General features: G+C 45.3%; 6 protein-coding genes across 10 annotated transcripts; 2 read left to right on the top strand and 4 right to left on the bottom strand.

Annotated features, from left to right (window-relative positions):
* Nucleotides 1-15,781: 15,781 nt before the first annotated feature.
* Nucleotides 15,782-17,889, top strand: cox17 (cytochrome c oxidase copper chaperone COX17). Of its 2 annotated transcripts, none has more exons than XM_083681524.1 (4): nucleotides 15,782-15,839; nucleotides 16,425-16,552; nucleotides 16,676-16,787; nucleotides 17,685-17,889. In XM_083681524.1, the coding sequence occupies exons 2-3, from the start codon at nucleotides 16,434-16,436 to the stop codon at nucleotides 16,758-16,760; spliced, it is 204 nt and encodes a 67-aa protein (XP_083537650.1). In that variant the 5' UTR covers nucleotides 15,782-15,839; nucleotides 16,425-16,433; the 3' UTR covers nucleotides 16,761-16,787; nucleotides 17,685-17,889. The 2 variants fall into 2 exon arrangements, with proteins under 2 accessions (XP_083537650.1, XP_083537651.1); XM_083681525.1 differs by having other exon boundaries at nucleotides 17,688-17,889.
* A 2,692-nt stretch (nucleotides 17,890-20,581) lies between these two features.
* popdc2 (popeye domain cAMP effector 2) lies at nucleotides 20,582-24,367 on the top strand (the record flags this gene model as incomplete). The annotated part of the gene is made up of 3 exons (XM_083681419.1): nucleotides 20,582-21,078; nucleotides 23,213-23,321; nucleotides 23,792-24,367. The coding sequence occupies 3 exons, from the start codon at nucleotides 20,582-20,584 to the stop codon at nucleotides 24,365-24,367; spliced, it is 1,182 nt and encodes a 393-aa protein (XP_083537545.1).
* Nucleotides 24,368-27,886: 3,519 nt separating this feature from the next.
* Nucleotides 27,887-34,218, bottom strand: pla1a (phospholipase A1 member A; the record flags this gene model as incomplete). Its single annotated transcript, XM_083682670.1, has 10 exons — nucleotides 27,887-28,365; nucleotides 28,723-28,878; nucleotides 29,448-29,556; nucleotides 29,807-29,896; nucleotides 30,186-30,353; nucleotides 30,535-30,627; nucleotides 31,195-31,296; nucleotides 32,248-32,356; nucleotides 32,784-32,961; nucleotides 33,941-34,218. The coding sequence occupies 10 exons, from the start codon at nucleotides 34,216-34,218 to the stop codon at nucleotides 28,275-28,277; spliced, it is 1,374 nt and encodes a 457-aa protein (XP_083538796.1). The 3' UTR covers nucleotides 27,887-28,274.
* A 3,029-nt stretch (nucleotides 34,219-37,247) lies between these two features.
* hsd3b1 (hydroxy-delta-5-steroid dehydrogenase, 3 beta- and steroid delta-isomerase 1) lies at nucleotides 37,248-39,683 on the bottom strand (the record flags this gene model as incomplete). The annotated part of the gene is made up of 3 exons (XM_083682333.1): nucleotides 37,248-38,067; nucleotides 38,808-38,972; nucleotides 39,533-39,683. The coding sequence occupies 3 exons, from the start codon at nucleotides 39,681-39,683 to the stop codon at nucleotides 37,256-37,258; spliced, it is 1,128 nt and encodes a 375-aa protein (XP_083538459.1). The 3' UTR covers nucleotides 37,248-37,255.
* Nucleotides 39,684-41,239: 1,556 nt separating this feature from the next.
* On the bottom strand, nucleotides 41,240-50,135 carry LOC310812642 (kelch-like protein 9). Of its 2 annotated transcripts, none has more exons than XM_083681284.1 (9): nucleotides 49,938-50,135; nucleotides 48,882-48,935; nucleotides 47,965-48,304; nucleotides 47,707-47,839; nucleotides 46,863-47,059; nucleotides 46,271-46,346; nucleotides 45,359-46,138; nucleotides 44,911-45,024; nucleotides 41,240-42,307 (listed from the first exon to the last, which is right to left on the bottom strand). In XM_083681284.1, the coding sequence occupies exons 1-9, from the start codon at nucleotides 49,991-49,993 to the stop codon at nucleotides 41,811-41,813; spliced, it is 2,247 nt and encodes a 748-aa protein (XP_083537410.1). In that variant the 5' UTR covers nucleotides 49,994-50,135; the 3' UTR covers nucleotides 41,240-41,810. The 2 variants fall into 2 exon arrangements, with proteins under 2 accessions (XP_083537410.1, XP_083537409.1); XM_083681283.1 differs by having other exon boundaries at nucleotides 45,353-46,138.
* A 534-nt stretch (nucleotides 50,136-50,669) lies between these two features.
* hao2 (hydroxyacid oxidase 2 (long chain)) lies at nucleotides 50,670-58,093 on the bottom strand. 3 transcript variants are annotated; one of them, XM_083681667.1, is made up of 8 exons: nucleotides 57,957-58,093; nucleotides 55,403-55,555; nucleotides 55,048-55,199; nucleotides 54,088-54,377; nucleotides 53,413-53,631; nucleotides 52,892-53,050; nucleotides 52,677-52,746; nucleotides 50,670-52,092 (listed from the first exon to the last, which is right to left on the bottom strand). In XM_083681667.1, exons 1-8 carry the CDS (start codon nucleotides 57,971-57,973, stop codon nucleotides 52,037-52,039), a joined length of 1,116 nt encoding a protein of 371 aa, XP_083537793.1. In that variant the 5' UTR covers nucleotides 57,974-58,093; the 3' UTR covers nucleotides 50,670-52,036. The 3 variants fall into 3 exon arrangements, with proteins under 3 accessions (XP_083537793.1, XP_083537795.1, XP_083537794.1); XM_083681669.1 differs by having other exon boundaries at nucleotides 57,950-58,088; XM_083681668.1 differs by lacking the exon at nucleotides 57,957-58,093 and adding an exon at nucleotides 57,290-57,383.
* Between the last annotated feature and the right edge of the window lie 3,098 nt (nucleotides 58,094-61,191).

Raw genomic sequence — 61,191 nt, forward strand, 5'->3', positions numbered from 1 at the left:
CAGAGTGAGCCCACCTCCAAAGTAATCTCCATCACACAGCTCCTTCTCGTAGGACTCCGTCTCTAGGTGGAGCTGGCCGTGCTCGACGAAGAACATGCGGTCTCCGTGGGCCTCGCGGCGGATGACGACATCACCCTCCTCGAACATCTCGTACTGCAGCTGCGTCAGTGTGGCGTTGATGAAGTTGATGTCGCGGTTCTGGAACATGGGCGCATTGTTCACCAGGTTGAAGCACATGATGGTCAGAATTTCCTGGAGAACGAGAACCAAAAACAAACTTCAGGTCATATAATTAGGAGAGCCTCATAAGCCAGAAAGGTCCCACGATGATCAAACAGTGGTGACTAGTTGAACGTGTGTAAACTACTTTAATAACCAGAGGAAACTAGTGAAAAGTAGAACGCCTAAACATTTGTTCCCCTCATACCAACCTGAGCCATAAATACACTGACACAGCTAGAAATAACAGTGTTCAAAAACAAATTGTTCACTGAAAACACTGATGTCGTCCTCAATTAACGCCAGCAGCGTTTGTACTTCCTGAGGAAGCTTTCATTCCGAGTCAACAATAAGATCTGATCTACATTTTACGGTTGATTCATTAAAAGTATTTTTATCTTTTCTGTTATGTGCTGGTATGAAAAACCCTGTGCCAAAAAGACAAACAGCGCCTGCAGAGCATTGTCAAACTCAGACATGCAGAGTCTTGTAAGTGGGGTGGAAAGACATTATTCAGTTCACGCTGTCTGTATCACTATTCAGTTCACACTGTATAACTATTCACATGGAACTGAGCACCAAATGAATACAGAGTAATCACTGTACTGTTTGTGCCGCTGTCTGCAATACCGGACCTCTTTCAAAGACGAGGAGAGCAGGTCGAGTATGTTGGTCTCGTCGAACCACTTCCCCCCGTAGCGCGCCTGGTAGTACTTGCTGATGCGGAGCTGCAGGTCTTTAGGAAGCTTCATGAAGGTCATGTAGTGCTCCAGGTGACTCATCTATGGGTAAATTAACCACATATGACTCATCTATGGTTAAATTAACCACATATGACTCATATATGGTTAAAAAAACCACACATGGTGACTCCTCTATGGGTAAACAAACCACACATGGTGACTCTTCTATGGGTAAACAAACCACACATGGAGACTCTTCTATGGGTAAACAAACCACACATGGAGACTCTTCTATGGGTAAACAAACCACACATGGAGACTCTTCTATGGGTAAGCGAACCACACATGGTGACTCTTCTATGGGTAAACAAACCACACATGGTGACTCTTCTATGGGTAAACAAACCACACATGGTGACTCTTCTATGGGTAAACAAACCACACATGGTGACTCCTCTATGGGTAAGCGAACCACACATGATTTGTGATTGAAGTTTACTCCTACAGGCATCAAGAACATTTTGCATACATCCTACAGGCCAGTGGAGGCTGGTTGAGGTAGAAATCGGAGGACGGGCTCATTGTAATGCATGGAATCAAAGTTTGATCGCATTCCTCATTCCATTCCATGCATTGCAATGCGCCTGTCCTCCAATTTCTGCCTCCACCAGCCTCCCCTGCTATAGGCTACTTATACACATACATACGCAGTAGCTGTACCATTGGAACAGTACACGTTCACTGCTGGTTTTCAGTCAAATTATCGTTTTGAAATGATACAATAATAGAATACATAATAGAATTTCCCCACAGGGAATCTAATGTAATGTAATGTAATGTAATCCTGTCCAATGTTAATCTAATAGATTCTTCTCCTGAGTGACCAGAATCGTACCTTGGTCTTGTAGGCTTTCGATGTTGGGTCGTTCTCTGTAATAATGGCAGCAGTGTTGGCCACCAGCACTGTGTACATCAGAGCCCCAGACAACATGCTGATCATGACGATCCACATCTCCACCTCGTCTAGAGATAGAGAGACATACACAGTTGATACAGACCGACATCTAAATAAGGACGAAAGCAGGGGAGGCTGGTGGAGGTAGAAATCGTAGGATGGGCTCATTGTAATGCATGGAACAGAATGAGGAATGGTATCACACGCGTTTGATATCCTTCCTCATTCCGTTCCATGCATTACAATGAGCCCGTCCTCTGATTTCTACCTTCACCAGCCTTCACTGGAAGATACATACTGTACAAGCTGTGGAACGTCTTCAAGCAGGGATAACTCAGTATCCCAAAATTGAAAAGAGAAATCACACACTTCAATAATTACGAACGACCTTAGATATAAATCTAGATTTTTTTATTTCAGATACGAGCACAAACGACGCGTTTCGCATGTACTTCGATTTTTACCTAAGGTTGGTAATGGTCATTCAAGTCTGCAATTTCTCTTTGATTCGTCTATAGATGCTTGGCTTTTATAAAGTTGGTGAAATGTGGCTCACATTGACTGACTGAACTACATGCTACATACTGACTGACTGACTGACTGACTGACTGATGACTGACTGATGACTGACTGATGACTGACTGACTGACTGACTGACTGACTGATGACTGACTGACTGACTGAGTATAGGAACAGAAAATAGTCCTTACTTGTTGGTGAATCCATGGAGCCATAGGATAAGGCAACCATTTGAGAAAGAGCACGAAAAACTCCAAAGGAATATTTCTCCCCCACCGTGGCATTCTGAAAGACATCACATAGTCTTTAGCTGTCACAATGGAGCCTAATCATTAGTTCCTCCATCCAAACCTGAGCCATAAATATACTGACACTACTGTAAATAACTACGACAAACTGAAGGTCCCTGAAAACTTTGATGTCATCCTGAATTAAGGCCAGCATCGTCTGTACTTCCTGAGGAAGCTTAACTCATTCAGGGGGGAAAAAAAAGAAGATTTTATCCACATTTTATAGTTGATTTATTTTATATCCTGGTAAAAAAAAACCTGGTGCCAAAAAGACAAACAGCGCCTGGAGAGCATTGTGAACTTCAGCTCCAAGGTCATTGGTAAGCCCCAAAAAAGCCTGGCACAGTTCCATGCACAGCAAACCCCGAGGAAGGCCCATGCTGTCCTGGGTGATGTCACCCACGTCCTGGGTGATGTCAATCACTTTTGATCTCCTGCCTTTAGGAAGGTGCTTCCGCTGCCCCCAGTGACATGATAACACTTCTGATTACCAAGCTGGTCAATTACCAAGCTGGCCAATGAGAACTGCTAGCCTCTGCACAGGAAAGGCACTTAGTCACTTTAGATATTATATTTATGAACATCTGTGTTTACCTCTGGACATGTTTCTAATGTAAATACAATGTTTCTGATAAATATCAGTGTGTTGTTGTGATCTGTCCTATGTCCTTTTTATGTACCTGCACTCCTGCCTACACAATTGTCACTTGTGGGATAAATAATAAATATTCTTGAATAGAATTAAATTAAATTTCATTGAATATCAACAATATACACAGTACATACAGTATGCCTCTGCTCCATACTAGCAAATACAGTAACAGTCAGATGGCAAAAAAAACATTACTAACATGTGTTCAACATGCAACAATGCAGACGATCTGCAAGCGATAGTTTTGTTTGATTTTAGGGTGCAATATCCCTTTAAATGCAGCTGAGCCAGACTAGCCACACACAAGTATGTAAGTCTGGCAGTGGAGGCTGGTGGAGGTAGAAATCAGAGGACGGGCTCATTGTAATGCAAGGAATGGAATGAGGAATGGTACACATGTTTGATACCATTCCTCATTCCATTCCATGCATTAGAATGTCCTACGATTTCCCGTCCTCCGATTTCTGCCTCCACCAGCCTCCCCTGATGTCAGGGCAGGGTATTAGGTCTGCATCTCACCATCAGATTATCTCGTCTGACCCAGCAGTCAGATGGGAACTCCTCCAACATTGGGACAAAGTACTGGATACAGCCGTTCCAATGACACAGCAGGAAAATCATCATGAAGAGGGACAGGACGCGGAAAAACAGCCTGACCACCTCCAAGTTCACAGCTGAAACCTAGAGGGAGAAAAACAAAGATACAAAGACCATACTGAAAATGAAATACTGAATTAACTGCATGTATTGTAGCTATACTATGCTTTAGGTCTATAGAACATTTTCAATTAATCTATCAATCGATCGATTAATCAATCAATCAATCAATCAAACAATCAATCAAACAATCAATCAATCAATCAAACAATCAACTTCATTCACCCAGAGAGAAATTAGAAACACAAATAACATAAACATAAACAACAACAACAACAATAAGCATGCATGTGTTTACTCTGACAGCTGGCATTCCTGACACAGATCAACACTAATCCTACACTAAAATGCATCTTCAATGGAGGCCTTTCTATTGAAAAATATTATTTAGTCCAGCACTAGTCTTAATCCGTGTCTGAGAAAACGGCCCTCAAGAGGCCCTTTACGACCTTATCATATGGGTATTAAGTTAAGCATACTTAATTATGTATACATAATACATACTTCATTATATTATGACTCAGCATCTCCAAACTTACTTTCTCCACCTCATTGAAGAACCTGACCAGCCTGGACACCCTGAGAAGCCGGATCAGACTGAGGATCCTAACGAACATCAGGATCCGCATCATCTTCCCTGCTTTAGATCCGTTGTTGTCACTGTGGTAGTGGAGATCCTGCCACAACAACAACAACAACACACCCATAAGACCATGTACTGCATTCAAGGATTACAGGGATCAAGGATGAACTGTACACCCAAGGTGAGTTGCTGCCTAACAAAACATAAATCAAAGCCCAGTGAAAATGAAAGCTGAACACTCTTCTCTGCTGTGACATTCACTGTATTTACTGAGGTTTAGGCTCAATAGCCCTGAGACCCTGTGGAAGGCTGTTGAACTTTAAAGAAGGTTATTGAGCCGAAACATTGGTAAATAAATGTCACAGCAATGAGAGAAGAGGGTGGGGCTTTCATTTTCATTACGCTTTAAGTATTTAGTACTTACAGCATCATATTATTCAATATTATATTATACAATTATGAATAATTAATATGATTGATATTAAGTATTTATAATTGTGTTAAATTATCTTTAAATCCCATGAACTAAGAGTAAAACAGATTGTATTGTATTTCAGTGTCATGTGTCATTACCACGATGAGTAATATGTAGCCGATGGGGAAGGCTGCGATCACATCTGGTATGAACCAAGTCCTAAAGTAACACCTGCGGATCTGACGAATGTCCAGAATGGCTACCTGCGGTGGGAGGGAAGGGGGGGATGGACAGAACATGGTCAGTTGATGGATATCAAACACTTGGCAGCGTATGCCTTGGCCAAATGAATAATTCAGACTAATCAACTGTGCCAAAATGTTTTGGGGATTGTGGCCAAAAATAGATGAGACAGCGATGCCGTCCAGGATATGCTGAAAGGATCTATTCTTAGAGAACTATATTAATATTAAAATGACGACATAATCATCAAACGGCCAAACTTCAACAAGAATATTTCACACTGGCTGAAACCAGTGGTGGAAATGAGGGAGGGGGTGTCCCACGGGAACCGGGTTCCGGCACTGTTTAATTTCACCATTCAATTAGCCTCTGGACCCGCGAGGGTTCCCTTTGTGAATTAATTCCATTTTCACCACTGCCTGAAACGGATACAGATTCTGACAAGACCGGATACTCAAAACATTCTTGTTAGATAAGCAATTAATTACAAACAGATGCATATTGCATAATTACACTCCACAGTCACGTTTCAGAGCATCTGTGCACATCAGACCGGATTGCATCAGAGATTTAACACCTCATCTCTGTAAAATTGGCTTGGCTGTTATTTACAGTCATAGATGGAAAACTAACAAATTAAAAAAACTCCCTATAATACTTCCCAGTACACTGATATACTTCTCAGAATATGTTACCCATTACTGAAAATTAGGTTTTAATCCCTTTTTAGAAAATAATAGTTCAGACTCCTCGTGTTTTGAGATTACAAATAGGGCAGACAGGGATTGCTCTGTGACGGGATTAATCACTCTCAGATTGTGTCTGAAAATAGAGTGAGGCAGAGAGGCACGCTTACATCACTGTCCTGAGAAATGATACCCATTCGGAAATTCAGTGCGACATCCAGGAGAAACAGAGTGTCAGAGAAGACGTTAAAGCCTTCCCAGCCTACACCACTGTATCCATCCAGAAAGGCGATCTCCATCGGAATCCCGATCAGATTCAGAAAGGTGACCACCACCATGCACATTATATAATAACTCCTACGAGACAAAAACAATAACAAAGTGTTATTGTTAATAACATAAACATACTGTATGCTGTACATAAGAATTGTTTTGTACTTGACAAAAACATAACAAAACCATGACAGATCATCTTGAGTTTTCTTTGGCACAGGTCTAACTTTGCAGAACTGTGTGAAGGCATAACAGACAAACTCAAAGCCAAGGAACACTGAACAATTTCCTTGCAGAAAATTACCTGATTTGGCTGAACGGATGGATCACCCAGACCCCTCGCTGTAACATCCGAATGCACTCCCTCTCCACGGCGACTTCACTGCCGTACACATACAGCGACTGCCGGTTCAGCTGGGGGAGAATCATAGCTCTCCACCCACAGGTAGAGTGGGGTCCCCCAGGAAGGTCCTTGGGCTTGTCCATCCCGGCACACAGTCACTGTGTTCAGCCCACCTCGCTGGCCATCCTCCACTACTGCCGGGCTTTGGACGTGTGCAGTCTGACTTCGCCCCGAGATGACCCTTCTTTTTGGTCACAGGGTAATTTTCCATCACAGCTCCTGTGTGCCGGGGCTTATTGAGGCGGTGTAGAGGGAGGAGAGTGGGAGCTAGACTTTCCGCTCTCTCTCTCTCTCTCTACCTCTCACTCTCTGTAGCTCTCTCTCTCTCCCCCCCCCTCTCTCTCTCTCTCTCTCTGCCTATCTCTGTATCTCTCTCCCTCCGTCCCCTCTCTCTCTCTACTTCCCTCACTCTGTATACTGTATCTCTCCCTCCCCCCTCTCTTTCTTTGCCTATCTCTGTATCTCTCTCTCTCCCTCCCCCTCTCTCTCTCTCTGTATCTCTCTCCCTCCCCTCTCGCTGTCTCCCTCTCTCTCCCTCCCTGTGTCTTAGACTCTCTTTCTCTCACTCTTTCTCTCCCTCTCTCTCCTTCGCCATATCCCCCTCCCCATCTCTTTCGCTCTCTTTCCCCCGGCTCATCAACTATTCAGCATCTCTGCCTCTCACGCACATGAATCAAGCCCAGTCAAAAGGGCTAGGCAGGCTCACATTAATACTGAAGACAATGGTTTTGAGTATCACAATTATTGTCATCTGAACTAGCCATCTGCCATGGCATACGAGGAGAAGTTCAGTAATGCCAGACGGCCACGAACATTAAATAATAACAAGAGTAATCTAATCATGCTTATAATTAAACCATTGTAAACAACAGTATTAATGAAGGGGTTATAATTCTTCTATTGGTAACAGAATAGTGACAGGACTTTCTTCGAGTTTGAAATAAAAGTGTCTGTGGTGACAGGTCTTGTGATACGTTGTGGTTTCAGATGACAGTGTGGGTTGTTGTTTTGGTAATTCTCCTCACATAAACATGTGCCTACTGTAACTGACCTTAGGTGCTGCTCTATACACCAGCTGTCGCTACGGCGATGAGTGAGTGTGTTTGTACAGCATTTTCAGATGTTATTATCTAGGATGCTGTCTGAAAGCCTTTCTGTCAAACCATATATTGTGTTACCATGTTTTGGCTAAGCTCCCAGTAAATGCTTTATGAGTGTTTCAGACGATGAGTGTTATGTGTCAGAAATGGGAGCTCAGCTCAGTAATGAAACAGGTCGAAGGAAAGAACAATAGAGGCAAACTGTATTCAATTAAAGGTCATACAAGACCAAATTACTCTCAGAGCAAATTGCATTTTCAATATCAATCATTAATGTTCTTTCTACGTGGCATTCTCTCTAAAATGTGACACAAGAAAAAGAAGAAAGAATGCACAATGTATACAATCTCCATCTGTTCATTTTATTCACTACAGTTACTTCTATTTTAAAGTGTTTACTTTTTTTTATTTTTTTAGCATTGGCTGGTCCTCAGTCAGTATGATTTTCTACCTTGTCTTCAGGTATGGATCCACCCTGTTCCACAGAGGCCCCTGAGAAGAAAATACATTGAAATAAAAACCTTCATTCCATATCCCTTGACACATAAGTAAGTAGAGTACACTTCTGAGTACATAAGTCTAAGAAAATGTCTGATTAGATTACCTAAAATGATGTGTAAGATTCTATCTTTTAGACACTAGAGCAGAGAGAGAGGAGTTCTGATGATGTAGCTAGGGAAGTGCACTCACGCCTGAGGGCCTCCTGGCGCTCATGGGCTGTCCTCTCCAGGTCCTGCATCACAGCTGGAAAGCCCTGCAGAACCTGCTGGAAGCTGTCTGCTGACAGAGAGTAGAGCTGGCAGATGGTCAGAGTCCGCACCGTGGCCACACGCATCCCTTGGGTCAGGAGGCAGATCTCTGTTGGAAACACAAAGCAGAGGTCAAACACAGAGGTTTTTACTGGGTGTGAAGGACAGGTTGAATCACGTTTTTCAAAGCTGTGATCACTAAGCCCAGGTCCTGGAGAGATACATGGTGTGAGGTATTAACCTACAGATAATGATTTATCTTTATAGAAAAAAAACAGAAACCAGGGAAAGACTCAGGAAATGATGATGTTGGTATTTTTCAAAGGCACCTTCAGGGAGGCAGATTCATTAATTGTGGGAATATCTGCAGGGAGGGTCTACTACACTACTAACAAACTACTGTAATAAGCCTTTCCACCAGTGAAGGCAGGTGGAGGTATAAATCGGACGACGGGCTCATTGTAATGTATGGAATGGAATGAGGAATGGTATCAAACACACGTTGATTCATTCCATTCCATGCATTACAATGAGCCCGTCCTCTGATGTTTACCTCCACCAGTCACCCCACCTTTCCACTGATAGTGTACACAAATTAATTAAAAACACTCTAATTACCACAAGGGAAAATGAACCATGCCTGCTGGTCAGTAAGCCACAGCCTGAAATCCTGAGTCAGCCCCTGGGTTTGTTATCTCAGAGGTTGTCCTACTGTTCCTGTGCGATACCTACAACCATCTATCATGCTAGTCCTGCTAATTCACGGTCTGAAACCTTGTGGGACAAAAATGCCATATCTGCCCCGCTGTGAACTAAACATAGCTCCGATCTGTGGATTTTGCTCAAAGCTTCTACACAAGCAAAAATGTGGCCTGATTTAATAAATCATGGTCCTGATGGTGTGCTGAATCAGGTGTTTTAATGCCTGTCTGACATCCTGCTTCTGGCTTTTTCTACACGTGGGGGGAACTGTCATTTAAAGAAGTCATGATCATGGATCCTGGATGTGACAAAAATGGATCTGTAGAGACTGCAACGCACTCTTGGCCGGCTGCAATGCACTCTTGGCCGGTCTCCCCGCCTCCACCATCAGGCCTTTGCAGCTCATCCAGAACGCTGCCGCCCGTCTGGTGTTCAACCTCCCCAAATTCTCCCATGTCACTCCCCTCCTCCACACCCTCCACTGGCTCCCGGTAGAAGCTCGCATCAGATTGAAGACCCTGGTGCTCGCCTACCGGGTGGCAAAGGGAATAGCCCCTCCCTACTTGCAAGCAATGGTCAGCCCCCAAACCCCTGCCCGATCACTCCGCTCTTCCACCTTGGCTGGCCGCCTGGCACCGCCTTTACATGGATGCAGCAGCCGCAGTAATTTGGTCCGAGCTTTGATTACTTTTTCTTATGATGACACACACACACACACACACAGATCTCCAGGGGTTTTCGGTGCCGAGCCCACCTCCAAAGTAGTCTCCATCACACAGTTCCTTCTGGAAGGTCTCTGTCTCCACGAGGACCTGGCCGCGCTCGATGAAGAACATGCGGTCTCCAGGGGCGTTCTGGTGGATAATGACATCACCCTCCTGGAACACCTCGTACTGCAGCTGGAGGAGGATGGCGTTGGTGAAGTTGACGTCACGGTTCTGGAACATGGGTACATTCTTCAGCAGTTCTGCACACATGACTGTCAGGATTTCCTGGATTAAACAAAACAAAAACAAAGCTGGTTGGGTTATCCTTACAATGCCACGATGTCTCTCCTTACTCCTTGTCATTTAATGAAATACTCAATCAAACTGTATTTACAGTATATAGCACATTTCATAGAGAGGAGCAGTTCAATGTGATTTACAGTAAAACATACACTGTACGTCTTTACCTCTTTCAAAGACTTGGACACCATGTTGAGAATGTCCTTCTCGTCAAACCATTTCCCTCCGTAGCGCGTCTGGTAGTAGTCACAGATGCGCAGCCTCAGGGGTTTGGGAAGCTTCCTGTAGGCCATGTAGTCTTCCACATGATTCACCTGTCAAACACCAGACATGACAAAGGAAAGCATCGTGGTGATAACAACCAACCTTCATATAAACCACAATACCCCTGCTTTGTCCAAGCACTGTTTGCTGTACAGTGCAGGGGAGGGTGGTGGAGGCAGGTATCGGAGGACGGGATCAATGTAATGTATGAAGAATGGTATCTAACACATGTTTTTGATACCATTCCTCATTTCATTCCATGCATTACAATGAGCCCGTCCTCCGATTTCTACCTCCACCAGCCTCCCCTTGTACAGTAACTGTTCTGCATTTCCTCTCACACCTTATTCTTGTAGGCCTTTGCAGAGGCATGAACGTTGGTCATCATGGAAGCAGCGTTGGCCACCAGGACAGTGTACATCAGACCCCCAGACACCATGCTGGTCATGACGATCCACAGCTCCACCTCATCTGTTGGGGGAGACCAGTTAACTCATAGACATCTGATACACAGCCAAAGGCACATCAATAATGAAGATACCAGTAACCTACAACATGTAACAATGATATGCTCTTCTATAAGCAAGAGAAATACTGTATGTCAATCAGAATAGAAACAGAGATAATGCATGAATTCTAGCAATATACAACATGGATAAAGGGGGGTTTTCTTTTGGGTTTTAAATGGGCCCTTGCTACCTGACGGCGGGTTTTTGGATCCATAGGAAATCCCAATCATATGGGAGAGAGCTCGGAAGACACAGAACGAGTACTTCTCTCCTATGGTGGTGTTCTGTAGCAAAACAAAGATACTATCAATAGTCCCAAGCTAGCTAGTCACACACACACGCACACACACACTCACACGCACACGCACACGCATATACACGTACAACCTGGTAGTGGAGAACTATAAAGAAGTGCAGATCTCTTTCCTCATCGACCAGCTGCATGTCAGGGTCTCTAACACACACACACACACACACACACACACACACACACACACACACACACACACACACACACACACACACACACACACACAGAGGCCTCTAGGGCAAACATCTGGGTCTTACCATCAGATTCTCTTGTCTGACCCAGCATTCAGGTGGAAAATCCTCCAGCATGGGCACAAAGTACTGGATGCAGCCGTTCCAATGGCACAGGAGGAACATCATCATGAACAGATAGATTATTCTAAAGAAGAACCGGATGGCCTCAAGGTTGGCATTGGAAACCTGTTGGGGAAAGGAGAAAATATGTACAATGAAAAACAAAGATGTAGGCATTGAAGTAAAATAATGATCAAATTAGGTGACAACTGAAAGGGAACGAAATTAATGTAGTAGTGTTGATATAAAGGCGTAGTAAAAAAGGCCTCTACCCTGGCTGGAGTATGATGACTTCACAACACTGACTGTCGGTTAGTGTTAACTTACTCTCTCCAGTTCACTGAAGAACCTGACCAGCCTGGACACACGCAGAAGACGGATCAGACTCAGGATTCTCACAAACATTAGAATCCTCATGATCTTCCCAGCGGCCAGAGTGTCACTGTAGTATTGCAGATCCTAGTGGGAGTAAAATGAAGGTGACTTACAAAGAGCCATGGAAAGAGAGCCAGCATTGATGGTGTTATCTGAAAATAAGATCACATTACCGCGAAGAGAATGATCAAATCGATGGGGATAGCTGCTATAACATCTGGGATGAACCACGTCTTTAAGTAGGCTATCCGGATCATTTTCAGATCGAGGGTGGCTATCTGAGAAGAACAGATGATATTTCATCATCTGAGGAGGAGGATATCAATTTCTATTTTAAGTGCAATGTGATCATGTGCGATCAGTGTAGAACCGAGTGAATAGGAGAAATATTGCATGTATTACCTCATTTGTGATATACAGTCATGAGAAAAAATTAGGACACCCTATGAAAACCTTTGTCTTCTTCAACATATTCAAACATATGGACATTTGATATTCATTTGAACAATATTGAAAAATTGAGGTAATATAACTAAACAAATACAACTGAAACAAATTATTTAAAAAATTATTGGTAAAATGTAATTAATAGAAATGCAATCTTCTTGTGAGGAAAAAGTTAGGACACCCCTACATTTAGTTCCACTTAAAATGCCTAAAATTATATTAAAGAGCACCACATCAGGTGCAAATGATTAGAACATCGTTACAGAGGATTTTGGAGGAGCCTGTCCTATTTAAACCTCAGATATTTAGTTTGGTTTGCTCTTGATTGTTGAAGTGAGTTGCATCACCATGGCGAGATCAAAAGAGCTCTCTGAGGCCTTCAGAAGAAAAATTGTAGATGCATATGAGTCTGGGAAGGGATATAAAAAGATCTCCAAACTATTCGAAATTGGCCATTCCACTGTCCGGAAAATAATTTACAAGTGGAGAACATTTAAAACCACCACCAACATGGCCAGGTCAGGCCGCCCAAGCAAGTTCAGCCTAAGAGCTGACCGAAAGATGCTTAAAGAAGTCTCCAACAATCCCAGAATGTCATCACGAGACCTACAGGTATCTCTTGCCACAATTGATGTCAAAGTACATGCATCCACCATAAGAAAGAGACTGAACAAGTTTGCATTACATGGGAGGTGTGCAAGGAGGAAACCCCTGCTGTCAAAAAAAAACATCAGGGCAAGACTAAAGTTTGCCAGAGAACACCTAGAGAAAGACCAGAACTTCTGGAACAATGTGCTTTGGACAGATGAATCCAAAGTTGAACTATTTGGGCACAGTAAGAGTAGACATGTTTGGGGCAAAACCAAGACAGCATTTGAGAACAAGAACCTCATACCAACTGTGAAGCATGGGGGTGGAAATGTCATGGTTTGGGGCTGCTTTTCTGCAGCAGGGCCTGGTCAGCTCACCATCATAGAATCCACTATGAATTTTGTATTGTATCAGAGGGTGCTTGAGGAAAATGTGAGACCATCTGTTCGAAAGTTGAAGCTGAAGCAGATGTGGACCATGCAACATGACAATGACCCAAAACATTCCAGTAAATCTACCAAGGAATGACTCAAGAAAAATAAATTGAGAGTTCTGGAATGGTCAAGTCAAAGCCCGGATCTTAATCTTATTGAGATGCTGTGGATTGATTTGAAACTGGCTGTGCATGCAAGACACCCCTCGAACATCACACAGCTGAAAGAATTCTGCAAGGAGGAGTGGGAAAAACTTTCTCCCAATTGATGTCAGAGACCTGTAGACAGTTATAAGAAACGTCTAATTGAGGTTATTTCAGCCAAGGGGGGCAATACTAGCTATTAGGGCATAGGGTGTCCTAACTTTTTCCTCAGTAGGAATTGGCATTATTGTTAATTTTTCGTTAAATAAATGATTACAAAGTTACATTTTCATAGTTTTTTGTTCAATTACATCCCCTTTATCTATAGACATTGTTAGAAAGAAGATAACATATTGATATGTCCATATTTTTAAGAGAATAACTTAATATTTTGGGGGGTGTCCTAACTTTTTCTCATGACTGTATGCTAGAAACTGAACTGTACATTTTGTTACATCTTACCTCACTGTCGTCACTGAGAATGCCCATTCGAAAGCTCATGACGACATCAATCATGAACAGAGTATCTGAGAACACGTTGAAATACTCCCAGAATCGACGAGGGCTTCCGTCATCAGCTTCTTCAGCGAAGGCAATTTCCATCGGGACAGAGATGAGGTTCAGGAATGTGATCAACACCATGAACATGACATAATAATTTCTGAGGAGATAAACCAAAACAAATGGGTTAGATAGCTATAAAACAGCAACTTAACTAGCTGGTAAACTAATATAATTTTCCATCTATGGAATCAAGGGGAAAGTATCAAGAGTCTTATTGTGAAGAGGGTTCAAACTAAGTCAATAACACCACGCCAACTAAACCAGTACCATAATCAATCAATTTCAATCAATTACCAATCACACTCTCAATCAATCAATCAATCAATCAATCAATCACTAAACAATATAAACAATATGAACACCAAACAATAGACCCCCAAAAAGCAAGCCACGCAAAAAACTCTAGAGGGGAGACATAGGGCACAGTGGCAAAGAAAAACTCCCTGGGTGGAAGAAACCTTGAGAGGAACCAGACTCCAAGAGGAACCCATCCTCCTCTGGCTGACCAGGTGCTGAACAGTAAACTAATGTGGAATGTTTACTTAATATACACTTGACTTGGTGTTGTTATAGCTATATAAAGTGAAACAGTACCCCAGCCTGGGCAGGCCCAGAATTGACCTCCTCAGTCAATCATGACTATTATAATGTAGGCCTACTCCTGTGTGTAGCCAGCTAACTAACAGTGTGTTGAATGCCGAAATTGCCCCCTTGAACTTGCCCTAAATGTAGCTTTGGCAGATAAGTTTGATTACCATGGGCAATGGACACAGCAGTAGGGGGTTAGCTAGCTAGGGGCCTACCTTATTGGACTTAAGGGATGGATTACCCAAACCCCACCTTGTTCTTGTCGAGCACATTCCCTTTCAACAGCAAGTTCACTACCATATATGTATAAAGATTGTTTGTTCAACTGTGGGAGAATTAAACTTTTCCAACCACAGCACTGGGTACATGAAGTTTTTGTTGGCTTCTGTACGACGACTTCGATGTCCGCCCCAACGCTCTCCACAACACCCTGTTGCCCGTGGCTCGCAGGTAGGCATACAGGTTGACTGTTTGATTTAACGGTCAGTTTGGGCGGTTCCGTTAAAACTACTTTTTTCTCCACATCACTCTCCACATCACTCTCCATCGCATCGAATAAAGATTCACTTTAGCAGAGAAAGTCAATTAAATGGACAGAAGTCAGCCCGTTATCGTCTATGTAGGTAGCTATAATTATTTGGAAAATGTCGTTTTCTTTCTTGTTAAAAATTACGTGATACCTTTCACGCCATCAGCGCGAGTCGCTCTTCGGCGTCTTGTCACCTGTCAGCTACATCAGTGTTCTAAATTCCTTGTAGAACACTTTGGGCTACATAACCTAACTTTGTGTACACACACACACACACACACACACACACACCATCTGGTACAACCATAGACCTACATTTAATGGGAGGTACATGCATTTATTTTTTACAGGTATAAAAAATATGCATCTCCATTGATTCCAGTGGATTTACACTGTACGATAGGGTCCCAGATTACGAGATATAATAGAAGGTTTGCATGCATTCCTTGGGCAGTAATGCAGTACAATAGCTAAGCAGTGATATCGATGAGCACCTAGCGCCTGTCAATTCCATGTTGCAGTATGACAATCACAACTACATATCCCAGAGCTCTTAGCGCAAGCATTTATAAACATGCCTGGTTCCACCATGTTGTATTAGGAAGGACACACATGTGAACAGGCTTCCCTGTGCAAGAAGGAGTACCTGCTAGCTAGTAAGTTCCATAAGGCTTATTTGCACGAATGTATAGTTAAGTCTCCCCTCAGTCTGACATCGTGTTCTGCTCACAAAAGATTCTGCGTGATTCATATTGCCTTTTTGTTTATATTTGCCACTTCTAGTCTAACTACACATTTAATTACTAAGCACTGTATTTAGCTAGCTATAGCTAGCCAGCTAATACCAGGCAATACCAGGAAGGTTATCTTCTGATGTGCTTTCATTTCCAGTTAGGTGTCAAACTAGATATGCCGTTTGCTAGTTACATCTCTTGCACGTGTAGATATTTTATCTAGTTAACTAGTTAGTAGCTACCTAGGACCTTGACTTAAGGTTCAATTCTGGAAGATGATGTAACGTGCCCTGTACGCATATGAACGTGATGTGCAATGCTGCCTTGCTTGGCTAGATACAATCATGCATTTTGCGAGTGACTGTCACTTTGTATCTCATTTTGTAGAACATTTTCCTCGTTGGCAAACCGAATAGATTGCCACGTGAGATGGCTTTCGTCTTTTCGTTCTGTGATGGTGGCGTGACATGAAATAGGCTAATCGATGTTCTGCTCATTAATTTTCAGCCTGTCAAGATGTCGTGCGTATCTGCTGCCAGTGTCGAGGCCGCTCCCGCTATCGAGGGCACCGAGGAAAAGAAACCACTTAAACCCTGTTGTGCATGTCCCGAAACCAAGAAAGTGAGGGATACTTGGTAAGCTTGGCTTTGTTTTGACCTGCTACATCTTACCGCCTCTTAAGAAATTCCATGGTATCTAAATGCTAACTCATGATCTGTTCTGAGCAGGTGTGTTAACTTTCTTTTGTTTTGTTTCAGCATCATTGAGAAGGGAGAAGAGAGTTGCACAGATCTTATCGAGGCACATAAGGAATGTATGAGGGCGCTTGGATTCAATATTTAATCTCTCCATAATGACATTAAGTTGTTGGTAAGTTATCAGGCTGATTACCGATTCGAGAAACAAGCTGCACTTGACCAGCAGTTATCCCCTCCATGTGAAATTGGTGATGAGCTTTGCCAAGCGTTTGGAACTATTGTCAGTGACATATTTACAACACGGTTGTAACCATTTTGTAGTGATCTGGCATGCATTCATATCGATGTATTAATAACTAATTCTAAATCATATGTAGCACCTGTGTGCTGAAAAGAACATTGTGTTCGATATGTTACTCCAGACAATGGTGGTGGGCGGGGCCCAAGGCAGAGGCATGTGCTTGTGCTTCCCATTCGTGCCTGGACCGGTAGCCCGAGAGCTTTTACTTGTATGCGGCAGATCAGTAGGCATGAAGATGCTTTATGACTGCAGACCTCTCCTGCATGTTTATCTGTTTCCTCTATAGATATATTTATAACAGCCAGCTGTGGTATAGTATGTTGTAGTAACCTAGTCGTTTTCTGTGATTGGCTGTAATGAGATTAAGTCACTCTAGGTAATTGATGGTTAGCCAGTGATGCTCTGTGCTCCATGTCCTGCTATATAACCCTTTTTTTTTTTTTTTTTTACTGAAGATAATCTAGTCATGAGTACTCAATGTACTATGAGTGCACAGCAGGGGAGGTTGGTGGAGGCAGAAATCTGAGGATGGGCTCATTGTAATGCATTGAATGAGGAATGGTATAAATGCCTGTTTGATTCCATTCAATGCATTACAATGAGGGTTCATTGTAATGTGTTTGATACCTTTCCATACAAGTCCATTCCATGCATTACAATGAGCCTGTCCTTGGATTTCTGCCTCCTGTGCAGAGAACAGATTGACTGTTAATTGAAGGTGTGTTTGTGCTCCGAGTGATTTCTCCTTTTCCATCTCCTCTCCTACAGTAGTTGCTGGCCGGCTGTAAGGAGGGGAGTTCCAGTGGATAGTCCTCTTGTCTTTATTTATACCTCAACCTGAAGGGAAGATTGAGTCACTGGGAAAGTGTTGATGTGAAATGTCTCGTCTTAATTATCTGGATCTGAGAAATAATGTGTGAATATACTAACTTGTTCCGAGGATTGGAATTAAATAAATATCCTATGCAATGTGGCTGAAGTCTCATACTTTACTTTGTAGAACTTTCTTGAATGGATACAAGCTAAGTGTACTTGATGAATCTATTCTGTTTCATTGTGATAAACTACAGTTTGACATTCAGCTGCAATGGTTTATTATGAACTTCCTGTTACCCTGTAAGTGCTTCCTGGTTTGAAGGTCCTTTTATAATTCTCCTTCCTGTTGGTTGGCTCGTCACAGCTGCTCTCCCCGGTATGCACTTGGGCCAAAAATAACTTTGCTCCAGTCGACACTCTGTCTATCTGCATTCTTCCCACAACAAGGTGCCTCTGAAGTGGCACGATTCTGTAGCTTAGAGGCTAGAAGACTGCTTTGCAGAAATGGATCTGAAATTAAAGTTGCATTGAGTTTGCACAGTTCTAATGACTGAATAAATCTTCAAGTTCAAGACCTCAATAAATATGCAAATGACTTACTTAACCCCATTGTGCAGGCTGGGACATCTAGGGCTGCTAAACTCTGAAGCTGAAAATGTTTGCTACCCTAATGCACCTGCTGGCATAGTAGCTCTGAGCAAGTGTGTCATTCTGTTAGCATTTCCGCCAGTTCAGGATATATGGAATGCAGTGGAGGCAGAATTCGGAGGGCAGGCTCATTGTAATGCATGGAACAATGAGGAATGGTATTAAACGTGTTTGATACCATTTCTTATTCTATTCCATGCATTACAATGAGCCCGTCCTTTGATTTCTACCTCCGCCAGCCTCCCCTGGTTTGTAGCTACCCTAATGCACCAGCTGGCATAATAGCTATGAGCGAGTGTGTCATTCTGTTAGCATTTCTGTCAGTTCAGGACGCATGGAATGTGTTCCTCATCATCAACAAGAACCTGTGCAGGAAATGGCTCAGATCAGCTTGTTCTCTTCAGAGGTAATTAGTGGTAGCAGTCATAAATCTCTATACTGCGGAAGAATGTCATTGTTATGACACATCAGGCAGAGTGAGTGAGGGAGTGTGTTGGCTTGGCACTCTCTCTCTCTGGCCCAGTGCCTTGTATGGACGTGACGCCATGTCAACGAGCCTTGCAGTTTGACCTTTACCACTGATCTGCCTCTGCAGTGGGAGGGGCCTCTGCTGGACCGACATGCGAAGAACCATCTCCATGAGGCACACACACATTGTAGCTAAGAAGACATACTGTATGCATGAGTGGGAGAGTGGAGGTATTTCATATACAGTAGGCATATACAAAATGGTGGGCGAATGCACTTTTCAGGGATATCATATCAACCAAGCCTGCACATCACTAGTCATTGGTTATGTTCCAGGTCACCTACATGTCAGATGCACTATGCATATTATCAGACCTCACAACAATTGGAGAAGTGAAGTTTCTCGGAAAACAACATCAATATGGTATAGCAATCTGCTGGTCTGTGCAGCCACACTGCACTGCAATGTAGCTTAGGTGACCTGGAATGCAACCTTTCTATGTGTGAAGCAGGCTCATTGTAATGCATGGGATGAAATGAGGAGTGGTATCAAACACATATGTTTGATACCATTCCTCATTCCGTTCCATGCATTACAATGAGCCCGTCCTCCGATTTCTGCCGTCACCAGCCTCCCCTGGTGTGAAGGCATGTTCTAATCTAGCCTGATACTGTACCTCCCCTCTATTCCATTTCAATATCATAAGTGGTGTGATCATAAGCCACTCACTACACCTCGACCCTATTCTAGAGACACATGGTTTGGACCAACCCTCTGAGTGCCACTGACTGGTGGGGCATGGTATGTGAAATATGGGGGGGGGTTCATTTCTGAAACCGGACCTTCTCTCTCATCTCTCTCTCATTCTACCTATTTCAGTATCTCTAAATATGCACCCACACAAACTGTGGAGCTGCACTGTACGGGTGTTGTGGTTTGGGGGCCATTTTGTGGTCGTTTTGGTGAAGTTATGGTTTAAATCTGGCAGAGGGGAGCCTTCCTGTCTTTCCTGGAGGTACAGTCACAGACACTGTGACACTTCTTATCATCTCTCTTTCTCTCGCCCCCCCCCCCCCCCCCCCCCCCCCCCCCTCTCTCTCTCTCCAGCAGTGTTATGTTAAGTATCTGGTCTGCTTTCTGTCTGTGGCTCTCTCCTCCTTGGGTTTCAATTCCAAACATGGTTATCCTTCTAGGGGTCTGTCGTCTCCCCCTCTCCCCCTCTCTCCCTCTCTCTCTCTCAGTGTTGCCAACTGTGAGCTCTCCAGAGCAGGCGAATGGGTGAGAGAAATAGACAGAAAAGCAAGAGAGAGACACAGCACAACATAGAGGGAAAAGAAGGGGTGATGGGTGGAGGAGTTAGGGAGAGACACACAATGTGAGAAGAAATCCCTTCCAGTATTTATGGTCTTAATAACTGAGAATCTTTGGTCGAGGCGGAAACTCTGACTGTTTGAGGGCAACAGGGAACAAACATTGCCTTTTGAAGTATTCTCTCTTTTTAAATTATATTTTGTACCTTTACTGAACTCGGAGACTGGTCCTGTAACAACTCTTACATTTCTCTGATGAAGCAACAACAACTTCAACCATAGGTGGGCAAACTGTTTCTACCAGCTGTTTTTGGTGTCTTTTTAGACTTTGTAATATTCAAAAAGTTTATTTTTTGTTCTGTAACTTATAGAACAAATCGATACCACCCTGTAGTACTATAGAAACAGTACCAGTAGCCAATATGAGTGAAGGCAACTCCTCTGTGCTGGAGAATGTCCTCTACGGCCACCCTCCATGCGAGGCCTGGACCAACAACACCGAGGGGGCCCTCTACCACCTGGGCAACACCATCCTCTTCCTGGGCTACATGGGAGGCAGCGGCGCCTATGGCTGCCTGTTCATCTTTGGCTTCCTGACGCCCTCCTACGTGTGCCTGGCCCTGTGGGGCTGGATGACCATGTGTGGGTTGGACGTGTTCACCTGGAACCTGCTGCTCCTGCTGGCCTGCGTGGTCCAGATCTGTCACCTCATCTACCGGCTCCACCAGGACGGCCTGCCCAGCGAGGAGCTCTCCTCCCTCTACTCTGCCATCTACCTGCCCCTGGACGTGCCTGTGCAGGTGTTCAAGGAGATCGCGGGCGCCTGCGAGAACAAGGTGCTGGCGCTTGGGGTGGAGGAGACCTACGCCATGGAGGGCAAGACGCCCATCGACCAGCTCTCCTTCCTGCTGTCTGGGAGGTGAGGGGGGGGGGGTGGATTTGGTGACTTTGGTGGATTTATATATGGAGTTGATCCTTTAATTTTGTCCTAACACTGTAATGACATTGTAATAACATTGTATTAACATGTTACAAAGTAATTCGGTCATTACATGGTTGGTTTGGTGACTCTACATTGAGTTGATCTGTTAGCGTTGTAGTAACATTGTAATTACAATAACATTATATGGTATGGTATCCATCACTAGTCTGTAATGACAAAGCAATTCCTGCACCAATGTACCTACAGCATGTTTATTAAAGTATGTATTTAATGTTTCCAGAGTAGTTACAGAGTTACTAACACGGACAGAGGGCAAGTCAGTGTGACCAGGGAAGGAGAGCTCAAGTATGCATTACAATAAGCCTGTCCTCCGATTTCTACCTCCACCAGCCTCCCCTGGTGAATATGGTACACAGTAGTAGCACAGTCTTTATATTGATTATTTATTCTGGAAACACTGACACACCGCAGACAGTTATCACTCTGACTATCCCCCTTGGAGCAATCCATCGCTTTAATCCGCGTAAGCATGGCATTAGGTTGTGCTTACAGACACCAGAGAGAAAGAGATTACTTACAAACCCAAGGAGAATTAAACACGAAACACTCCCAAGAGGCCATGATGTCTACTGTGCAGAGAAGTGTATCGGTTGGAATTTATAAGTGTGATTGAGACTAGAGCAGGGGAGGCTGGTGGAGGTAAAAATCAAAGGACGGGCTCATTGTAATGCATGGAACAGAATAAGGAATGGTATCAAACACAACCGGTAGGGATACTGTATATCCCCTGACTAGACACTCACTGACACTTATGCCGTAAAACAGAGGATTTATGCACTGCAGTGAAGTATAGTGGCTCCCCTGTGTGCTAGCTGTCAACGTGTTGTGATATGTTTATATTTGGTGTTCTCTTGAGACAAATACAGGACACTGTTTCTGTGTCTGCCTCGTCTAAAATTAAACGTTGATTACTATGGTAACAGCTCTGTGTGTGTGACTAGACAGATTTATAACCGTCAACAACATTAGCTAACGAGCAGCTCACACACACATAACATTTGGGGTCATGGTTGTGTAAGTTTCTAGCCGAGGACAGTTCTCATTGCCGATTCACAGCTGTTCAATTATCACACTTTTTATTGACTTGTTAACGACATTTTTTGTTTACTATTTACCTTTTAAATTATTTATCCCATATTCATGTTAAGAATGTGTGTATAGGAGTGTGGGGGTGCCATATGCCATTGAATTTTGCCAAGTTTCACTTTCATCTAATGAATGTCAACCAAATTAATTCATACATTGTCACTAGTGCTTTGTAAACTGTAACTAAAGCACATATGTCGTCCTTTCTAGTTCCTTTTAGGTGATAGGGCAGTGATCAGGGGAGGCTGGTGGAGGTAGAAATTGGAGGACGGGCTCAAAGTCAAAGTCAAAGTCTGTTTATTTGCCATGCAATCAATTCACATCAATTGTTGGAATGGGTCTTTTTGCACACACCCCCCCCGAGACAACACACACGCACTGCACACCCCCCCTCCGAGACAACACACGTGCACACCCCCCCAGGGAGAACAGAGCGCTGGGCTCTGGGCACAGGGTCAGCCAAGTCAGCGCCCCTGGAGCAATTCGGGGTTAAGTGCCTTGCTCAAGGGCACAACGGCAGTGGTAGGGACCTGGATATGCTGCCAGCAACCCTCCAGTCACCAACTCACATCCAGATCCCTCCTGGAGCGGGGATCGAACCAGCAACCTTCCGATTGCTGGCCGGCCTCTTTAACCTCCAGGCTACCTGCCGCCCCTGCGGCTCATTGTAATGCATGGAATGGAATGAGGAATGGTATCAAACACGTGTTGAGGAATGGTATCAAACACGTGTTGAGGAATGGTATCAAACACGTGTTATTACATGCATTACAATGAGTCTGTCCTCCAATTTCTGCTTCCACCAGCTTCCACTGGCAGTGATATTCCTGTTAACTTGTCTCCAGGCTTTAGAGAAGCCCGGGAACGTGACCTCTTACTAACCTTGTCCTCTCTCTCCCTCCCCCTCTCTCTCTCTCTCCCCCTCCTTCCCTCTCCCTCCTCCTCCCTCCTTCTCTCTCTCTAGGATCCGTGTGTCTCTGGAAGGCCAGTTCCTCCACTACATCTTCCCCCACCAGTTCCTGGACTCTCCAGAGTGGGAGTCTCTCAGACCCAATGAGGAAGGGAACTTCCAGGTACTGGACCAGTGGAGGCTGGTGGAGGTAGCAATCGGAGGATGGGCTCATTGTAATGCATGGAAAGGAATGAGGAATGGTATCAAACACACGTCATTCCGTTTCATGCATCCTCCGATTTCTACCTCCTCCAGCCTCAACTGTGCTGGTCAGATATTGTAGATGACTTGCATTTACTTCCTGCTCTGTTAACCAGTGATGTTAATTCATTCTCAACCTGTGCAAACCCAGGGTGCATCTCAATAGTTTATAGTGGCTTCCTCTCCTTGTCACCTTTCCTTGTCACCTTTGCTTGTGTCCTTTCCTTGTGTCCTTTCCTGATCTGAGAAGAACAGGATTCAGATCAATACAGTAAAGGAGTGGAGGATAGGACACATTGTTAAACCTGAGCTCCACTTCTCTTCTCTCCTCTTTTCCTCTTCTGCCTCTCTCTCACCTTTGACCCCTCCCATCCCTCCCCTGACCCCCAGGTGACCCTGACGGCGGAGGAGGACTGCCGGTACATCTCGTGGCGGCGGCGGCGCCTCTACCAGCTGCTGTCTAAGGAGCGCTACATCGCCCGCGTCTTCTCCGTCATGCTGGGCGCCGACATCGCCGACAAGCTCTACTCCCTCAATGACAAGCTCTTCGCCAAGAGCGGCCGGCGCCTGGACATCCGTCTGCCAAGCCTGTACCACGTCCTGGCCCCTTCCCCCCCGGGCAGCGAGGGCGGGAGCGCCAGTGCCAGCGCCAGGGATCAGGGACCCCCAGCGGAGCCACAGCCGGGGGTGGTGGTGGCTGTGGACCCAGCACCTGCCTTCCAGAGGTCAGACTCTCCACCCCAGCCACAGCCCCAGCCCCAGCAGCCCCAGCAGGGACCATGGACGACCCCCCCAGCCCAGCGGCAGCCCCAGGTCCTCCCCTCCCAGCAGCAGCTCCGTCAGCCCTGGACGACAGACACAGAGCTGCCCTCGGGTGAGGACTCCACCAGCCTGGTCCTGGAGGACTTTGCTGATATGACAGGGTCCTTGATGGACTATGGGAGTGAGAGGGATTATTTGAGGTAGAGGGCAGGGTTCTGGAGCTAACACACTGGGCCACCACTTAAGCTACATGTAAGTACACCTGGGTGCGGTGAGGAGGGGAGGGGGGTGTGAGGAGGGGCGGGGGGTGTGTTTGCTTGGCTTGCAGTGTCCACACATTCACTAACTCAGCTTGAGTCTCGCATTCCTCTGTGGTTAAGGATGAGAATGTAAAGCTACAACAATGTTGTGAAATATTGCAATTGTTTTTGTGTTTTAGGTAAGTTCATGCATATTTCAGTCTGATCATCTGATTCAAATGCTATGCACTGCTTGCTCTTTAGCGCATGAAATTCATAGGAACGTTTTGAATGAGGGGGTCAATTGAAAATGGTCAATTTGATTAAAATTAGTAGTGAAGACTTATCTGAAAAATGGATTACATTTTGGGTTCCGGCCGGGATTCTCTTGGCCTCCTAACTATGGAGGTCTCTGTTGATTACTGTTCTAATGTGAACTAAGCCCCAAAAAATGAAGGCCCTAATCTCTCTGTAAGTCTCTGGTTATTACTGGTCTAATTCTCTGTATTGCAGCCTCTCTCCACTCTTCTTGCATCATAGGGCTTCCACCCTACGGTACAGTAGCTGTGTTCTGCTAGGTTACTGAGTTAGACCAAAGCCTCTTTCAAGGTATATATACAAGCTCTAGTGAGACTGTCCTTTCCGACTGGACTCAGAGGCTTGCATTGATGAAAGACGGGGCATAACTGTTTATCACTGAATGACCCTGGTGGCTTATTTTAGGCTCAGGCAGATGGGGATGTGTAGCCTATGTCAAGGGGGTTGGGGTGGGACGAGATGAGAGAGAACGGTGGGGGGTGTGTGTGGGGGCGTGACTTTGTGTGTGTGTGTGTGTGTGTGTGTGTGAGAGAGAGGGAGAAAGTGGTGGAGGGTGTGTGTGTGTGTGTGTGTGCGTGTGCGTGACTGTGTGTGTGTGTGTGTGTGTGTGTGTGTGTGTGTGTGTGTGTGTGTGTGTGTGCTTGACTGTGTGTGTGTGTGTGTGTGTGTGTGTGTGTGTGTGTGTGTGTTAGTTTTGGTGCATGTGTGTGTGAGAGGGGGTGGGGGACTATGGTTGGCACATCAGCTGTGTGTCTGTGTCTGCCGACTGTGGATTAAAGCTTGGAAACTTTGGGGATATCTAAAATACCCCGTGCTGTGGCATTAATCCACGTGCCCACCCCTCCGCCCCTCCCTCTCCGCCACCCCCAAATCACCCCTGATCCAATCAGGAGGAGAGGATCATATTTCTCTGAGGGTGAATGAGGGTGAGGGAGTGAGGGGGAGTGGGGGGGGGGGGATTTTGCATTCTAGCACAGCTGTTGGGTGGAGGGCTCTGCTATCATTGTGGAACCAACTGACCTTCAGATCAGGCTGTGGCTAGAGGTGGCTATGGCTCGTGTAGGGGAGGCTGGTGGAGGACGGGCTCATTGTAATGGGGTGGTGTAGGAATGGAATATGAGTGGAGAGAGGCTCCAACAGAGAATTAGACCAGTAATACCTATAGAATTACAGAGAGATTGAGGCCTCAATGTTTTGGTTTAGTTTAAATTAGAACAGTAATCGACAGAGACCTCTGTAGCTAAGAGGCCTAGAGAGGTTGTGGGGGCTGGAATAGGGGGTGGGGGGCTGGAATAGGGGGTGGGAGGCTGGGAGATGTGGGTCATGTGAAAGCAGAGCCAGTAGATATCAGTCAAGCTCAGGAGAACAGCCTTGAGCAGCCACTACTACCACCACCAGGGTCAACATTGTCCCCCCCTCCCCCCGTCTCTCTCTCTCTGAGAGAGGGACAGATGTGTGGGCTTGTGGGGCCGCTTCTAGTCTCGCCAGATCATAGCCTGTTCATAGAGACAAGATTGTTTCCCATCTGTGTGTAAGCCTTTATATAACAGCCTTTAATTTGTAGTATTCCTGGAAATATTGTAGTGGTTTTTGGCATCAAGTACTACAGTTGATACTGAATGCGGTTCAACTAAATTTTCCTCTCTGATTACGTTTCATCACAGAAATGGTATATGATCCTTCAGATTGGAGAGGTCAAGGCAAATTAGGAAGGACAAGGAAGAAAGTGTCAAATGTCAAAGCGTTTACGTCGTAGTAGTGAGTGACAATGTTGCCTGTGTTTCTTCTTGTCCTTGTGGCATACTGTATCTGATAGAGTTCAGGGGAGGCTGGTGGAGGTAGAAATCAGAGGACAGGCTCATTGTGATACATGGAATGGAATGAGGAAAGGTATACCATTCTGAGCCAATCCTCCGATTTCTACCTCCACCAGCCTCCCCTGATAGAGTTCCCAACTAAACTACATTTCCCTGTTGTTTCCATAGGAGGTGATACCACTGGGGGTCTACCACTGCGATTCCAGAGAGGGAGGGCTCCACTGGCCCCCACAGACACCCCCAAGCTGTGAGAATGGTTTCACCCGGAGCCCCTTCAGAACCACTGCCCTGGGCAGAATGAGGCCCACCAACCAATGCTCTCTCACCTGACCTCACTTCCTGTGATGTCATCAATACGAGTTACAGGGGGGAGGGAGACCCCCAGGACACTGAACGGAATTATGTTACAATACAGGATTTGTTAGTTGAGGTCAGTGAAATGACAGTAGTACACGATACTTTGTTTTGACAGTATGTCACTCACTTGTCTCCTATTCACCTGCCAAGCCTGTTGATGTTGTGTTAGATCATGATAATGATGATTCCACATTAGACTGATCATGTCTGCTATACTTTCAAACAGCAGAGGGTGGTTAGGGGGACGTTCATTAAGATTCTACGGTATGCTTATTGTTTGTGCAAATGTAATCAGAGATAATTCTGATTGAAGGAGGTTTCACTGGTTTCTCTTCATATGTATTCAAAAAACATGATTCCAAATTTGACAGACACACACACACACACACTTCTGCATTTTGTCTATGTGCTTGTTGAGATGTTTGTAACACATTGTAAATCTAGCCAGCAAACAGTACGACAGTAGCCTACTGTGACTCAAGTGTGCTTTGTTTTGTTGTTTTCCAAATAAATAGGGACTACATGTAGACACAATGAGATAGAACTGTATTTCCATGGGGCCAAAGTTTCTCCATAAAGCTCTTGGTGAAAATGCATTGACTGTTGTTATTTCCTGACTGTGTCTTCACTCTCTGCTTTCTACTATCACAATGAGACTTGAGTTTTGAGTCCCCCTGTGATTCGAACCCTGGCAATAGCTTACATCAAGTATTCACCACTGCACCCACATGAAAGTCCATTTCAGAACCCGTAGAGAAAAGAACAGAGAGGAGAAACAAATATTTCTGAGTTACCCTTTTATTGCTTTGCTTCAACAGAAGCTCTGTGTTAAGTAACATCCAGCTGCATCACAAGTACAGCAATAGTACAGCAATAGTACTATCACAATACTATCAGTGAGGAAATGCAAAAGGAATTCAGGATACAGTAGCTAAAAAGCTAGAGCAGAGTAATGTGAATGTATGTATGTTTGCCATGGAGGGGGTTTAGCCGTGTGTGTGTGTGTGTGTGTGTGTGTGTGTGTGTGTGTGTGTGTGTGTGTGTGTGTGTGTGTGTATGTATGTATGTGTGAGATGTCCCACTGCTCCTTCACATCAGTGAAGGGAAGGAGACAAGGAGAGGAAGCTGCCTCAGACTATTGGGACGTTGACATAGAGGAAAAGGAGGAGGAGGAGGAGGAGGAGGGAGAGTGGCTCGTACAGTAAGAGGAGGCAGAGGAGGAAGAGGAGGAGGAGGAGGAGGAGAGAGAGGGGCTGGTGCACTAAGAGGAGGCAGAGGAGGAGGAGAGAGGCTGGTACAGTAAGAGGAGGAGTAGGAGGAGGTGGAGGAGGAGGAGGAGGAGGAGAGAGAGAGAGGGGTTCATACAGTAGACCAGTTCTCTCAGTCACCTCCACACACCTGTATAAAGTAATGTGTCCATGGAGCTCCCCGTCGAATATCGATTTTGTTCACACACAGCTGCTCCTCGTTTCTGCAACAGAAACAACACGAGAAACTCTCTTTCTGTCGCTCTCACACACCCTAGCTCTCTCTCTCTCCCTCATCCCCCTTTCTGTTGCTCTCACACACCCTAGCTCTCTCTCTCTCCCTCATCCCCCTTTCTGTTGCTCTCACACACCCTTGCTCTCTCTCTCCCGCACCCCCCTTTCTGTCGCTCTCACACACGCTAGCTCTCTCTCTCCCGCACCCCCCTTCCTCTCCCCCTTCTCTTTCTAGCTGCTTCAAAGAAACAGACATCAGATCGATATTAAGACACACTGTGTGTGTGTGTGTGTGTGTGTGTGTGTGTGTGTGTGTGTGTGTGTGAGAGTGAGAGAGACACTCATACCTGCCATAGGGGAACTCTGATATGCAGACAGACACTATGTGGATGTCTCCTTGTCTGTAGAATCTAAGTCCGGTGTTCTTCAACTGGATGGTGTTTATCTCACACATGGGCCCTGGGTGGGCAATCACTCTCCTGTACACAGTTTCGTCAGTCTGTCTGAAACACACACACACACACACACACACACAAACACACACATGCACACACACACACACACACACACACACACACACACACACACACATGCAAACACGCAAACACACACATGCAAACAGACACACACACACACAACGTCTGTTACTAGAGGGATAATCCATGTTGATCCTCACTCAGAGCTGAACAGCTCATTTGACTAAATATTTACATTTATTTAACGGCTCTTAGGGATAATTTCCTGGACTCAAATTAAAAGAAATCCTAGACTAGAAAATACTTTTTACTGAGATTCTCCATTGAACACAATTTTTTAGTACAGCACTAGGCTTAATCTGGGTCCTAGAAACTTGCCCTTGAGGTTTGAGATTGTACTCATAGGTTAGGGTACCTACAGCCTAACCCTGAGGTTTGAGGTTAGTGTTAGGCAGGGGAGGCTGGTGGAGGCAGAAATCAGAGGACGGGCTCATCACACGTGTTTGATACCATTCCTTCTCCCATTCCATGCATTACAATGAGCCTGTCCTCCGATTTTTACCTCCACCAGGCTCCCCTGGTGTCAGGGTACCTACAGCCTGAGTCTCTGCTGCGTTTCAGGCAGGTCCTGGGTCTTCAGGGTGACCTCCACCTCGGCACTCTTATCCAGGGGAGACACCTCCAGCTGCACCAGGATATGATGGGCTGGGGGGGAGGGGAGGGGAGGGGGGTAGAGGGGAGGGGGGCACGGTGATCATCATGTCAAATATGACTTTATTTAACTGGAAAGCCAATGTAGTCGAGATATTTCATGAACAGTGTAATTGATTATCAGGCTGGGTGACCGTGTGGGGCTTATGTTGATACACACACACACACAGACACACACACACACACACACACACACACACACACACACACACACACACACACACACGCAGGAAGGCCTACTCACCACAGAAAGGAGGTGCAGAGGTTGTAAGCAGGAAAAGCTTTTGTTGTTGAGGCAGAGGAGAGACTGTTATCCCACTGTTCTTCAATAGGCCTGCAACACGCATACCCACGCGCACACACACGCGCGCACACACACACACACACACACACACACACACACACACACACACACACACACACACACACACACACAGTGAGACCTTCACTAATAGCATTAATATCAGACATGACAGATGAAAAGGTCTCCCTAGTGCATTAGCTGTATGACTGTATCAGTCTGTCTCTGTATCTGCAGCAGCTTTAGTGATAAGTAGTCTCCATGCCAGACGTGACACAAGCACAGCAGCCAGGCCTGACTCAGTCACTGAACTCACTCTCACCTAACCGTGGACAGGTGCCGTTGAAAACCCTTTTGCAGTCCACGCAGTGTCCCGAGAGGAAGTCTTCGTAGCTGAAACACGGAACGCCCGTCAACGGACAGGAGCCGTTCAGCACGCTGATGTAGACGTGCAGCGCCCTCATGTGGTCACAGATCACGTAGCCGTACACTGGGAAGTAGATAAGAACTGACAACAAACATAGATTCTGAGGCAGCCAGCTCAGAGGCATGCAAAATACGTGAATAAACCGTTAAGATTCGTTTGATTTGGATACGATAGTCTATAATAAACGTTACAGGTGCTGTCAAGTGTAACATACTCGAGACAGACACCTGCAACTCGCACTTACTCGACGCGAACCTGGAGCGGGCGCATCCTGCCTGGTCCATCCCGCCGTTCAGAAAGAAGTCGGCGTGGCCGACAGGGATGGAGATGCCGAAATCTGACGGAAAAGTTAAGAAACATTATAAAGATACCTAGAGACACAATAAACATTAGAGAAATATCATACTTGGGAAAGGTTCTCAGATAAGCAATTATGATCACCTGTGGTTTGTAGGCTACTCATAGGCCAATGTAACCTACCTAGGCCTATGTAACCTACCTAGGCCTGTCTATGGCTCATTGGCCTACAACATGTTGTCTGACACTCAATTTTAACATGGAAAATTAGACAAGCATTCCCAACTAACAAACCATTGGAAATTTAAATTAATAGTTCCTGGATGATTTATGACCTTCTGAGGCTAAATTGAAACAAAGGTTGTGAATTGATTGGGAGGACTAGGCCTACACTTAGCACATAGACACTAAGCAGTTAAGATTAGCAGAAACGTTGCAATAATAATGGTTGGATATCAGGCTGGAGGCTGGTGGAGGTAGAAATCAGTGTGTTTGATACCATTCCTCATTCCATTCCATGCATTCAAATGAGCCTGTCCTCCGATTTCTACTTCCACTAGCCTCCCCTGTTGGAGACGGTAGGTTTGATTTGTGTGTCCTCTCTCACAGTCAGAGTCGGTGTGGATGGCCTCCACAAACAGTGCGTCGGATGGGTCGAGACGGTCATACATGTCAGCTCCTTTGAACATGGGTCCTGCCGGGTCCAGACCTGCAGTGTGTGTTACCGTCACACAGGACAAAGGGTTAGGGAAGAGTAGGCAGAAACTACAGTCCTTCCTTCTGTCACTTTGCATAGATTTACAGAGTTATTAACACAATCACACAGCCTATTCCAATTCCTATTCTATTCAATCTCATCAAATGCAACTTCATTTAATCCTGTGAGCGCCGAATAAGGAAGATCTTCCAAGATCACAAATAATCGCATCTACCACCATGACACAACATGTAAGTACACAAAATCACGTACCCCAATCCATCTGGCCAGATTTGACCGGATTAACCCCATTTGACCGAATTAAATGTCATTACAGCACTGAGCAGCTCCAAACAGACTACTTGACAAGACCCTAAGTTTTCTCCTCAGACAAAAACACCCGACATGAACAGGGACACAATCATGAGCATTGTGTTTGTGTTTGCGGCAAAGGAAAGGGAAAGGCAACAGCTCCCTTGTTCACACATTCAGAATAGACCCTCTCATGGTACCGCTGTTGTTGTTGTTGCTATTGTTGTTGTTGTTGTGTGGAGGACTCTCTGCCTCTTTTGAAAGGCTCATTCACTCGTGCTGGCAGAGATGAGAGGGTGTGTGAGTGACTGTTGGTGTCCTTCATCGTCTGGCGCCCTTGTTCTACAGACTCACAGAAGGGGCCCTGTGTGACTCCATAAGAGGCCATGGCCAGGTCCAAAAACAACCCCCTAGACCCCTATGCCCGCTATGCCCTGGCCTCTCCATACCCCTACGTCCTAGATGCTTGTGTAGATCACTTTGGACCAGTGGAGGCTGGTGGAGGCAGAAATCAGAGGACGGGCTCATTGTAAGGCATGGAATGGAATGGAATGAGGAATGGTTGATACCATTCCTCATTTCATTCCATGCATTATGATGAGCCCTTCCTCCGATTTCTACCTCCACCAGTCTCTCCTGCTTTGGACTCACCTGTGATTCTGCCCACCTTGCCCTCGAACAGGGTCCCCACAAATCCAGCGACGTGAGCCCCCAGGCTAACCCCGATGAAGTGGAACGACTCCAGTTTAGATCCATGATTCTGTTACAGACAGACATTAGTACTTACAGACAGACATACTCATAGAACCTATAACTCATATATGCATTACATTTTGTTTTCATCATTTCTCTTAGCCTCGAAAAACATATCTATACCACACCATATCATTATGTCTTGATGTAAAGCTTTGGTCTACATTTTGCCAAGCAGGCCATTGAAGGTCACCTGGATTGAATTAGACCTTTAAGGGCTAGTTTCCTAGACCTAGAGTACACCTTCTCCTCAAAGCACTTCAATGGAGAGCAGGGGAGGCCGGTGGAGGTAGAAATTGGAGGACGGGCTCATTGTAATGCATGGAATAGAGTAAAAAATGGTATGAAACACATGGTGTTTGATACCATTCCCCATTCCATACCATGCATTACAATGAGCCCCTTCTCTGATATTTGATATTAGAGGCCCTGACCTGCAGCTGGTTGATGAGGACAGAGATCTGCAGGGCCACTTCTTTATAGTTCTCCACCACCAGATTGTAGGCGAAGGACGCTCCGTAGATCCAGTCAACCACCACCACGTTCACATCCTCTGCCCTCAGCAGGGCCTGGGCTAGGTCCTTCACCCAGCTGGGCTTAGTGCCCAGGGCTCTGAGAGAGGAGGGGGGTGGAGGGAGAGAGAGAGAGAGAGAGAGAGAGAAAGAGAGAGAGAGAGAGAGAGAGAGAGAGAGATATTTATATGGATTCTCTGTAGACCCAGTCCACTGCCACCACATTCACTGTTGAGCCTTGACTACGTCCTTGTGACGATAAAGAAGTATGATTTTGAGCTGGGCTTACTACCCAGGGTTCTGAGAGAGAGAGATGGAAGGGAGAGAAAGAGAGAGATATTCATTCTCATGATCTTTAATGAGGGCTTAATGCCCAGGCCCCTGAGAGAGAGAGAGAGAGAGAGAGAGAGGGGGAGGGGGGGGTGGAGAGAGAAAGAGAAAGAGAGAGGGATATTTATAAGTAGGCTCTGTAGACCCAGTCTACTACCACCCCCTTCACACCCTCCGCTCACAGTTGAGTTTGACTACGTCCTTGTGACAATAAAAAACTTTGACTTTGACTTTGAGCTGGGCTTACTGCCCAGGGTTCTGAAAGAGAGAGAGGGGATGGAGGGAGGAGTGGAGAGAGATAGAGGAAGGGAGAGAAAGATATTCATTAGTATGATCTTTAATGAGGCCTTACTGCGCAGACCTCTGAGAGATAGAAAGAGATAGATAGAGAGAGAGAGAGAGAGAGAGAGAGAAAGAGAGAGAGGTGATGGAGGGAGAGAGGGAGGGAGAGAAAGAGAGAAAGAAGGATATGATGTTTAATGAGGGCTTACTGCCCAGAGCTCTGAGAGAGAGAGAGACAGAGAGAGAGAGGGAGAGAGAGAGAGAGAGAGAGAGAGGGAGGGAGAGAAAGAAGGATATTCATTCATATGATGTTTAATGAGGGCTTACTGCCTTTGGGTTCTGAAAGGCAGGGAAGAGGAGGTGAGAGAGAGAAGGAAAGGAACGTTTTATATTGTATCTCTCTAATCTTTAGGGGACTATAGGGGACGAGAGTCCAGTTACTGTACAATGGTTGCCCTTCCACCTACCTGTATCCATGTACGATGACCTTGGTGGGCAGAGAGGAGTTGAAGAGCGAGGGCTGCTCTGTGTTGGTGAGAGACTCCTGGCTGAAGACGCTGGCACAGTCTACGTTCCTGCGGGTAAGGAGAAAATACTGGACATGCAGTTTGGAGCCCTGCTGACGGTACTCCAGCCAAGTGGTGTTGTTGAACTCAGCACAGTCGATCTTCTGCTCCTCATCTCCCCCTGCTGGTGGAGAGAGGAAACTTCTAAACTCTTGTATTATTGTAGCATGAAGAGGCATTCAGACTCATCACCTAGTATTGTCTGCTGCGAATACTGAAACCTTTAATCTAGATCAGAATGATCTGGGTTATTTTTTGCTGTCCAGGATCAGATGGAACTGTCTGATTTCCCCTATACTACTCAAAATCAGCCAGATAGATCTGATCCTGGACAGCAACAAAGAATCCGGATCATTCTAAAGGGCTGATGACTAAGTGTTTGTTGTCACCATCTATAGCCTAGATACCAGGCTGTTGGACGCAGTCTCACTAAATCAGACTCTCCATAGAGATTAGATCTCGGTTCTGAGATTATGTTGAACGTAACTATCAACTAGAGAACAAAGATTACATGACTCAGCATAAATTTTGTTTCAGCTGGTACTGACCTGGCATAGGAACTAATCTGGTAATAATGACTACCTTCTAGAACTTACCTCAAAGAGTTCAACCTAAGGGGTAACTATACCATTTCAGCATGTCATTTCATAAATCAATACAAGGCAAATAGTGGACTGAAAATTAAACTCGTCAAGTGTTCATTGTGACCACTTACAAACAAAATATCTGCCTCAAACGGTAGAGAACATTTGCTTATGCCGAGAAAAAATCCATTCTATTTACAGTTTGAGTTTCTCAACTCTTGCAGAATTCTGTGCAAACTAGCATTTAGAGAAATATTATACATGCCATCATAGGATAGTGCATGGAAAGTGTATGCATATCAGTGAGGGATTGTGTCTCTTAGAAGAATTTGCAGGAACTAAAATGAATTCAAGAAAAACATTGTGCAATGTTTCTAAGATCAGTATGACTGTACTCACCTACCACTGATGTGACGTGGAGCGCCAGAAGGCTGAGAAAAATTGCTGTTTCCCGTTTCCAAACCATCCTCTTGAGAGTCTAGAGAGATGAGTGGAAGACTAACTCACAGTTGTACCGCTTAGCTGTATATGAATTAAATGGGTTAACTGTAACTTTAGCTTGGTAAAATGTCTTCTTCCTCTACTAGTACAGTAGTACCTTCATTACTTTGCCTCTGGAAACACCATTCAGTTCTCGATTGGTACAGAAGCTGCCTGCAGCAGGGGTAGAAATCTGCTTAGGAGAATTACAGCTGTAGAGAAAGAGGTTATTTCACAATGGCTGGCATTGAAATTGTTACAACATCTGATTACAATTGACAGGGCGTTGGGGGTATTTCCTTTCTCTGCTTCCTCGTAAAGCTGGCTCTGTATGTAAGCAAGGCTTGTTATGGGGTGCAAACACACAAACACACACACACACACACACACACACACACACACACACACACCACACACACACACACACACACATTGCTGGTTCCTGCCGTTGCTGTGCTTGTTTAGCTTGTTTAATCAGTATGGTGGCTAATGAGTCAACCCCAGGGTTACTGGTCACTGGCTGTGCATCCATGACATCACTGGTGATCAATGGCTGTTTGTTTTATTGCTGGACTCTGGCCTGGCAGACTGTCCACTGACCGCCATGTCTGGGAGCGGGGCCGGGGGGACACACACTACTCTCTCATTGGGTCACATGGTGTCAGAATACAGCCCTGCCCAGTAACAACCCCTAGCCCCTACCAGGGTTGGGGTCAGTTTCATCAATTCAACACTCATTTTCCGGAAATTCCATCAATTCGAATTTCAGGTCCTTGCTTCTAATTGAGAATCAATTCAATTCCTCTGAATTAAATTTTCTTTGTAAATTAAAAAAAAGATATTCCCAATTCAATGTTCCTTAACAACAATTCCCTTCAGTTCGGGAAAGAAATCCAATCAGTTCCTCAAATGAATCAATACCAACACAGCCAAACAAACCTCAGTCTTATCCTTCACAAACAAAGAAGAAAACTCCTGTCTCTACCACTATACTAGTGATTTGATACTCTCCTGGCTATAACGTCAGTGAAAGAGCAGAGGTAAAGCTGTCAGCACCACTAGGAACTATATAATAACATACATATGCCATTTAGCTGATGCTTTTATCCAAACCAACTTACATTGCAGTGAGTGCATAAATTTTTCAGTATATATGGTCCCAATCAAACCCACAACCTTAGCATTGTTAACGCCGTGCTCTACCAACTGAGCAACAGAGGACCACATATATAATCACAATATCCCAGTTGAGTATCTAGGTGTGAACAGGAAGCGTTTCAGAGGCCTCAGCCTGCAGACACGTTTGTTCCATGTTCCAACTGGAACCCCTGTGGTCCATTCTGAGATTTGTCCTAAAATGAAGATGAGAGAAAATACCTCTGGGATGTTTTTGTTTATACAAAACAAGTCTTTTTATAGATATGACTTGGTGCCATGCATTTGGTGTTTTGCTATGTGAGAAAGCCATGTTCTCCCAGAAGAGAGACAAGAGTTGTAAATATTTAAATGAAAGGCCATGCCAGCCAGTTTTGCTTCCTGGCTTTTTTTAAGAAGAAAATACTCATAATTAGAGTGGAGTAGATTGATAATCTTGTCTTGACGCTTTTAGAACTTGTGCAGGGGAGGCTGGTGGAGATAGAAATCAGAGGACACATGTTTGATACCATTCATTATTCTGTTCCATGCATTGCAATGAGCCCATCCTCCGATTTCTACCTCCACCAGCCTCCCCTGAACTTATTATATATAATAGTCATCACAAGCCTGGCCTCTGTTATTGAAGTCAGTCTAGGCCTAGTGGATAAGGAGATGCTAGCTGGAGTTGAAAACACATTGGGAGCTAATCTTGAGGCTGTTAAAGTAAATAATCCTTCTTGCTAGAGAAGTGAGTCAGGGCTAAGGGCAGTGATTGTGTCTGGGAGTGAGAGAATACACTGTCTCTGTCAGTACTAAAGTTATCAACTCAATACAAATAATAAGGGACAGATTGCATCAATGGGAACAGACAATGGAGGAATAGGTAGAGATTTGTTGACGCAAAACTTTAATATACAATACTTTCAGAGACTTCTACAGAGTGATTTGTAAGCATAACTAAGGAGTAGGGATGGTGAGGTTTGCACAGTGTTAGAGGCAGGGGCGGGGCATGGGACTATTGCTTCGCCTTTATTCGCTCTCTCTCCTTGGGCAACTGGGCAGCCAGCCAATCAGTGGTGCGTTTGCTTGCCTCCTCCCAGTCGATCCGGGGGGCGTATCCCAAGTCCCTCTGAGCCTTGCGATAGGAGAAGCTGAAAGGTGTGTTCAGCATGGTGAGGAGCTGTCGGTTCAGGGGTGGGACGAAGCACTTGAAGGGGCGGAGTAACATCTGCAGCACCTCCAATAGGAAGCAGAGTAAATAGAGGAGTGGGAGGGGCAGGATGGGCTTCTCCTGGAGGGCGAACCCCAGCGGTGACATCACGGCGAGGTTGAAGTCAGAGTAGCTCACCAGCGGCGTGTCGTCCGAGATGTAGTAGAAGTTCCCGCCAATGGCGGCTCGTTTCTGGGGGTCCTGGAGGGCGCGGGCAGCCTGGAGGTGGGCGAAGGCGACGTTGCCCACGTAGACAGGGTTTACTTGGGCCGTCTGGAGCGAGGTACGATACAACACATCCCCATTACGGATCCCGTCACTCATGTGACCCAGGAGGAACCGGCAACCCTCCCCGTAGATGTACATGGGTCTGAGGGCGCAGGTGGCCAGCCGGCCCCCGTTCTGAAGCACCTCTCCCTGGGCATGCAGGGTGACCCGCTCCGCCTCCTCCTTGGTTTTACTGTAGGCGAACTTCAGAGCGGAGGTGTAGGGCGTGCTCTCATTCCCGTTGATGATGGGGTCACCGTGGGGGTTGGGCCCGACCACCTCAATGCTGCTGGTGTAGATGAAGGAGATAACGTTCTCCTGGACGCACATCTCCAACAGCATCTGGGTCCCTGGGAGACATGGACATTACATGGAGATGAATGAGGGCATAGGCTATTAGATGGGCCTAGATGATCTACTATTAGGCTTCAGTGAATTTCGTCTACACAGACATTGAAATTCACAGTAGCACTTTATATTAAGTTGCCCCTATGCCTGCGTAATAACACTGTAATTACTATGTGATAAGTAACAGTCCTGTCCGCTGTTGTTACTGGAGTTATTAAATAGTTACTACACAGGTATAGGGCAGCTTAATGTAAAGTGCTACTGTGAATTTCAATGATGCCTGGAGCCAATGTCCTCATTAATGGACAGGCTGGACTGACAAATGTCAATCTCAACAACACATAACCCTACTGAGACCCCTACCTTTGACCCCCTGTAGCTCACTGAGACCCCTACCTTTGACCCTGTGGAATTCGATGAGACCCCTACCTTTGACCCTGTATAGCTCACTGAGACTCTTACCTTTGACCTTCAACCCTGTGGAGCTAGCTGAGACCCCTACCTTTGACCTTCAACCCTGTGGAGCTAGCTGAGACGCCTACCTTTGACCTTCAACCCTGTGGAGCTAGCTGAAACCCCTACCTTTGACCTTCAACCCTGTGGAGCTAGCTGAGACCCCTACCTTGGACCTTCAACCCCGTGGAGCTAGCTGAGACCCCTACCTTGGACCTTCAACCCCGTGGAGCTAGCTGAGACCCCTACCTTGGACCTTCAACCCCGTGGAGCTAGCTGAGACCCCTACCTTTGACGTTGACCCCGTGTAGCTCGCTGTAGTCCAATGTCCCTATGACGTCGATGAGTGATGCGGTGTGGAACACCAGCGACGCCCCCTTACAAGCCCTCCTCAGCAGCTCGCTGTCTCTGATGTCACCCTCGAACACACTCACCGTCGTCTCACCTCTGACCTCTGGCAAACCCACCCATCAAAAGCATGTCACTCAGTCTGTCAGCAAACAATTTATGCAGTATAGTCTGTTAAATATTTATCTTTCTGGTGGATTTTCTTTGCAAGTAGCCATACCAGTAAAAGAACTGTTGGTAGATATGTAAGTATACAAGGCTACAACTACAGCATTACAATACTATACTCAATACTCATGGCAAAACCATGGCACGTATAGCTTTCAGGTGGCCGTACAAACGAGACTGAATCACATCCATTCATTGAACACAATGAATCTGCAAAGGTGTAGGCTAAGTCTGTTTTGAGCAAAGAAAAGAAGGAAAACGTTTACTTCTCAATGTCAGTGTTACTGAGAGAGAAAGGAGCTGCTATTCACACCCCCGAACCATGTTCAGATGGAAGGGAAGGAGAGGGAATGTGTTAGAGAGTGTGATGTGATCTAGTCAGAGGAGGCTAGTGGAGGTAGAAATCGAGGGACAGGCTCATTGCAATGCATGGAATGGAATGAGAAATGTGCCTCCGATTTCTACCTCCACTAGCCTCCCCTGGGTCTAGTAACCTACCTTCCAGAGACTTTAGGAGCTGTGGTCGGACATGTTTGTCCAGAAGACGGACCTCTGCGAGGGTCTCCTCCTCCAGGAGCAGCCTGACAATCCTCTCCCCCAGGAACCCACCAGCCCCCGTCACCACACACACGTCCCCTTGCAGAGACATGGTCCAGGCTCAGACTCCCTGTCTGTACTCCCTTGTCTATGAACTCCCTGAAGAGAAGTGCTAGAAGAGAATGATAAATCTGCCACCACGGACTCCCCCTCTATATAAACTTGCGCACCGACTGACTCGTCCCTAGGTGCCGAACAATAGCCTGGGGGACTCCACTGCAGGAAGGCGTGCGTCAGGCAGGGAGGGACTGATGGCACGTTTTATCCCAGAGTATCTGCCAAGGACAACCCCAAGGCTACTGGCTCAGACCTGCCAAGGAAAGCAGTCTGAACACACCAGAGAGTCAAGGCGATGGCTGCCAGATGGTGACTAAATATTATGATTCTCCTCTCCTTCTTTTTACATGGTGATGGCTGGCCGTGGTGTTTTAACCCATTTGTGCCGACTGCCGCGCGACATCTACCGCCGGTTGCTGCGTTGCGCACATGTGAATTTACCGCCATTTTTGATTTGTCGTAATTTTCATGAGTGCAGCATATAATGCACTGTCATTGGTTCAAATACACATGAGGTGGGTCTTGTTGATTTTTTAAAACCACGTGAGCACCCGAATGTCGTGTCGTGTCGCGGAAAATCAATCAGACATACAAGTGCGTTCGGCGAACCACACGACATTTGGGTCAACAAGACCCACCTCATGTGTATTTGAACCAATGACAGTGCATTATATGCTGCACTCATGAAAATTACGACAAATCAAAAATGCAGCATCCGGCACAAATGGGTTAATAACCAATAAGACATATTTCAATCAAATCTCTATAGCTGCCTACCAGTATGGAAGGATTTTCATGATTACTGTCGTTCGCAGGGATGTGCACAGACCTGTGGAATGGAAGGGCTGGTGCTGTTTCCCCCAAAAACTAAAACTCGATTTGATGCGAAGAACGGGAAGGGGGGCGGGGGTGTGTGTGTGTGTGTAAAAAAAAGCACTATCCAGGAAGGCACTTTGTGAGTGGCAGCGCAAAGGGCAGGGTTATTGCCCCCCTGTTCACGTCCCTGCCCATCTGAGACAGACTATGAGTCATGTTGTCAGTGAAGGAAGCGGTTAAGGTGATCCTGGAACTATATGTTGTAACGTTAGGACATGTCTTGTCATGAACAGAATGCTTTGAAGAGGTTTTGCCTCTTAAGCTGCCAAATACAGTATATGTGATAACTTGAAAGTCTTCATTTCCTAGGGATACTGAACATGTTTCCTGTTATCAGACACAGCTGCATTGTGGGGAAGTTGATATCCTATAAACTGCAGTGGAGACTGGTGGATGGAATGAGGACACACGTGTTTGATACCATTCCTCATTCCGTTCTATGCATTACAGTGAGCCTGTCCTCCGATTTCTGCCTCCACCAGCCTCCCTTAATAAACTGGTTTTGGTGTCAGTTGCCACCCCTAGGTTCAGGCCTCTGTCCATCTCCTTATGTGAGCAGACAGACATTTTGTTTGTTTGTAGACCTTGACTCAGCAGAGTCTGGTATCAGCCTGTCTGTTGTCTTATCTAGATGATGTCATGTTCCCAAGGCCATAGATGACACATGCAAGGATCCCCATGTCTACAAATGATTTATTATTTATTATTTAAACACACATGTAATGTACAAAATAATCTGAAAACAAAGGCATTACACATCACAGTTAATTTTTTGTTTTATGAATTGAAAACATTTGAATCCAGTGTTCAACTGTTTGATCTATTTACCCAACATTTGTTCAAACATGGTTTATGGGACAACCTGCTAATCCTTGTTTGTCTGCGGCTAAACACTAAACCACTGAACTGAGCTTACAAAATGGAGGCCTATTCCAGCATTAAAATTCAAAGGCTAAAAACCATATACCCTCTTAGCTTAAGCATAGAAACATACGCTTTTAGACGGTCAAGTGCCAAGTGTGATGTCTCTGAACGATGTTGTCCTTGCGGTGTCTAGAATGGATCAATTACAATTTCCAGTCAGTCAATGCCAGAGGTGAATTGAAATCCAATTCATGAATAACCAGCCAATTGTTTTTCCACAAAGAATTTTCAATTGATGAACTGACTTTCAAATCACCTCTTGCATTGAATGAATTATAATTGGCCTTGACCCCAACAACCTGCTGTGTGCTCTCTCCCTCTCTCAAGCCTTAGCAGTGGGCAGCGGGCACTCCTCTATCTGGCTGTCGCCCACAGACCGCTTCGGCAGATGCACAGTCATGGTGCAGGCTCGTATCCCCCCCAGAGGCTCCAAGACGTTAAACACCCGGTCCCACTCATCCTTCTCTGGGTCGTAGCGCTGCACGATGTCCACCATGCAGCGGCTGTTCCAGGAGTACCCCCCCACCACGTACACCTGCCCCTGGAACACGGCCACACCCACATCACTCTGCCCCCACGGCATGGCCGCCACCACCGTCCACTGGTCCACTTCGGGGGAGTAGAACTCGCAGGCCAGCACGTCGTCGTAGTCGCTGCTGCCCCGGAAGTGGTTCCCGCCCATTACGTACAGGCGGTCCCCCACCGTGCACATGCAGTGCAGGCCGCGGAGGTCGGTCATGTCGGCGCGGCGACTCCACGTGTCGTCGACGGGGTCGTAGCACATCAGCTCCTTCTGGAAGGTGTCTTTGGTGATGCCTCCTGTTTGGAGAAAGGGGATGGATGGAGGTTGTTTTATTACTATACCATATCATCATACCTCCCAGGGGAGGCTGGTGGAGGTAGGAATCGGAGCACGGGCTCATTGTAATGCATGGAATGGAATGAGGAATGGTATCAAACACAGGCTTATTGTAATGCATGGAATGGAATGAGTCTGTCCTCCAATTTTTACCTCCACCAGCCTCCCTTGATGCCTACATACTGTTTTGTATCATGATGCCATACTATGAGATCAATGTTACTAATGTTTATAGAACAAAAAGAAAAGACAGGAAGGAGCGAAGACCCTATCATGCACTGGCTAACTCTCAACACTGGCTAACCCTCTTAATTTCCACAAGTACCAATTTTTGACATGGAAGGGGACATAAATGGTCCGAAAGAGTTTCTCTATAGACCAGTGAGACCTTATTGTGTATAGAAGAGGGGACGTAAATACAATAACCATGGGTCAGAGAGAGTTCTTCAGTAGGTCAGTGGAACTTTAGTGTGTGTAAAGGATGAACAACGAGTAGGAAAGAGTGACATGTTGTGCAGCTGATCAGTGGTCAGGTGTTCCCCTCCTCCAGCTCAGCCAGAGTGACAGCAGCAGTCCTGAGAACCACAGGCTGTTTGGTCTGAGCAGGAAGGATGTGGTGGGGAACTGTAGAACCATCACACCCTCCATGCCTCGCCCGGCCCCTCTGTTTTCTCGTAACCTTGTCTGTATATGGCTTCACACGTTCCACACACACAGGCCAAACTGCAAGAGAGACTATGGCTGTACACCTTCCACACACACAGGCCAAACTGCAAGAGAGACTATGGCTGTAGGTTGGCCTGTCTGAGAGGGAGGTGTGAAGCTAGCTAGTATCAGAGCCTTCCTCAACAGTCACAACACCCCCACATCAATCAAGATTAGGAGGCCAGGCTGAAAACAAAGAAATAGGCCACTTCTCTCTTTTTTATGTTGAAATGAATGCTGAATCAAAATGATAAAAACTGTTTGTGTGTGGTAAAACAGTATCTATATGCTTAGAGCATGTTCTGTTTTTCATAACAAACATTACCAACTTTCATTACAAACATCACAAACTTTCATGACAAACAATTACAAAATAAGCTGTTTTCTGGCGGCCTGCAGAGATAAAACGGACGCAGTTACAGCTTTGAAATAGCTGTGGTTTTAACTCAGAAAAGCACCGGTCTGTGACCCAGTTACAGTAAAGGTCTTTGTGCTTCCTGGCTCTCAGACCTGTAAATAACTCAGGGGAGGCTGGTGGAGGCAGAAATCGGAGGATGGGCTCAATGTAATGCATGGAATGTAATGAGGAATGGTATGTGACTGTGTGTGTGTGCGGGGGGAAGACTGGGGGGGGGGGGACTGGCCAGACGAGGCAGGGAGGGTGTGATGGTGTGTGTGTGCGGGGGGCTTGGGGACGGGGGGGACGGGGTATACTAAATTTATTTAGTATAGCGCTTTTCTCAGGACTCAAAGACATTACATTTCATGGAGAGAACAAGAATAGATAGATAAATAAAAAGTACCATTTTGATACCATTCCTTATTCTGTTCCATGCATTACAATGAGCCCATCCTCCGATTTCTACCTCCACCAGCCTCCCCTGATGTAACTTCTGTTTCACCACATCAGAAACTGTTTTTCCCCCTCCAAGGTTGCTAGGAGACCTTGGTAGGAACTGGTACTATGTTAAAAGTCTATGAACTGCGTGTGCTTTACCATTGTATGGTAATAGCCTGTGGAAGCTGTTAAGCGGTGAGAGTGGATTAAAATGGGTCAACAACATGTTCCTTTGTGTGGCTGAATTCGTTCAGCTCCTAAAGACCTCTTCACCCCTACTACCCCCCTGTACAAGTTTCTCTCCTGTTAATAAAATAACATTTTAAAAAATTAAAAACATGTTGTTACTGCCTATGGCCCCTGGTCTGAGCTTTGGATAAAGGCATCTGCTAAATGCCATAAATGTAATGTAAATGTAAGATGAATTCTCTCCACTCACTGCAAGCCTGGACTAACACAATCAATTCCATGAGAATACAAACATACCCTACTTTGGGAAAGCGGCTATCTCCAATTGATTGAACAATGTACCTATCAGGGGAGGCTGGTGGAGGTAGAAATCAGAGGACGGGCTCATTGTAATTCATGCAATGGAATGACAAACATGTGTGTTAGGGGCTAGGGGGCTAGGGGCTAGGGGCTTCAGTGCTGTGATAACCTTTTACCTGAGATGTACATCAGGTCTCTGTGGGGTCTAGGGGCTAGGGGTTAGGGGCTAGGGTCTAGGGTCTAGGGTCAAGGGGCTAGGGAGTAGGGGTTAGGAGCTAGTGTCTTGGGGCTATGATCTAGGTGATAGGGGCTAGTGTCTTGAGGCTAGGGGCTAGTGTCTTGGGGCTAGTGTCTTGGGGCTAGGATCTAGGGGCTAGTGTCTTGGGGCTAGGATCTAGGGGCTAGTGTCTTGGGGCTAGTGTCTTGGGGCTAGGATCTAGGGGCTAGTATCTCAGGGCTAGTGTCTTGGGGCTAGTGTCTTGGGGCTAGTGTCTAGGGCCTAGGGGCTCCAGTGCTGTGATAACCTCTTACCTGAGACATACATCAGGTCCCCGTGGACCGTCCCCGCATGGCCGTAGTGAGGCTCCATCATGGGAGACACGAACGTCCACTCGTTCTTCCTCAGGCTGTAGCATTCCACAGAGTCTGCAAGGGGTGGAAGGAATATCCGACTTACTTATCTGTTTAGTTCATCTGAAACATGCAATTCAATTCACACAATAAGAGGGAAAACCCAACAGTAATTTATGATATACATAGCCCTTCCTGTGTCCATATTAGGCATGTTGCAGCTGTATTAACCTGTACTGTATCACATTTTATGTTAATGCATAACAATGACTTACAATTGTTTTGAATTCACCCAAAAAAACGTAAACCTAAAGAATTGCCATGAATCAAACAGAAGTGTTTTTATTGCGTTGTATGTTGAGTGTGATGCACAATAAAGTTTTTAATTAGAATTTTTAATTGCCTTTACCAATCTCCCCCGAAGCGTTCCTGCCCCCGACAGCGTACAGCTTCCCCTTCAGGGCGCTCAGGTGGAAGAACGTCCTCTTCTCGTTCAGCGACGCCACCTGCAGCCACCGATCGAACCGCGGGTCATAGCGATACACGCTGTCCACCGCCGTCTTCCCCTTGGTGTCGTAGGTGCTCTGGCCGCCCACGATGTAGAGGAACCCCCCCAGCAGGGCCACGCCATGCTGGTAGCGTGGCACCTCCATAGGCTGCAGCGCCCTCCAGTGGCTGCTCCCCTCGTCGTACAGCCTCAGCTCCCGGCTCACCACCAACTGCTGCCTCATCACGCCGCCCAGCGCCAGCAGTCGCGTGGCGTCCGAGCGTATCCGTGTGCGCTCCGTCTGCAACGCCGGCTGCAGGAAGGGCATCATCTGGTAGTTGCTGGCCTCCAGCAGGAGGTTGACGCACGCCGTCTCCGAACGCATCATGGCGGCGCCGCCCCCCTCGCCATCATGGTGACCGTCATCGTCCTTGTCGCCACCACCATCGCCCTCCTGGGAGATCTGGAGCAGCTCGCTGGGGCACATGAGGGGGAAGCGGACATGGCGCATCAGGGCGTAGACGGAGGGGCGGCGGGCGGGCAGGTCGTGGGACAGCCAGGCGCGGGCGATGCGGTACAGATCCATCTCTGTGAAGCCCTTCAGGGTGTTGCTGGCCAGGGCCATGGCCAGGCTGGACTCTGACAGCTGCAGGTACCGGCCGCTCTGGACCAGCTCAGACAGGTTCTCACACACAAACTCAACTAGGACAACACAAAATTGTTAGTATAGTGTGTGTGTGTGTGTGTGTGTGTGTGTGTGTGTGTGTGTGTGTGTGTGTGTGTGTGTGTGTGTGTGTTTGTGTGTGTTTGTGAGGTGGTGACACACAAACTCACCTAGGTTAACCTGGACATCATCCAGGAGCAGGTCGCGGGCGATGCGCTCCACCTCAATACAGTTATCAATGGTGATCTACAACAGACACATGGAAACACGGAAGGTGGATAGATTAAATCCACATCATAAAGAATATTCAGCTTCAAATGTCCTCTTTATAGAACCGTTTGAATTGCATTTGGCTTAACATGATACAGTTAAAAAGTGAAGAGAAATTCTTTGGAAACACCATACAAAAACCCAAACATTGGGGACAGTTTCCTAGACACAGATAAAGCCAAGTCCCGGACTAAATCACACTTTCAGTAATGAATCTCTACTGAAGATGCTATTCAGTCTAGGAGTAAGCTTAATCTGGAGGACCATGTCTGGAGGTCTAGTTCCTCCAGGGGATTCTGGTGGAGGTAGAAATCGGAGGACGGGCTCATTGTAATGCATGGAACGGAATGAGGAATGGTATCAAACACACATTGGCATTACAATGAGCCCGTGCTCCGATTTCTACCTCCACCAGCCTCCACTGGTCTAGGACTATGTAAGCTTCATCCGTGTCCGGAGGCCCAGAACCTCCCCTAACAACATCAGCCTTACCTCAGTGCTGAGCAGCTCGTTGCAGAACGCCAAGACGGGGAGGACCTGCAGGAAGTTGGCAGCCTCCAGCGTGTCCTGCAGGTTGGCCAGACACAGGCTCACCCTGCTGGTATAGATGAACTCTATGATGCTCTTCAACCCTGTTGTACTGACGCCATGAAGCTTGATCTCCCTCATCTCCTGCTCTCTCATTCCCCCTGGGGAGGGGGAGGGAGAGGGAGTGAGGGTTGGGAAAAGGGGAGACAGGGAGAAAGAGAGAGAGAGAGATGAATAGGATTAATTTATGGGAGACCTACATCCAGCTTTGAAAAAGCATAGCATTAGAGTAAATGGTGTGTGTGACAGTGTGTCCATTCTCAGTTGAATGTATAAAATAGGAAGTGAGAAGCTGTACTGATACTGTACCAGTCCAGGACTGCTTCCTTAATAAGTGAAAGTAAAGACAGAGGCCTTAGAAGCTCACTTTTCAAAGACTCACTCTTGAAAGACTCATCTATCATACCACTCACGAGGGAGAGAGGTGTGTGTGTGTGTGTGTGTGTGTGTGTGTGTGTGTGTGTGTGTGTGTGGGTGTGGGTGTGTGTGTGTGTGTGTGTGTGTGTGTGTGTGTGTGTGTGTGTGCATGTTCTTGTGGTTAGGAATCATTAAAAAGGAAAATACACACATTCTATCGAAAATGTGGGGATGTAATCTGCCTTTACAGTAGAACTAGCCACCGTAAGGATTGGTTCCCCTGCCTGTAGGGTTCAATGTGTGACGCGTAGAACAAAGCACTGACCATCAGACTGGACAGGCACACCTGGTCCAGACTCACCTGGTCCAGGCTCACCTGGTCCAGACTCACCTGTGAACATGGCCTTGAAGTAGTCGCTGGCTGAGGCCATGATGACCCTGTGCACAGGGAAGGTGTCACTGCTGTCGCCAGGAACCAAGGTGACGTCACACAGGGTCTCATCAATGCGGAACACATCAAACCCCTGAGAGAGGAATAATAATCATCAACATTCAATGATACTAACGATCAATTCAGTCGTGATGATGACAAACAATTCAATCAATAGTCTGGCTCAGACCCCAATCGCTAAGCCTTTGCAGTAAGTACCTGCAGTATGGCTGTCCCGTGGTCCCTGCTGCTGAACACCCTGGTCAGAGGCCTGGGGGGCAGCCTGGGCTTCAGGCTGACGTCTGGGGGTCTGGGGGACGGCTCTGAGGGTGGGGGGGTTGCTGCTGGAGGGGACAGTCTGTCATTCTGGCGGTGCTGTGGTGGTGGCTGGGCCTGGGGGGGAGGTTGTGCTGCTGGCTGGGGTGGTGGCTGGGCCTGGGGGGGAGGTTGTGCTGCTGGCTGGGCCGGGGGTCTGGGGGGGTCTCTGATCTGGCCTCGACTCCCCAAGCGGGACAGCCTCCGGTGGAGCCTCCCAGGACCACTGTCCTCTCCACTCCCCCTGCAACAGAGAGGGACACAGGGGCGTGAGACAGAGAGGACCTCCATCCTCAGGGCCCAGTATTTCAAAACTTTTAATCCAGATCAGATCTGGTCCGGATTCAATTTTTTCTAATCCAGGATCAGGTCTAACTGGCAGATTTTGTGTAGTATAGGGAGTATATGTAGTATTTTTACAGCTCGATCTGCAAAAAAAGAATCCAGATCATTCTGATCTAGATTAAAAGTTTTGAAATACTGGGCCCTGGTGATAGTTTACAGCATCTCCGTTTCCCCCATGACATCTACTATGACTTTACCTGGCTGGTGTTCAGATACTCCACTACTATTGAATAATGCAAAAAATCATCAAATCTTAAAATGACGAGGCGCTCAAGTGGCGTAGCACACTAAGGCGCATACCATGTCATCGCAAGGTCCCTGGTTCGATTCCGGCCATCGACATATCCTGTATGTCATCCCTCCTCTCTCTCACCTTCCTGTCAATCTCTACTATCTCTATCCCAATAAAGCAGAAATGCCCTAAAAAAAAACATATTAAATCTTAAAATGACAATGAAAGAATCCAACCAGCTTACCCCATGTGATTTGGTGTGTGGTGACGTTGACTGGGGTCACGCTTACAAGATTTCCTTCACAGAGAAATACAGTAGGAATGTTGTGATAAAATCATAGGGTAAACTAACAACACAAACACAGGGCAGAATTGAATTGACATTCGGTCTGTTGTTGCTACTATACGAGAGCCTCTCTGCTTTGTATAAACTGTTTAAGCTGTATAAACTGTATAACTGTGTAGACAGTATAACCTGGGAATCGAAACTGGTGTGACACTGTTTAGTGCGGTTCTGCCTGATTCTCAGTTCAGTAGTAGTGTGACTCACTCAATCATAACAAAGGCGCACATAACAGTCCCAATGTGGGGCTTTCCTGCTTACGTCTTTAACATACTGTGTGTGTGTGTGTGTGTGTGTGTGTGTGTGTGTGTGTGTGTGTGTGTGCGCGTGTGCGTGTGCGTGTGTGTGCGTGTGTGTGCGTGCGTGCGTGTGTGTGTGTGCGTGAGAGAAAGACAGAGAGAGAGGAAGAATAAAGAGTATATGTGCAGAGTAAACGGTTTAAATTGTTTTTAAAATCCTGTGACTTCTCTCAATTAACTTCTCCTTCTCCTTTTTTCTGCTACAGTACACACACGCGCACGCGCACACACACACACACACACACACACACACACACACACACACACACACACAGAACTGGATGTTGTTTTGGTGTTGCTTCAATAATTGCAAATGTTTTGATGCTTCATATGAAGTGGATAACAATATCATTTCTCAGAACAAACCCAATAGCCAACTCTGAACTGAGTGACTCCTGTTTGTTATGTTCCTGGTAGTAACTGTATGTCTACTGAACAATCTTTCTCACAGCAGCCATGTCAGATGTTGTGTCTACTACTGGACACTACAAATATACACTTGCATAACACACGACTGCAACTACTCTGTTGATGTGAAACCACATGATACTGAACATGTTAGGGTTGGTTAGTTAGTTAGTGAGTGAGTGAGTGAGTGAGTGAGTGAGTGAGTGAGTGAATGAGTGAGTGAGTTAGTTAGTTAGTTGAAGGAACGTACCTTGATGATATTCTTTTGAACAGGCTGTCTTTAAAGGAAAGGCCTTCCTCCAACATGCACGCTAACCCCGCGTTCAGCTGCCAACCCAACCCAGCGTTCAGCGGCAGATGCTCAGTAGAGTGCAGCTAACCTCTCCTCTTTCAACCACACCAGCTGGATACAACAGACTCAGCACACTGAGGTTGAGCAGAAGCTCTCTCTGTGTCTCTGGCATTAACCAAGACCTCACCAACTTCCTGTGTTAGTTCTCTTTCTCTCTCTGTGTCTTCCAATCATGCTCACTTTCCACATACTGCTTCTCCCCCTACCTTTATTTTGACACATTCAGTGTTGTAAAGGCAGTTTATAGATGTTCATCTAACTGTCCATTAACTAACTAACTAACTTACTAATGAACTAACTAACTAACTAACTAACTAACCCTTCCCTAACTCTAACCCGTTCAGTATCATGTGGTTTCATATCAATAGAGTAGTTGCAGTTGATAGTTTGATGACAGTGTGAACATGAGCAGACTATCTATCTATCTATCTATCTATCTATCTATCTATCTATCTATCTTTCTGTCTATCTATCTACAGTATCTATCTATCTATCTATCTATCTATCTATCTATCTATCTATCTATCTATCTATCTATCTATACAGTGAATTTCAACAGAGCCAACAGCATCACACCACAACCCAAATAAAGACAGGATGCAGAATGTGTTCTAAGGTTTGACTTTTTTACTCTCAAAGAGTTTCTCATAACATCCTATAAAAACATCTCCCTGTGTCTCCAGACAGGCCGCTGAATCAAACCACACCGGCCTCAGAGGATGAGGAACTGGAAGGCCGCTACATCACTCTAGTCTAGCAGACATTTGATCAATCCAACTCCCTCTCTCCCTCTCTCCCTCTCTTCTTCCCTCCCTCCATCCTTCACTCCCTCCGTCGCTGCATCCATAGTCTTTTACTACCTCACCAACCACTACAGTCATTATTACTATCAAATCAGAAGGGATCAATCACTTCATGTCAAATACTTTATCTGAGCTTAATTCATCTTGCCTGGCTGGAGCAGTGGAACAAATGGAATTGTCCCAAAAGGCAAATCAAGGATCCCTTATACATCATAGTATTTTACAGTAGTATTTTACATAGGCCTATGTAGTATATGACAGGTCTATGTAGTATATGACAGGCCTATGTAGCATATGACATAGGCCTATGTAGTATATGACAAAGGCCTATGTAGTATATGACATAGGCCTATGTAGCATATGACATAGGCCTATGTAGTATATGACAAAGGCCTATGTAGTATATGACATAGGCCTATGTAGTATATGACATAGGCCTATGTAGTATATGACAAAGGCCTATGTAGTATATGACATAGGCCTATGTAGTATATGACAAAGGCCTATGTAGTATATAACATAGGCCTATGTAGTATTTGACATAGGCCTATGTAGTATACGACAGGCCTATGTAGTATATGACAAAGGCCTATGTAGTATTTGACAGAGGTATTTTGTAATGTAAAGACTCATCCCCTGATCTAAAAGCAAAACCACCTTCACTATTCACTTGCTATATCACTACATCCACTACCGCCCCCGTTATCTGAGACACAACTCCGGCCTCCTGTACCAGCCTCTCTGACACAAACTCTCTCAGAAGAATGACTACTTGACCAGGGGTCTTTATGAGTCGGGAGAAGGAGGTGAAGGCCCCCTCCTCCTGCACTCGTCACTATATGACCCTCATGTCAAAGTATCATAGCTGAGTTTGTTACAGTGCGTCTTATGGAATCTGCTTTTATCAAAAAATACACTTTCTTTTATTTTTATTTTGTTCACATTCTGCATACATTATGCATTACTGAGTAATCAAACTCATACTTGTCAAATTTATGTTCAATTAAATTCCCCGTAGAACTGTATTTAATGATTCAGGACAGTTTTATAGGATTCATATAATAGCTCTCTGTTTTTAGACTACATTGTCCAAACTCCTGATCTAGAATGATTCTTTGTTGTCTGACGACAACAAAACTCAGTTTTGTTGTCGTCGTCATCGTCTTGCTCTCTGTGGCGCCCCTTGCTGTGCAGTCACAGTTTAGAGAACTGGATCAGGTTCCTGTTGATCTCAGCCACGTTCCGACAGCCTGGAGGAGAGGAAGAGAAAACAAAGTAACATTGTCATGGCATTGGTATATAGTAGCTCACAGGGGAGGCTGGTGGAGGTAGAAATCATTGTAAGGCATGGATCCATGCATTCTACCTCCACCAACCTCCACTCTGGTCTGATTCTAACAAGGCCTCTGGTCTGATCCTCTACCCTTCTATCTGTGATTGGCTCTTCATCTCCTCCTCATGGACATAAATGGAATGGACTGGTGACTCCATGGAGGCTGGTGGAGGTAGAAATCGGAGGACGGGCTCATTGTAGTGCATGGAATGGAATGAGGAATGGTATCAAATCCACGTGATAGGTACCATGGTATCAAACCATTTGATACAGTTCATAATGCATTCCATTCCATGCATTATAATGAGCCCGTCCTCCGATTTCTGCCTCCACCAGCCTCCACTGAGTAAGTGGTTGAAACTCCATCAATCCACAAGTCCATCAATCCGCTTTTAATTGCATGGGGTGGAATGAAGGAAAGCAAGAGCACACTGTGGGGAGAAGGCGAGAGACCTGGCCTGCAGCCAAGATCTTAGAACCGTCCGTTGGCCGATCACTCACCTGACAGAGCCATGGACAAACGGAACTCATCATTCAGGATCTGCAGCACCTCCCTCACACCCTCCTCACCCTGAAAACACAATCAGTTAGCTAGTCTATTAATCTGTCAGCCAACACACACACACACACACACACACACACAGACACACACACACACACACACACACACACACCAACACACGCACACCCCACACACTCCATTTTATTATTATTACCTTGTAGGCAAGGCCCCACACAGCGGGTCTGCCAATGAACACACACTTGGCCCCCAGGGCCACAGCCTTCAGGACGTCACTGCCAGTACGGATGCCCCCGTCCAGATACACCTCGATCCTGCCCTGCACCGTGTCCACAATCTCAGACAGGGCATCAATCTGTGGAGGGAGGGGGTGGGAGGGAGGGAGGGAGAAGGGGGAGGGAGGGAGGAGGGAGAGAGACAGAGGGGGGAGGGAGGGAGAGAGGTAGAGGGGGGAGAAACACAGCCAGGGAGAACAGATGGAAAAGAAAGAATGAAAAGTCTGGAAAGAGCTCAAATCTATATATAAGCTTTAAAGTCTCTAGCGGGCTAGCTAGAGACAGACAGAGAGAGAGATGGCGAGATGAATGAAAAGGCCAGCCAGCCAGCCAGCCAGCCAGCCAGCCAGCCAGCCAGCCAGCCAGCCAGCCAGCCATCCAGCCAGCCAGCCAGCCAGCCAGCCAACCATCCAGCCAACGTTTGCCTCTCCAGGGTCTTTACCGTGGCCGGGCCCCCATCCAGCTGCCGTCCTCCGTGGTTGGAGACAATGATACCCTGGACGCCGTGCTCCACGGCCAGCTCTGCGTCCTCCTTGGTCAGGATGCCCTTGATGATGATAGGCAGGCGGGTCAGAGACTGCAGCCAGTACACGTCCTTCCAGCTGATGGAGGGGTCCAGTGTGTTGGCAGGGATCCCATACTCCTCCGGCCCTGCACTCTCCTAACACAGGCACACACATGTGCACACACACACACAAACACACACACAGGCACATATACATACACACAAACAAGTGCCTCATGCCAGGGTAGTGAACTTCACACCAATCGTTTAAATAGATTGAAATGACTGTTCTTATCAGGCAAGAACATGTAACTGAAAGAGATTTCATTAGTTAAGATTGCATCACTGAGGACAATGGAGAGGTTTGATCATGTACAGTAGATCTATTCACAGTAGATAGAATGTGCTTTGTGCGGCTACATCAGGGGGAGGCTGGTGGAGGTAGAAATCGGAGGACGGGCTCATTGTAATGCATGGAACGGAATAAGGAACGGTATCAGAATGCTGTGGTCTACATAATTTGTTGTGGGCGGCAGTGTGAAAGTGAACAATGTGCGTTGAAGGTGTGAAAGTGAATCAGTAAAAGTAAAAAAATATATCCTGTCTATTTACCATGACCTGGAAGGCCCCGTCAAAGTTCTTCACCTTCAGGTGCGGCGGCAGCTTGAACTGGTTGCGTATGTCATTGCGCCGCTTGCCGGTGTACGGTACGTCCACGGTGAGCACCAGGGCCTTGTACCCCAGCGCCTCGACGCGGTGGACGATCTGTTCCGACAGCTTCCTGTCCCGGTAAACGTAGAGCTGGAACCAACGGTAGCCGTTAGGAGCAGCCGCCACAATCTCCTCCACAGAGCAGGTGGAGTAGGTACTGGTGATGTAACAGGTGTTTACCGTCTCTGTGGCTGGGGAGAGGGGGATGGAAGGAGGGAGAGGGGGGAGGAAGGGGGAGAGGGGTGGGGGAGAGAGAGAGGGAGTTGAGGGATATTCAGACAGGGGAGGCTAGTAGAGGCAGAAATCGGAGGACGGGCTCATTGTAATGCATGGAACAGAATGAAGAAGGGTATAAAACACACGTGTTTGATACCATTCCATGCATTACAATGAGCCCGTCCTCCGATTACTACCTCCAACAGCCTCCCCTGTATGCAGGGTAGAGCAGTATATATATCACGACTTGAGTGCCTCAGAATGTTGAGCAAAACATAATGACGTCAGACTGCCATCTAGTGGCTAAATAGAGTAACAACAACTTGAGGCTGAGTAACAATTCTTAACAACTGTCTGTAGACTGAAAATGAATCCCTTTTCAGGTAATGTCGCTTTTGTTTGAGGTTTGAGAAAAGTTTGAACACCTTAGCTTGCTCTAGGTTCTTAGTGTGAATAAATAGACTTAGAAAAGGAAAAAAACGTGAGCACAGTTGCTTTCTTGCTGCTTCACATTTATGTGGAAAGATACCAACATTTCAGTCGACAGACCTTCATCAGGGTGTTTGACCTTTGAATATGGGTAATGTCCCTTTGACATTCAGCATGCTAATTCAGTGAGAGCTAAACGGCCTAAACTCTCCTCACCTCTGGCAGTGGCCATCTCCCCCTCGTGCCAGGCCAGGCAGTGGAAGGCCGTGGGGGCGATGCCCACGGGGAAGCTGATCTCTGTGCCCTGGACCGTGGTCCTGGTGTCACTCACAGACACGTCCCGTAAGATACGTGGTCTCAGACGAATTCTGAGGAAGGGTTGAAGAGATTGTCTATAGTCATAAATGCAGTGTGTTTCAAATGCAGACATATCATCACACGCACGCACACACAGTGCTAGTCTGATAGTGGAGCACTCGTTTTGAGTCCTGACGCAGTTCTGAAGACTTGTGCCATTCTGAAGACAATGCGTTGTGGGTATTGTAGTCCATAGACCAGAGGAAGTAGGTACCGTTTGTAGGCCAGCAGGTTGTCGTCCCTGGTGCAGCACTCGTCCGCTCCGGCTGCATAATAGTCCCAGGTGGCCTTGGAGAGATGCTCCTTGGCATACTCCTCAAAGTCCGTCAGACACACCATGGCCATCTCTGCACAGCGCCCACCCTCTCTGCAGGGAATATAGAGGAGGAGGTGAAGGCAGCATTGAAGTAGTTCTTTATGAACAAGGAAAATATGTACTGTAGAACAGTGTTATCAATATTTCGGTAGGATTAACACTGGGAACATAGAGGAGGTGAAGCTGCATCATTTTTTATTTTCTTTCAATATGTTTTTAGGGCATTTCTGCTTTATTGGGATAGAAACAGTAGAGATTGACAGGAAGGATGGGTGAGAGAGAGGAGGGATGACATGCAGGATATGTCGATGGCCGGAATCGAACCAGGGACCTTGCGATGATATGGTATGCGCCTTAGTGTGCTACGCCACTGAACGCGCCCCAAAGATGCATCATTTAAGTTATTAACACAGAGGACATCCAAGGACAAGCGATGTAAAACAATGTCATCAATATTTCAGTAGCATTATCATTATTCAATAGCATTATCATTATTCAATAGCATTAGCATTATTCAATAGCATTAGCATTATTCAATAGCATTATTCCCGCTGGTGGAATGAGCTTCCCATCATTGTCAAGACTGCAGAGTCACTACTGATCTTCCGCCGTAGATTGAAAACCCATCTCTTCAGGCTACATCTTAACTGTCCCTCCTAAAGACCTCTTCACCCCTACTACCCCCCCTGTACTAACCCTAACCCCAACCCTTGAGGCCTCTTCACCCCCAACAATTTGTTGTAAGTTGCTTTGGATAAATGCCATAAATGTAAATGTAAATGTAATGCATTAGCATTATTCAATAGCATTAGCAGGTAGGTAATTCATTATTCCCACTAGTCCCAGAGAGGATCTTTGGGCCTGTCAGTAAACACAGATCCTTTACTGGGGGGAAAAAAATAAGAAAGTATTTCGTACTGTGACTGCCGATGGCACTTGTTCTTATCAAATGTTCTACTTAGGATGACTGATGTATGATGTATAGTGGATTCACTTACTTAGACAAATGTACTTATTGTAAGTCGCTTTGCTAAATGACTTAAACGTAAATGTAATCCTAAGAAGTGCTCATGTTAGTGTTAGAATGAAGCTTTAACACAGTAAAAACACATATTTTGCTTCTCAGGCATAATTCACAGATACTGATGCAGTGTTAGCATATGCAAATCTATACATTACAAGACTATGTATGAGTTGTATGTTTTAGATTCTCTTGTGACGATCAGGCAGTTCAAGACCTTGATAAAGGATATGTCTTGATTAGGGGTGTCTTGATTGACATAGATAGATATGTTATTGTTGTATTTATTGTGTAGATTCTGTGTAATTGTTTGTAATGCAGGCTAATATATTGTTATTAATGTAATGTATTGTTTGTAGTAGGCTAATGTAATGCAATGTCATTTTAATGTAATCTATTTTAATGTAAATAAGGATCCCCTGAAAAGGAGACCTCGGTCTCAGTAGGACACCCCAGTGAAAATAAAGGTTTAATAAAAAAAAAGGTTTGGTGGATACATTCTTGTGAACACAGACAGGTGACCTCAAATGACCCAAAAACAGTACAAGAATCAAGGTCATATAACTTGGCCTACTACAATAGTTTTAAAATCAACAAACGGGCAACAAAGTAAAACGCCTTGATTTATGGCAAATCCTAAATTGGAGACTAGGAGATATGCCAATTCATGTTTCTTCTAATGAAATTAGCCTGCAGTGGTACAGTGTCAGCCAACACGATCGAGTGCATAGACTCGTGCACACTTTCGAATTTAACGTATTTACCTAGTCGATGTCATGTCATGCGATTAGAAACGTCGATCTGCGAACTTTGTTGAGGAAAAACTCTTCTGTCTTTATATGGAGGCGGACTCACAAGAAAAAAATAGGTAATTTGCATGAAATCACGGACGAAACACTCGACGACGATTGACCAAGGAATGGGGCGGGGTATAGAAGGCCAAACAAAGACATAATGCGTGCAACAAGTTTACTGCTAGTATAATGTACATACTAACCAGGCTAGGCTCCTCGATGTTGCCGAATATGGTGCAAATATAGCAAATCGCACTCACAGTGACCACTAAACTGCTTAGCTTAGTAAAAATGTCAACAAACGGGTAAAAGTTCATCTTGTCAGTATTGTTGTACTATGAACTTCATTATAGATTAACCATTTGAAATAGACTGAGGTCATCGTAGTTTTCTAAAAACAACAATAGGGCTAGACTAGAAACAAAAAGCGTCAAATCAAACCTCAAAACATTTATTATATTTGTATATTAATCTGTATGTCAGTAAATCATTAAACATTTTGATTATAGTGACATTTGACTTCTAACTTGTCATTCTCAACAGATAGCCTACATTACTTTTGGTATCCTATTGCGCATGAAGTAATGCATTCTGATATCAAAAGCTAACGTATTTTGATCAACGACTCACCACTCACAAGTTGCCGTAGTTCATTCTGAAATCCCTGCTATCCAGCCCAGTGTAGTTAGTTCCAATATCTCTTTTGTGTGGGTTGAAATAAAACTATGATAGATATGGGGACTGACAGTGAGTGTGACCTCGCCGTGACCCCTCTGGTCTTATTGTGTTTACACCGGCTGGAAATGTGCTGATGACAATGAGGGACATAGTGAGGATGGTGTGTGTGTGTGTGTGTGTGTGTGTGTGTGTGTGTGTGTGTGTGTGTGGTGTGTGTGTGTGTGTGTGTGTGTGTGTGTGTGTGTGTGTGTGTGTGTGTGTGTGTGTGTGTGTGTGTGTGTGTGTGTGTGTGTGTGTGAAATACCATAGCACAGATGATGACATACCATAGCAAGACCAGAGCTATTCACACACAATAGACCATAGCTATTCACACACAGCTACCTGCCTGCCATATAAAGGGAGGTCGATTATTGTACATAACAGCTGTACATTATGTGCAGCACTATAAATGCAATACACTGTACTGTACAGGGTGGTCAGGGACACCTCAGAAATAAACTTCTAATTGATACCATTCCTCATTTCGTCACATGCATTACAATGAGCCCGTCCTCCAATTATTTATTCCTCCACCAGCCTCAACTGACCACAATACAGTCGATCATTTTACTTTGGAGTTTACTTGACTGAAATAGTTGTTCTCTGAATGTAACTGGCAAAACTAGTTTTATTCGTGTGTATCTGGCTGTAGAAGTCGGTAGGTATACCTGCCTGAATGAGGTTTACCTGAATGAGGTTTATCTACCTGAATCAGGTTTACCTGCCTGAATCAGGTTTACCTGCCTGAATAAGGTTTATCTACCTGAATCAGGTTTACCTGCCTGAATGAGGTTTATCTACCCGAATGAGGTTTATCTACCCGATAGAGGTTTATCTACCCGATAGAGGTTTATTTATCTACATGAATGAGGTTTATTTATCTACCTGAATGAGGTTTACCTACCTGACAGAGGTTTATCTACCTCATAGAGGTTTATCTACCTGAATGAGGTTTTTTTTATCGACCTGAATGAGGTTTATCTACCTGAATCAGGTTTATCTACCTGATAGAGGTTTATTTATCTACCCTAATGAGGTTTATCTACCTGATATAGGTTTATTTATCTACATTAATGAGGTTTATCTACCCGATAGAGGTTTATTTATCTATATGAATAAGGTTTATTTATCTACCTGAATGAGGTTTATCTACCCGATAGAGGTTTATTTATCTACATGAATAAGGTTTATTTATCTACCTGAATGAGGTTTATCTACCTGATAGAGGTTTATCTACTTGAATCACGATTTTTTTTTATCTACCTGAATGAGGTTTATCTACCTGATAGAGGTTTATTTATCTACCTGAATGAGGTTTTTTTTTATCTACCTGAATGAGGTTTATCTACCTGAATGAGGTTTACCTACCCGAATCAGGTTTACCTGCCTGAATGAGGTTTACCTACCCGAATGAGGTTTATCTACCTGATTGAGGTTTATTTATTTACATGAATGAGGTTTATTTATCTACCTGATAGAGGTTTATCTACCCAAATTAGTTTTTTTTTTATCTACCTGAATGAGGTTTATCTATATATAATAATATATGCCATTTAGCTGACTGCTGCTTTTATCCAAAGCGACTTACATTCCAGTATATATGGTCCAAGCGGGAATCAAACCTACAACCTAAGCATTGTTAGTGCCATGCTCTACCAACTGAGCCACAGAAGACCACATCTTATCTACCTGATAGATGTTTATCTACCTAAATGAGGTTTATTTACCTATCTGAATCAGGTTTATCTACCTGCATGAGGTACAGTATCCACAGAGAACCACTCACCTATTACAGCTTGTGATGCTCATTCTCTTTGTATAAACTTCAGCTCTTCTGGAAAAGTCATAACCTGGTAAAAGAATCGGATGTACTTGAAGTATTTTAGTTTTTTGAACACACAATCGCTTAATTGCCAACACACACATAGTGCTGACACTCACTTCACGGTGGTGGGTCTGGGTGTGGGAGCTGAACCTCTCAGCGACCCAGACCCTCCACTGCCGGAGACGACACGTTTGTCCATTCATAGGTTTAGTGTGTTTTGTATTTGTTTTATGTATCTGAAAATAATAATAATAATAATAATAATAATAATAATAATAATAATAATAATAATAATAATATTAGTAGTTTTAGCTTAACCTGCAATACTTCAACCAAAAAAACTTGAAAAAGGGTTGGTCTCAATTCAGTCGTATTGCTTTCAACAGTTTATAACAATGTGGCCTATGAACACTTGAGGGCAGTGTTATACTGAATAATAGAATAATAGAATAATAAATAGAGCTATTCAATGTCAGTCTTCTAAGTATCCCAGACAAGTTAATCCAGAAGCTCAGTGAGAGAGAACATTGACATATACCTGCTACACTGCAATAAGTGAACAGCCACTGAAATGACTATCACCTCTGACATCACGTATTGTACCTCGACAATGTGAATTATATAACAACATACAATGCTGTGTGCTGACATGTGAGGCCCCATTCATTGAATACCCTCAAAGTTACATAAAACATGTTTTAAATCACACAAATGTTTTTGGTTTCATGATAAGATTATGTATTTTGTTTCTCTTTTCCCTAACATATTTATATAATTCTTGATCAAACATTGATCATACCGTAACAGTTCCATCTCTGTAATTGTTTCCTTCTAACTGGAAAATATGTTTTTTTCCCTTGCTGCACAGGAAGTTCATATCTGACCCTGTTTCTCTGAACATTTGAGTTTAAATTAACATTTCTCCAGAAATAGCAGTTATAGTAAGGATGAACATATTCACTGAATGCCAGCCTTTGTGCTATAGATTGTGAATGGCCAACTCGACACCACTCAACGTTAGTCTTTTACCTGCTCTCAATGGGACCTCTCAACACATTGTCCACTATACATTTCTAGAAGAACAGCTCTGTGTGTTATTTAAATAAATAATACACATAAATAAACATTATCTGTGGATAAACAGCACATAAAGTAAACAAAAGCAACTGTCAGACTATTTAATCCTAGATATGGTTTACACTGTAGCTCACATAAACAATCATAATTAGATTTTTCTGTCAAACAGGGTGATAGTGATAGTCCTCCATATTGTTGTTTACACACACACACAAGCACACACACACACAAGCACACACACACGCGCGCG

Source organism: Argentina silus (assembly GCF_951799395.1).
Source record: "Argentina silus genome assembly, chromosome: 12".
In the NCBI taxonomy this organism is placed as follows: Eukaryota; Metazoa; Chordata; class Actinopteri; order Argentiniformes; family Argentinidae; genus Argentina; species Argentina silus.

What these genes read in the sequence shown, in the direction of transcription:
- cox17 (XM_083681524.1), top strand. Translation starts at nt 16,434, where the DNA reads ATGTCGTGCGTATCTGCTGCCAGTGTCGAGGCCGCTCCCGCTATCGAG. An exon ending in AAGAAAGTGAGGGATACTTG is followed by an intron (nt 16,553 to 16,675) that starts GTAAGCTTGGCT and finishes GTTTTGTTTCAG; the next exon opens with CATCATTGAGAAGGGAGAAG.
- LOC310812642 (XM_083681283.1), bottom strand. Translation starts at nt 49,993, where the DNA reads ATGTTGGAGGAAGGCCTTTCCTTTAAAGACAGCCTGTTCAAAAGAATA. An exon ending in ACGAGCTGCTCAGCACTGAG is followed by an intron (nt 46,347 to 46,862) that starts GTAAGGCTGATG and finishes TGTCTGTTGTAG; the next exon opens with ATCACCATTGATAACTGTAT. An exon ending in TGATGTCCAGGTTAACCTAG is followed by an intron (nt 46,139 to 46,270) that starts GTGAGTTTGTGT and finishes GTGTTGTCCTAG; the next exon opens with TTGAGTTTGTGTGTGAGAAC.
- hao2 (XM_083681667.1), bottom strand. An exon ending in GGAGATGGCCACTGCCAGAG is followed by an intron (nt 54,378 to 55,047) that starts GTGAGGAGAGTT and finishes CCCTCTCCCCAG; the next exon opens with CCACAGAGACGGTAAACACC. An exon ending in TTTGTCCATGGCTCTGTCAG is followed by an intron (nt 52,093 to 52,676) that starts GTGAGTGATCGG and finishes CCTCTCCTCCAG; the next exon opens with GCTGTCGGAACGTGGCTGAG.